Below are 72,089 nucleotides of genomic sequence, written 5' to 3' on the forward strand. Positions count from 1 at the left end.
AGCTTCCAGACCTCTTTGATATAAAATGATATCACAACTGAAAACGTGTTTGAAATATCCATGGGAGCTAAGAGATACTAAATAAATGCACATTGGTGATAAGCCAGTGGGGAAGAGTCCTATTACAAATATATTAAAACAGTAAAAACAGAGTTATTCTCAAAAAACAGCAGTGACAAATACAATATATCTAGCTTTGACTAACTTAGCCATATTGTATGATTTTCCTGTTTGTTTTATGTAGAGATAATACAAACGGTTGTAAGACTTGATAGGATTTCAGGAATTCTCAGTGGGACTGAACGTGCACAGATTGGATGGGGAACTCAAACAAACAGAAGTTAATAACCGTTGTACAAATATTTGATTCAGAGAGATTATATGTCATGAAAAACAACTTACACAAAAAAGACTCAAATCATAAGAGAAGTTTGGGACTGTTTTCAATCACCAATAATGGGTTTATTTTCACATGGTCCAACCAAAAGGGAAAACACTGCCAAGGAAAATGCAGAAACGTGTGTCCTCAGCAACGGGAAGGGGAAATAATGAACAGTTAGCAAATGTACAATCCCTATTTATAAAGCTATATTGCATGTGGTAGAAGAGGATTGTTCTAACTGCTAGTGCAGGGGATTTACCATGTCTAAGGATCCACTTGCTCTTTACTTCCATGCACAGCAACAAAATGAATTGATTTGCTGTAGTCCAGATGAAGGGCTGTGTGTTCTAATGTAATACTAATTTTGGCAAATGTACAGTCTTTTTAGGGGCAGATTTATCAAGGGTCGAATTTCAAAGTTGAAAATACTTCGAAATCCGACCATCGAATTTAAATATTTCGAATTCGAATATCCAATTCAAAAATGAGACGCCGGTGCCGGCTGTGAATTCGCGCCTGCCGAATAAATTCGCCCATCACTAGCTGTGTGTTCTAATGTAATACTAATTTTGGCCCAGACCATATCACCTATACCACAGAGTACAGGTATGGTACCTGTTATCCAGAATGCATGGGACCTGTTATCCAGTATGCTTGGTACCTGGGGTTTTACAGATAATTGAACCTTCCTCAATTTGCATCTCCAAGCCTTAAATCTACTACAAAATCATGTAAACATTAAATAAAACCAATTTGCTGGTATTGTCTCCAATAGGTATTGATTGTATCTTAATTTGGATAACGTCCAAGGTACTGTTTTATTACCATACATAAAAAGTACATTTATTTGGATAAAGCGGAGTCTATGGGAGACGGAGCTTTCTGGATGACAGGTTTCCGGATAACAGATCCCATACCTGTACATAAAATGGTATATAAAGTGGCTCTCAATTCACGGAATATTGCCTTGTTCACATGGAAGTTTCCATTTAGGGTTCACAAGTACCATTGTTTTAAAAACAAACCAGCACATGCAACTACAGGATACTTCCCGTCACTCATGGAAAGAAAAAGCTCACTGAACAAAAAGACAGACACAGAGAATATTAATAACTTTGCAAAACTACTGTATATACAGTTTAACTTTGGTTTTAGAGGTATGAGATGTGTTATCCGGAAACCCGTTATTTAGACAGCTCTGAATTACAGACAGGCAGTCTCCCATAGACTCCATTTTATCCAAATAATCCAAATTTTAAAAAGAAAATTTCCTTTTTCTCTGTAATGATAAAATTGTACATTGTACTTCATCAAAACTAAGATATAATTAATCCTTATTGGAAGAAACCCCAGCCTATTGGGTTTATTTAATGTTTACAGGATTTTCGAGGTAGACAAAGTATAAAGATCCAAATTACAGAAAAACCCCAGGTCCCGAGAATTCTGAATAACAGGTCCAATATTCTTTTGTAGTAAAATGCCATATCTTTTTAAATTTTTCAAGCTTTACCTTATTCTGTGTATCAGTCAACACTTGCATTGGCTATAAATATACTATTGGCTCAACCTCTAGTGAAAGGTCAAGCCTGCTGTCCTACTTCTGTCTGGCTTCAATTTCCCACAGTACCAGTTAACTTTATAAGTACAGTACTTTGGTGCCCATAATACAATGCAGAACTTTACAGAATGGCAGTTGTGCCTGAAAAATTAAAAACATATGAAAGGCCGGCTACATTTTGGACTCAAAAATAGCCATCTTTGATTGTGATCTCAGTAGAATAAAACCAGGCATTCTATTAAGTAATTACCCAAAATATTTGTTGAAAAGTTGACTTCAACATTTTGACTGAAGTTCCCACAAATGATCTGCACTAGTTGACCTTTGTATCCAGTTCATCCCAAATCAGTTCAGTGATCACTGTCAGCTTTTCCTTATCTTTCTTCTTCTTTTAAAAAAAATCTTTAAAAGATCATTATCCTGTTGCATTACTAAGGGCTTCCCAATAATTATCATACCAGAGGGTATGGTACGGGGCTGAGGAATGCTGTAGAAGAACCTTTGATTCTGAATTTCAGGCATTTTATGAAACCCCCCAAACCATAATGCTGTCTCCTCTATGCTAAGTGTTGCCTTTAAACTCTGAGCATTCTCTGAGATTCATCACTCCACAATAGCTTGTTTCATTCTGCAGGAGTCAAGTGTGTGTTTCTTAGCCCAAGCAAGCCTCTAACCCTGTTTTGTTTCCTTAAAGGAAAACTATACCCCCCAAACAATGTAGGTCTCTATAAAAAAGATATTGCATAAAACAGCTCCCTGCTTCATGTAAATAAACCATTTTCATAATAATATACTTTTTTAGTAGAATGTGCCATTGGGTAATCATAAATAGAAAATTGCCATTTTAAAAAATAAAGGCCGCCCCCTGGGATCGTACGATTCACTGTGCACACAAACATACCAACAAACCATACTTGTTAGGTCACATGAGCCAATTAACAGACAGAGTTGTGTCTTTTGCTTCCACACTTCTTCCTGTTACAGTTAGAGTTGTAGTATTTCTGGTCAGGTGATCTCTGAAAGAGCACAGAGACCATCACGAAATGGTGGCTCAAGGCAAGAGATGTAAAAGGGCAAGATTTACTTAAATATATATACCAGTTTCGTAAGATTCTGTAATATGCCACTTAATATGATGTAAACTATCTGTTGCTTAAGTGTTCATTTCGGGGGTATAGTTTTTCTTTAACATTGGTTTCCAAGGGTCATAATTCCTAAGGCCTACTTCCCAAAGTTATATCTGCACTGTTGACGTGGACACTCATTCTGCTGTGCTTTGATATACTGTATGTTCCAATCAGTAAAAGGTACAAAGTTTCCCCATGTGCAGTAACCCATAGCAGCTAACTGTACCCAACTGTAGAAAACATTACACATTATATTGCACAACACCATTAGGGTCCTTCTGTAAGTGATATTAACAACAATCACGATTGTGATATAATAAACACACAAGGGGCTTGTCCCATGTTTGAATCATTTCGAGTCTCGGTACCTAATACTTTACTTGCAGCTACTTTGGAAGTGCTGTCTTCCTAAGGTCTGTGCACCATGCGTAACCTTGCTTTAAGGGCCTGGGTGTGCACGTGGTTCTTTTCTACATTAACAACAATCAGGCCATTGGCACGGTTAACCTGAAGAAGGACTTCAGGAAAATGTTGAAACCAGAGTTCACGTGTTATTTTTCTTTAAAGACAGGACAAGTTTAACTACAGAAACATTTAATTAATTCAGGACTTTAGCAATTAGAAATGTAATCCTATTTTAGGGATTTGTGGCTCTTCTACCTCTGCCTGCTCCTTTCTTCCAAACCCTGGTGAGCCTACCATACCTTTTACTGCTTGGATCCGTATGTCTGAAAATTACATTATTGCTGCTGACCAAGGGGAGATTGTTGCTGCTAGAAAGTGTGCTTTACTTATTCACTGCCTGGGAGCAGAGGGACAGCATATATTCTATACATTACCATTACCTGATGATACTTATGAAACTGCTCTTACTGCTTTAAAGACCTTTTTCATGCCAAGAGTAAATGTGGTTGCTGAAAGATATAAATTCCGCCAACGTGGACAACGTAATGGCGAATCCACAGAACAATTGGTACCAGCTTTGAGAGAGCTGGTTGTTACCTGAGAGTTTGGGAATCTAACAGATGAAATGCTAAGTGATCAAATAGTGTAAAAAACAAACTCACCTCGCATTAGAGAGAGACTGCTCCTAGAGCAGGATTTAACCCTTGAAAAGGCTATTACAGTTGCTAGCCAAATTGAAACAGCAGTGGCAGAGGCTAAAACTCTCAGTCAGGGAACTGCTGGGAATGTACAGATTGTGAATTCAACACTGTGGCCTAATAATGCACAGTCACAGGCAAAATACAGTGCTAAGGAAAGGGATTCACCTACACTGCAAAACTGTGCAGCAAATACAAATAAAAAATACTGCTTTCGCTGTGGTTCAACACAAAACACTGCAAATTTTGTTACATGTCCTGCAAAAGCTAAACGGTGCCACAACTGCACAAAAGTAGGACATTTTGCTAAGATCTGCCGTAGTTCTGCTAAAGATGTTCATGAAGTCACTACTACAAATGTCACAATATTAAGTGTGGATAAAGCTGGTACATTTATTCCAGACAAGTTTATATGCACTGTCATAATAAGTGTCAGTACTGCTTCTGCTGACAAGGGACACTCCATTAACCTGATGCTTGATACAGGTTCAGCTGTTTTTTATACTACCAAAGGATATTTTCTTGAAATACTTTGCAAAAGATCCGCTTGTTGCATCTACCCTGAAACTGTTCAGTTACTTAAAGGATCCAATCCCTGTGCTTGGTTGCTTGCCAGTGACTGTACAATTTGAATCAAATACTGCAAAATGTGACTTTTACATTGTGAATAAGGGAACTGCTATACTTGGAAGGGATCTCTTTGCTGCATTAAACCTACAACTAGTTGATGGCCTCATTACTACAGCACCAGTGCCTGCCACACAGCCAGTGTCTAAAATTGCACCACAAAGCAAAACTTCACTGGGTTGTACACAAAGTTATGTTGAAACCAGATGTAAAACCAGCACCATTTCCTGATTCAGCATGAGAAAAACTTGCTATTGATATTGTCGGTCCTTTTACCTATAGACTGTAGATTTGCTATAAACTTGATAGACTATTACAGTAAATGGGCTGAAATTGCATTTGTTTCTTATATAACATCAGGTACAGTAATAACATTTCTGTCTACAGTCTTCAGCAGAGAAGGTAATCCAAAGTGTATTACCCACAAGCAAATGGAGAAATCGAGCAATTTAACAGAAGTCTGAAAGAAGCACTACAGGCAGCAAATCTTACTGGGAAATCTTGGAAAGTATTTACAACAGAGTTCCTGCATTACTACAGAGCAACGCACCATGCAACAACCCAATAATCTCCAGCTGAATTATTACATGGCAGACAGATGCGCACTAAGTTACATGTTGCAGACATCAAACTTCCACAAAATACTGTGCCTACAAAATCATCTACTGCTGACATTGTGAAACGTCACCAAGCCAAATACAAGGCTTATACTGACAGAAAATGTGGTGCCAGAGAAGTTTCAGTCTGGATCTTTAGTCAGAATTAAGAAAGGAATAATGAAACAAGGACAATCTAAATTTACTACACCACTTGAAGTGAGACACCAGCGAGGACCATACACATATGAAATGTCTGATGGATGCATATGGAATGCAAGTCGTCTCGCTCCTGTTAGATATGACTTTGGAGAAGTTCCATTTGATGAAGGACATTTTCCTACTCCTGATGCCAACTGCAATAGGCCTGAAGAAAGTGAACCTATAAGGCGTTCTGAGAGAATCAGAAAACTACCTGCATGGACCAAGGACTTTTTGATGTGAAGAATGTATAATATTGTTTTAAAATGCATACTGTTTAATTGTTGCTGTTTATTATAGTTGTCCAAATACTTTCCTACTATAGGGGGAATATGTGGTGTTTATACAAATGGCCTGTAGATGTCACTGTGTTCAGATATACTATGCATGCTTCCTGGAATTTTAAAAGTGAAAGTTACTGTTGTTTAATGGCTGCATGAGTCTGCTAATAAAGCACTGTTATACTCTACTCATCCTCGGCTACCCAAAACATAATAGGATTATTATCCACTAACAGTCCATTTTATTTTCACATTTATCAAACAAACATGGAGTTCTCAAAGTTTTCACAAAGTAACAATTTATTATAATCCAAATTTGAGTTCTGCAGCAGGTCCAAAAATCATAAATTAGAATACATGTGAATTCGAGTTTTCTAAACGCTTTTCAAGATTTATCAATTAACTAAATCTCCAAAAGTTGAATAAAACATTTGCCAGCTAAAATCTGGGAAATTGGAATGAAAAGAATTCCAACATTCTAGTTATTTCATAATGTAGTTTTCTTTTAAGTCAAAATTGTAGAAATACATGGAACAATTGCTTTTGCAACAGGTTTCTTTAGATTTTATTGTACATTTAATATATTTTCTGCCCCAATAATTAATGGAATTTAGTACCAGTGGACAAGTTTTTTTTTCTGCAATGTCAAACTACCTGCATTCCCAAAGAAAAATGTATTGCTATAGAATAGAGTTTATTGCTGTAAACAAACACAATTTCTTCCAAGGTTGATTTTCACAATAATTAGGTTTTGAGGACCAAATCAGAATTAATGCACATTCTCTGGTGGTCATGAATAGAATGGTATGCCTGTGAATTCAATGGGAAAAAACCCAGAATGTAGTATATTAAGATGTCTTGTTTATTCTAATATGTTGTGTTGATTCAAGGAGAGTCTATTTAATCTCAGGATTTCTCAAGCAAATACATCTTCCCATCTCTGTTTGAGTTAGTGCTGCACAGAAGCTTTAGGCAGGTTAATGAACTCCTAAAGAAAGTGGGATCTGATAATTTCTCTTACAGATTCAACATAAAATTCAGAGCAGAAAGTAATTGCTACACATATTGGAACTATTGCATCTGTTATTGCAGCTCCAATACACTCAACAATTTGATGCAGTAGTTTGCATTCAGTGGGCCTGTGAAGCTCCCACTGTGACAAATAGTTATATGTTCAAAGGCTCAGACACCCTGTTCGATCCTTCATGGTCTGCAGATATAGTCAGCTTACATTCTTTGGATGTTAGAAATTGATTTGGGGCATTTGGCATCTTAATTGGAATATTCAGGCTCTGCATCACCTGGAACATGTCAGCCTAGTATGATGCCTGTCACTCACTGACAACCTGTAATTGCAAACTGAGATTGAAACTATGTTGCATACATTTATTTATTTGTATATTATCAGGCACAGTGTGTTGTTATTTAGTTGAGGATATCTATCTAAATGCTGCCATCAGACTTGGTGAGCTAAAGGGCATCAGTGTGCTTGTCTAAGCATGTTTGATACTGTATTTTTAGGCTATTTTAAGATATTAACAAATATTAACTACTTATAATATCTACTCAACATCTACTCAACATCTCTGTCGTTTAGTTTGGGTAGTTAATTGAATATGCAGGCAGTGTTCCCAGTGAGAAGCTACTCTGCATTACATATACCCGGAGGGCAGCATATGCTTACCCCCAGCTCAGCACAGCTTTTAAGTTTGCCACTTATCCTATTACTTTGTGTATATGATTTGTATATATTTAGATATGTATATGATGATTTGTACCCAATGCTTTTTCTGGTGTAAAGGAGAGAGCAGCAGGGCAGATCACTGACAGCATCTCTCCACTATATGTCCAGGAGTGTTTCTGTCCCCCTCACTAACCAGCACTTTTCTTTCCTGTGCCGGACAAATCCCAGGGTCAAGAGGCGGAGGACTGTCACTCTAGTACCTAGAAATTTGTCACTTAGGGCTATGGCCGACGAGAAGATTTCAGATGATTTGTTGCCCATGATTTTTTTATGCATTTAAGGGGGCACAGAGAGCAATATGCAGAGGGATGTATCACTGAAGAAAAAAGGTGAGTTGAAAGCCTGATATTAGAATAGAAAACTGGTAATATCTTTAAAATGGCTCTAAAATACAACTACGTAAGTGCAATTCCATTTCTCAATAATTACATAAATACTACAGGTATAGGATCTGTTATATGGAAACCCAAAATCCAGAAAGCTCTGGAATAGGGGAAGGTCACCTCCCATTAGGAAAATAATTAAAATGTTTAAAAAATCATTTATTTTTTCTTTGTAGTAATAAACTAATATTTCATTAATCCTTCTTGGAGGGAAACCCAGCCTATTGAATTTAATTAATGTTTAAATGATTTCTTAGTAGACTGAAGGTATGGAGATCCAAATTACAGAAAGATCCCTTATCCGGAAAACCCCAGGTCCCAAGCATTCTGAATAACAAGTCCCATACCTGTACTCAGTCCTAAAATTGAGTGTTCTCAAAATAGTCAGCATTGGAGTGCGCTTTCTCCAGTGCTAGTTCTGACTCTTGAAACAAGGTAGCATTAGTCAGCAGTAACTTAACTAGATGTTACTGGGCTCCAGCGCAAATTAATATTAGTGCACGCAACATATCAAGAGTTTGGCCTGTTTTACTAGTGTAATTTGAAATTGCTTATTAATTAGGGCCTCATAAGGCCCCCTATACCTCCAGGGTCCCCCTGCAGCTGCAGGATCTGTTTTTTCTGTAGTTACGCCCCTGTTAGTCAGCTCTCCTTCACCTACAACTTCTTTTTCAAAATGATTTGCATTCTTCATCCACTTTTGTTAATCAGCTCTCTAAATTGTGTTAATAGTCAGAACTATCATGGCATAGAACATTGTGACACATAAATTTTACTTTAAGTAGAAATTTTATTAATAACTCTAAAAACACTTACATTTTGTTATAAATGTATACTAGAGATTTGCTTAGTAAATGTAAGTATTGTAAAGGCAGTTATTTTTTATTGAAGAGATGGTTTGCCTTTAAGTTAACTTTTAGTATGTTATAGAATGGCTGATTACTAGCAACTTTTCAATTGTTCGTCAATATTTCTTTCTTTTTTTTATAGATTTTTTAATTATTTGCCTTTTTCTGACTTTTTCCAGATTTCAACTGGGTGTCACTGACCCCATCTAAAAAACAAGTGCTCTGCAAGGCTATAGATTTATTGTTATTGCTACATTTTAATTACTCATCTTTCTGTCTGGGCCTCTCCTATTCATATTCCAGTCTCTTAATCAAATAAAGGCATGGTTGCTGGAGTAATTTGGACCTTCAATCAGATTGATGGAATTACGAACTGGAGAGCTGCTGAATAAAAATCAAAATAATGCTAATACCATAAATAATAAAAAATTAAAACCAATTGCAGATTATTTCAGTATATCACTCTCTACATCATACTAACAGTTAAGTCAAAGGCTAACAAGTAGCATGCAGCTCCAGGCCCATCAGAGTTTTATCCTGCATTACAGGTTTCTGGACTCCAGATGATTAATATTCATATATTTTCTTTTCGGAACTTGCTAAGAGCTTATTTTAGTGAGTGAGTTGCTTGATTTATCCTGAAAAAAAGACTGCCGCTTTTTTTTCTCTTGGTTTCGGAACAGTTTCTTCCAAAGGCGAGTTGTTTTCTCTACGTACAGTAAGTCATTTTCCAGCTGCACAGGGGAGCGTTTTGTTGTTGAAACTTGTTCCCCATGCAGTCTCACCTCTCCCACTCTGTTTCCAATGAGTGGTCACACCCAGGTATGAAATGCAGCTCCAGGGTGTGGAAAAGCAGCAGGAACATTTTCTTTCCCTGCTATCTATTTTATCTGTAAACAGTGCTGCTCATCCATGTATTTAGACCAAGCCATTTTTAAAATAAATTATGAAAGCTTTTTCTTCTTCTTCAGAGGAAACTCTGTATAACTATTTTACTGTACTTCTTTATTATGGTTAAAGGGGAAAAATGCAAAAATGGACATTTAAGCTTCAACTTACTGAAGTAAGTAACTTTCTAAATATCATCAATTAAAAGTTATGTACAGTTTCTGAAATAATCAAGTTTATCTTCACTGTTCCTTTCTGAGCATCTGAGACAGCATTCTGTCTTCATGCAGGAGTTGAGTGTCAGACTTTCACTGACAATTAGATCCAATATATCTTTTAGGGGGGCTCCTTTCTTAGTAGCTGTATTAGAGCTAACTCAAATAACTCCAGCACAAATAAATCCTAAAAAAATAACTGCCGTTGGCACAAACACTGCAGTAGGGAAACAAGATTTCTAAGAGTGAGCTCCAATACATCTTCTAGGCAAAATTACCCTCCCGCAAGGTTTGTATTAGACTTGAATGAATTGTTCAGTATAAAAATAAAAACTGGGTAAATAAAAAATGTTTCTAATATAGTTAGTTAGCCAAAAATGTAATGTATAAAGGCTGGAGTGGCTGGATGTCTAATATAATAACCAGAACACTACTTACTACTTTGTAGCTCTCTTGGTTTCCACTGACTTGAGTGGGGGCACATGGGTCATAACTGTTTGCTTTTGAATCTGAGCTGAATGCACAGATTCAGGATCAATTGCAAACTCACTGAACAGTTATGTCCCATGTGGCCCCCTTCAAGTCATTGACTAACTCAGAGTTAGAGAGCTGAAAAGCAGGAAGTAGTGTTCTGTTCTATTATGTCAGACATCCATTCACTCCAGTCTTTATACATTACATTTTTCAACTATTGTTATAAATTTTTTTATTTTGCACAGCCTGTTTATCCAGTTTGTATTTTTACACGGAACTGTTCCTTTAACTGCAATTCAAAATCAGACACCCAACTCCTGCATGATGACATAAAAAAGAAACAAATGCTGAGAGGAGATTTTTTTATTTCAGCATGATGAAGCTTAAATTAAATAAAAAATTTTGCGATAGTTCCCCTTTAATGAAAATATCCTGACATAATCTCAAGAGATAGTGTTTGCATTGAAATCAATAGTGAGAATGAAGTCTATACTTTTTTACTTATTCTGCCCTGTGCAGGATTGGATTGGCTCATTGGGGCAAAGAAGTCCTGGTCCTGTTTGTCCTTATATTGCCCAGGGCCAGGACATTGGGGGGGGTTTCTGGATTGCTGCCGGGCATAATTGTCGGGGGAGTAGTGTGCTGGCAGAGTTGTGCTGGTGGTGGGGAGTAGTGTGGCGACAGATGATGGCCACTTAGCTCAGGAGGAAACTTCAGGTGACTTTGGAAAAATGAAGTGATGCATATGTTTTACCACCAGCGATTCACACTATCTCCGGTGGGAAAGCATTTTGGGTAGATTAATTGCCCGTATAAGAGGAAATGTATTGCCATGACCCTAAGAGCAATAATAATGCTCATGGCTGTTGTATCTATTCAGGCATCATGGTCAGTATTCTTATCTACTGGGTCCCAGCCTCCCAAGGAATGCAGTGTACATACCTGGATTAGCACATGCACAGACAACCTGAATAACCATATCCTTGGGTGTTATCTTGATCTCTTTAATTGACCGGAGTTTATATATTTTATGTTCTAAAACAAAGGGATTCCTAATGGACAAATAAAGCTGTACAAAGAACAAGTCTAAATATAATGTAAATCAAATCCATATGCTAAACTATGCCCATTTATACAGGCTTTACAAACTACATGAAGCCTATGGTGTACATTATTTTACCTGACATTTCTTCTAGTTTAGGAAAAGTAACACAACTTTGTCAAATGAAACTGGTACGATAATTCTGTCCTGAACCAGATTTAGGGAATTATCTATATCGTATTACTGTGGGCTAATTTAATTTTCAAGACAACAGAACCCAAAATGAAAATGATCTTTCAATTAATTTGTCGCATGACAATTTTATGGCACATGTTGTTGAGGAGCCAACCAGAAAAATGCTATACTGGATCTAGTAATCTCTAGAACGTATAGCAAATGTGCAAGCATTTGAACCCCTGGTCAATAGTGACCATAATGTGATCCCATTTAAAGTCTGGTGCAAAAAACAAATATACACTGGGGCAACCATGAATTTGAGAAAAGCAAATTTGTAGCTCCTTAAGGGCTGCTCTTCAGAGTGTAGATTGGAGCATTATGTTTTCTGCTAAAAACACAGAACAGCAATGATCGTCATTTAAAATGATATTAAAACATTACTGTTCTCAATTTATGTAGAATCACCATCCTATGTGGCTTAATACACAAGTAAAGAAGTTAATAGGAATGAAGAGAAAGGCATTTAAAAAAAAAAAAGATTGGAAGTGAAGAGCGCATTGTGGCAGAGGCTAAGACTAAGCCCAAAAAGTTTTTATATATATTAATAGTGAAAAGAGTATGAGTGTATGGCTCCATTACATAATTGTACCAGTATGATTGTAACAAATATAGAAAAGGCATATATGTTGAATTAGTTCTTCTCTTTAGTGTATACAATAGCGTTCCCAGACCCACCTCATAGTTCAATCTAGTCATTGGCTGACTCAGAATATGGGCCATAAAGCATTACTAAAACTTGTAAACAAAGCGCCAGGGCCAAATGAAATACACCCTTTGGTTCTAAGAGAGCTAAGTTCAGTTTTAGAGCAACCTCTATTACTAATTTTCTCAGACTTTCATCTGGTATGATACATATGGATTGGAGGAGAGCTGATGTAATTACTATATTTAAAAAGGGATTATGATCCCAGCCTGGCAATTATAGGCCAGTAAATTTGACATCAGTGGAGGGCAAATTATTTGAATGCTTAAGGGATCACACAAAATTTTGTCCTAGTGAATGGCATTATGAGCAATAATGAGCATGCAATTAAGAGTACAAGTGGAGCTCACCAAATCTCGGATTTTCCCACGGGGTATCCTGTGCATGATATCCCAATTAGGTCAATCTGTAGAAATATGTAGAGGTGTGGGACAAATCCAAGGCAGCAACTGGACTGCAAAACTTCTTTATTGGGGATAGAGGTACACAACATGTTTTGGGCAGTGCCCTTTGTCAAGTACCTCTCCCATTGGAACTTAGCAGCTGCTCCCGCGTAGCAGGTAAATGCACAAGACCTGTCCTCAAATTGGGGCCCCACATTTGTATCCTTGCCAGTATCCTCCCTTGGGTGGCTCATTCACCAGGGTGCTCTCAGAGGCAGTCACACTGGAGATTACAGGCAGCTCTGCAGCAGGATCAATCTCACCAGTGGCACCTTTGTCCTCCTGAGTCTCAAGCAGCTTGGCAGGGAACAGGATGGGCTCTCTCTTTACTTCTAGAGATGCAGCAGCTTCTCTGCACTCTTGGACAGTCTCCCAAAAACTGGTTCTGGCTGGATGATGCAGCATAGAACCCCTGTTAATCTCTGTTGAGACCCTGTACATCTGGCTCCAAAGTCCCTCTCTCCCAAGAATGCACTGGGGTGCGTCATCAGATGGCTCTCCAGCCTGTAACTGGGCTGAATGATGTCACAGACAGAAAAACAGGGGAAGGATTTGTCTGATCCCCCTACATTTGTAAGTAATTTTTCCCATAAAATGCAGGAAAGTAAAATTGGTTTGACTATTCCTTGCACTGATAATACCATGGAACTGGATAATTTTTTACTGCATTTATAGAGTTCCACTGCTCACTTTGCACAGGAAGTTACAAAATGTGTTGAATTCAAATGCTTTCCAAGTGACCAACTGACTTTCCTTATCCACTACACACACAAAAGAATTAAAAATTATTATGACACAAAATAGGACGATTGCTGCTGCTGCAAAGAAAGTTTTTTTTCCCATATACTGGGGAGAAATATGTAACATTTAAAGGAATATAAAGGCTTTCCATTGTGAAAATGTCTAAATATATTGTACAAAAACCTTAGTTTGGTTTTCCCTGGTCCCTCCTGCTTTTATTTTGCAAGAAGTTACGCTGCCGCCGCTTGCAGGCCATGTCTGATATTAACAGAGTCATTATATTCAATAATACCATATGTTACTGCTTACACACTCATTCAGCAACAGAGTTGAGAACTCATTCACAAATTGATAATATAATTGTTTATTATACCATCTTAATTCATCATACAATGGTAATAACATGATGGAATTGTAATAAACAACAAAATACTAAAATACTAGGCAAAGTGCCCAAAATTTTTGCAATTATTTGGCACCTATTAGTTACCTATATAACATAAACAATAGGAACAACCTTAGTACAAAAGCATTGCAAATGTTTTTGTTATATTTTGAGCTATACAGAGTAAAAAGGGAAATTAAAGCTATTCCATGTTTGATCCTTGCTAGGTAGGTACTGTAATTAGATTACCAGTGCAGAGATAATGCTCCTGCATAATGGACTACTATTTATCTGTAAGCCAAAACTAATACAGGGACCTGTTATCCAGAATGCTTGGGACCTGGGGTTTTACGATAAGGGATCTTTCTGTAATTTGGATCTCCTTACCTTAATTCTACTAAAAAATATTTCTGCATTAAAAAGGATTGTTTTGCCTCCAATAAGGATCGATTATATGTTAGTTTGGAGGTACTGTTTTACCATTACAGAGAATTGTTTAATATTTTTTGAAAAATTTTATTATTTTATTTAAAAGTAGCCTATAGGAGATGACTGACCCATAATCCGGAGATTTCTGCATAACAGGTTTCTGGATAACAGATCCCATACCTGTGAAGATAGGGGGTTGTATACTGATAATACAAATATCTACCTTCAGCGCCAGATTTGTTTACCGGCCGCTCCTAGGTCCTAGCGCCTCCTACGTCCCCATCAAAGTGCGCCGGCGAAAAAGCGCCGGCGCAGCTGCTGTCATTGAATGAGGACGCACACATCCACACAATGCGGCTGGGCGGCATGCCGCCCCTATTTTTTGCCGCCCTAGGCCCGGGCCTATGTGGCCTCGCCACAAATCCGGGCCTGTCTACCTTGCAAGGACCAAACATGGTGTAGCTTCAGTTTCCCTGCTTGCATTGTTTAGCCATATATTCCTTGTGATTTAAACAATGGCCAAAAATATTCATCAGCCACACAAGACCTAATCATTGCATTCACGTTTAACAAGTGTATATTTCCCCTTAAATCAGATTACTCTATGTCACTTGCCTCTTTCTTTAAAATAACCCCTGTGGTGCCATGTGTGTGCAGACGAGCATCAGGGATGGAAGTATACTAATTAATATTCAGTGGATCAGCAGTCAATAGTGGAAGATTATTTACTATAATGGCAGTCAGGTTACAGAATACCCTAACACAATATAACTGGTGATCAGTGGTAGTAGGGATTAATGGCTTTAATTAAATGGCTTTTAGCAAGAAATGGTATATGTGTGTGTATATACAGATAAAGGATTTATTATCCAGAATTCTCTGGACCTGAGATTTTCTGTATAAGATATCTTTCCATAATTTGGATCTCCATACTTTAAGTTTGCAAAAAACAATTTAAACATTAAATAAACCCAACAGGATTGTTCTGCCACCAATATGGATTCATGCAACTTAGATACCAACAAATACTGAGTACTGTTTTATCATCACAGAGAAAAAAGGAAATCATTTTTAAAAATAAAAATGATTTGCTTATAATGTTGTCTATGAGAGATGGCCGTCCTGTAATTCAGAGCTTTCTGGATATTGGGTTTCTGGATAATGGATCCCATACCTTAGAGAGAGAGAGACACACAAACAACACAAACACAATGCGCTTCAAAAGGCACAGGGGGTGATGTCTATTATGTGTTAAATGATCATTTCTGGGGTATATATTAGGGATCCAACTAATGCCTAATTCATTTAGTGCCGTCACCTCACTATGTTGTATTTTCCAGTTAGGGAGCTGCTAGTGACACGGAATGTGCCAAAAGTGAGAACCACCAGTCATAGAACAGTTCTCTACCACAGGCAAGCACCTCATGATTTTGTAAAGTATAGGCAAAGTAGGGTGTGGAATGTATGTTCTATCACAAATTTATTATATCACCAATAGGGATTATTAACCACCCTGTGAATCAGGACTGGACTGGGATTCAAAATAGGCCCTGCCATTCCTAGTACACAGAGGCCCAAACAGACCCCAACATCCCACTTAATAGTGACTTTCTATGGCATCTTACAGCAGCCCCTCTGGCATTTGCCAGAACCCACAGATTGACAGTCCGGGCCTGCTATGAATTGAGCAAAAGACAGCACATCCTATAAATATGCCTCATGATGTGACTGTACAAAGTAGGCATCGATATGCTAATGTACCCAGTTAGAGTAATGTTATGTTCCTGAGTCTCATTAATACAATAATGAACAATATGGTATGTGTACTCCATTCATGTTATGTACTAACAAACAGAAGCACAGAAGATCATAGGCAGAGGGTGATTTTTTTTGTTGGGAAGGCTGGCTTAAAGCTAATTTTGAAAGAATTATTATTATCATATTATATCATACATATATCATATATATGTGTCTGTGAGTGTTTTTCATACTTCATATACAGATTCAACAATTAGCATGCATACAGTTTGCTTTAGGTACTTTAGATATGGGGGAAAAGTCAAAACGGAGTCAGCGTTATATACCATTTATTGTTTAACACCCACGCTACTGTTCTACTACAATAATAAAACACATGCAAAGATTGACCGCCGGAAGAACCTTCATTTCTCTTCTGAAACTCCCAAGCAGAAACCTGAAGAGAACAGAGGTAAACAGTGTGTAGATAACATAAAGTATAAGATTATGAATTACCAAATATAAAGACATATCCAGGGCATGTGTCATTTATTAAAATGTCTCCATTATATTTCATATTTCTATATTATATAGAAAAAGGAAGTACATGAGGAAAATGACAAAAAAAGTAATGTTTTTCTACAAATTCAGAAAAAAAGAGGCAGATATGTGAAGTAGCAGTCGTAACAAGGCCTGGACTGGCAATCTGTGAGTTGGGGCAAATGCCAGATGGGCTGCTCTTTTGAAATTGTGAAGGGGCTGCTGGGTCTGCTGAAAACCCAGCCCACACTTAAGCTCAATAACCTGTTGGCAGAGAAGGTGCATGTAGCGCTTAAGTTAAAGGTGCGTGTTCATATCGAAGAGTGCAGAGTGGGAAGTTATAGATGAGGTGGAGCGTCAGGTGGAAGCTGCATTGGTTTAGAATCGGCAGGCTGGGCCAGGCAAAAAAAGAACACAGGATGGCTATGGAGCTTTCAGCTGAGCTAAAATGTTTTTTTTTCATATGTAGCAGCTTCCACTGTTGCCTTCCTGTGTAGGGGGATCCCAAGCCCAAGCTGATAGAGTGTATCAAAGTTTCCCTGCCTGTCTGCTGAGGAGGGCGGGGCTGTATAGAAAAAGCAAGGAGGGAAAGTAATATCTCCAACATTTCTTTAGATAAACTTGTCAAATAAGGTTCATGTTTTATGCCACTGCTGCTTATTTAGGAACTATTTGTTGTGTTTGCTGTATGAGTTTTACTTTAAGCCAATAAATAATGTAACTGATCACTGTTACCTAGTTCTAACATATGTGGACACATGTTTTAAGCTTCTGTGTTATGCTGAAAATTCAGAGGTTTCTAGTCTGCTCCATAATTCCTTTATGAATGTCAACACATAGAACATTGTAGCCAGGGCAGAGAGAGCCACAATGTATAACAGTGTACATTTTATGTGTGCGCAATATAGGGTTGCCACCTTTGCTGATGGCTAAACCCGAACACGGGGGGCGGGGCAGATAACATTGGAGGTGGGGCAGTGATGTAGGAACAGGCATGATGACATCAGAGGTGGGCACAATGATGTTGGACACAAGGGCAAGGTTATTGCATCACTTACAAAGCTCTAAAATACAACAATGCCAATTTAGAAAAGTTGATTTGATTTATTTGCTTTTTTTGTATCTGTAATAATAAGAAATTAACTGTACTTGATAGTAACTAAGCCATGTTTAGGTGAGTATCTTAATGTTGAAATGCTTTTCATGTATTGGCAAGATTATTGTTCGGGTTTCATAAGGCTGAAAACCGAACAGAAAGTTCAGACCCGAACAGGCCTTACAAAAACCAAACTGTTCAGGTCAAAACTGAACAGGTGGCAACCCTAGTACAATATACTCAATATGCTTTTTATGTTGTTTAATAATTGACTGTGGTACATGTAGCATTTTCACTGATATCTGGTAAGAATGCAGGAGTCAAAACACACTTAGTTGCCTTTATCTGCCCACTCCAGACATTGGTGTAGAAGGAACATAACACCCAAATGCGAATTTCAGTAGTGGGCACCACTCAGGTGACAGACAATAAAAGGTGTTTTGATTACTGTGGTTTTCCCTGAGAGCATTGGGGCAGGTAAAATACTACATTTGCCATGTACCCAAGCCAGCAAGCATGGAGTGTAGGAAATTAAGAGAATGTCAAAAAGCTTCTGCTCCAGATTTTGCCTTATTTAACTGTATAAGTTCATTCAGCTCCAGTTATACATAACACCGTGGGGTTATTTATCAAAGGTCAAATTGTAGAGTTTTTTATAACTCTTATTTAAGAAAAAACTAGAACAGAAAAAACTCGAATCACCGAGTTCAGGGTTAACAACCCGAAAACTTGAATTGATAGTGTTTTTGGTGAAAAAAAAAAACTTGAATCGCTCAAATTGATCGAGTTTTTGGGCAAAACCCTTGAAAAAAAACTTGAACATTATGAAGGCTATTAACATCTTCAAATGGTTCAAGGGACCTCTGCAATTGACTTTTACATGACCTAGGCAGGTTTTAGATGGAGTTTTTTTGGATTCAAGCTATGTTATAAAAAAATTCAATTGTGTGAACACACACTTTCATGTGGGCTGCTTCCCTTTAATGGCAGGGCTGCTTTTTGCACCCAGTCTGGTCTTGGTGGTAATCAATGTTGCTGTATTGTAAAAAAATAAAAACACATATAGGGTCACATTTAATGGGACTTTGTATAAAAATTCTGTAATAAAAAGAATTAAAAGTCTGTACACAGACTTGCATAGAGTTAAGGGGTTATTTATTAAAGGTTGTGTTTTTCCTGAAAAATTAGTGTTTTTCAAGGGTAGTTTCAGTAAAAACTGAATTTTTCGAGATTACAAAAAACTGGAATTTTTCAAGATTTATTATGTCCCGAAGCTTCAAAATGCCCGAATCAGAAAATACTCCAGCTAAAACCCGTCAAGGTCATGTAGAAGTCAATGGCAGAGGTCCTTTGAACCATTTGAAGATGTTTTTAGCCTTCATGATTTTTTTGGTAGTTTGTGCTCGAAAAGTCGATCATTTTAAAGTACTCAAGGTTTTTTTTGTTAACTTCAAGTATTCAACTTTTTCCCCCACCATTGCATCCATTTGAGTTTTTTACATTCGGGTTTTTTGTTAGAAATAAGCAAACATTCGGTTATGAGTTTATTCAAGGTAGAAAAAAACCTCACAAAGTCGACCTTTGATAAATAACCACCTATATGTAGACTTAATCATAATCTTGAGAGCCACAAATAAGGGAGAATATTACTGCATGTTAAACACAAATACATTATTATCTAGTTTAGTGGCTTTTCTGAAGTTAAAAATCCTAGTTCTTCATTATCATTACAAGAGGAAAGATGAATTAGACGTAATCTGGATAAGTGTTGTCCCACTTATTGCTTCCATTTTTGTTTTATATTTTTAGGCCAAAACACTCTTCTAGCAAGTGAAAGTAATAAAAATTCCATCATAATCAAGTCCAACCCCCTCTACATTTTCCCCCTCTATCCATTATTTGTACCCCCATTATGTTCTATTTCTTTTCTTTTTTTAATATTTTTTTTTATTTTAAATAAACATTTATAAAATGAAGTAGTGTCAAAATGACTTTTTTCAGGGAAAGTGTTCGGAATGTCTGTTGGATTTTATCAAGTCTTATCAAGTCTTTTCTTGCACCAAATTTTTTGAGTTAGGTCGAGTTTGTTTTAAATAATATAATAATGAGATAAATTCGAGTTTTGTTAAATCAAAACATAACAACTTATTTAGTAAGAAGTTTTATTACATTCACTGCGCACTGGCGCAAACTATAAAACTTGCAAATCTTCATCCACTGTCGGAAGTAGTTGCTAAACAGTTTCCGGGTTCGCAAAAGCTATATTAAATTCGCACAAATTATAATTTGTTCGCTAAGAGGCATAACTTTTCGCATTGCAAATATTTTTTCCTTTACCCACTTTTATTACATTCCCCCATAAATGTCCAACACACAAATTGTTAAAGAGACTGGCTGCTATTGGTGATGGCATTCTCTCACTTCAAAGGTCTCATTTGCTAAGGGGTATGTGCAAGTAGCCTCCCCCTACTGCCATTTACACCTTGACCAGTTCAAACTGCTCTCTGCACTTTGGGCCATGTAGAACCTAAAGGAAGAGATCCACAACACAAGCAATTGCATTTTTTTTAGCAGAAGATGTATGTCTGTCTTGTATTTAATTGCTTGCCGCTGTTTCTAATGTAGTGCTTGGGCTTTGCTATTTGCATTATTGTTTAACATGTTACAGAAAACACATTTAGATTTAGCCCTCTGTGCCAATTTGACAGGTATTACAACAACTGATCTTTCTGTTTCCTTATTCCCCATTCTGACTTACACATCACTTTTTTCATTGAGCCAAACCCCAGCTCTCCCTTTCTAAATTGCAGATTTAATGAATTCCCCTGTGTACTGGACGTGACTGGATGGGAGCACAGGAACCTAATGTTAGTGCCATGACCTGAAGGAAGGAGTCAACCTAGTCGCTTACCCAATTACACATACTGCTATATTCCTGCTGCTTTGCTTGGATACAGTGAGCAGTAGGAATAATATTGTACATATTAAGTAACATTGATTGTAAGGTGTTGTATTTGTCTCATTTGATGAGCAAAGCCTATCTATGGGGAATATTCTGATGTCAGGCTTGGCATAATGAGGTCCCTGCTAGAGTATACTGGCTTTATTTTAGCATTTGTCTCTGCTGGCTTTCTAATCGCAGCAACTTGGACTGGAAAATGCTGATGATTCTCTGGAGGTAAGATCACTGAACTCTGGCTTTAACGGTTAAGGTTCATCAAGAAAATAAATGTGTGTCCTTTAAGCAATATGGTTATAAACAAAGAATATACCATTGATTTGGCAACATTGTCTTTTGTATAGAACCCAGAATTATTGCTAGTTATGTCATGACAACAAGGCACTATATAGTATATGCAGACTAACATACTTTTGCTAAACAGTATCTATATTTTGGTAGTGGCAAGGGATATAGTATCTGAAATGCTTGGGACCTGGGTTTTTCAGATAAGTAGCCTAGTCTTTGTTTTGGATCACCAAAATGCTACAAAAAATATTTAAAAACCCAATAAGATATTTTGACACAAGCCTGTGTTGAGGCAGCTTAGTAACCATCAAGTACAGGTATGGGAACTGTTATCCAGAATGCTCGGCACCTGGGGTACTCTGGGTAATGGATCTGTATTTTGGATCTTCATGACTTAATTCTACTAGAAAATCATATAGACGTGAAATAAACCCAATAGGCTGGTTTCGCTTCCAATAAGGATTAATTATATCTTAGTTGGGATCAAGTACAAGCTACTGTTTTATCACTACACAGAAAAAGGAAATTTTAAAATTTGGATTATTTGATTATAATGGAGTTTATGGGAGACGGTCTTTCTGTAATTTGGAGCTTTCTGGATAATGGGTTTCCGGATAACGAATCCCATACCTGTACAAGGTACTGTGTTATTTTTTATGCAGAATAAAGGACAAGTATTTGCCTGAAAAGCTTTCCTCTAATTTTGAGCTCTCTGGAGGGTTTCCAGTTAATAGATGCTATACCGGTTTAGGTTTTATTACTGTTTAGAGTAGATTGATATCTAATGTCAAATTCAGCTTTTTTGTTCTTGTTTTGGTAAGAAAAGCACTTTTAGGAAGTTAAATGAGTTCTGTTATTTGTATAATAAGCTGAACAGAAAACTGATAAAGGACTCCTCACACAGTAGCTGGAATGCCCCATCTTGTAACTGGGAGGGGGGGGGGGTGTTTTCCTGTTCACTTCACAAACAGTGATTTTTGCAAAATGAGTTTTTAAAATAATCAAATTCATATTTTCCTGCATTTCGTGTAAATGTATCTGGCCTGCCAGCCTGCTGATGCCAGACATAATTGGAACACAATTGAATGTTTTTCCCTTGTGTTATATTTTTTTTTCGTAGCCGCTTCACTTTTCTACCACACTCTAACAACATACTGGTAGAATAATTGGCTTCACTACAATTATACTGCCAATGGTGTGTATGTGTGTGTTTGGTTTGTCATAGGGAAATTAGAAAGCACACTTCACTCGGGCACAGACTGAGAGCATGACTAAACATTCTCTGTAAAGCGCTGTGTGATAAGTTGCCTGTACATAAACAAAGGAGCATAATATTCATAACAGAATAAACAATAGGGCTATCTACCACTTTGCAAGTTCTATTATTCAAGCACACTTATTTCTATTTAAGGCCTGTGACAATAAAAATTAAAATAATTTCTACCCATTGAAATACAGGTATGGGAACAATTTCGCCCATAGACTCTATTTTATCTGTTTAACTCAAATTAGTTGTATAATGCATAGAATTTGCTGTTTTTCACAATTTTGTATTTGCTTAATATAAATATAGTGATAGAAGTTAAATGTAGTTTAGGTAAATAAACCATTTGTGTATGCTGAAAAAGGGCAACAGGGCAAATGTTTTTTTCATAGCTGACAACACAGGGTCACTTTAAGAAACTAGGAAAAAGTCAAATGGGGGGTTGCGCCAATGGGGTGAAACTCACCTCAGTCGGCAGAAGCCTGCAAGTTACCAGAGGCAGCAAAAAGACACACCTGCAAACATAAAGAGCCAAAATTCTTATTTTTAAACCAGAATTTGGGCCCTTCTAGTGCTCTCTGCACTAGTGATGGCCCTCCGTCTCCCCGCTCTGTCTTGAAAAGTGTAAGTGCAGGGGGCGGCATCAACTTGGCCACCTCACAATCTCATAGGGGCCTGAAACTCCCCTGACAAAGATCCTATTGTTCTGCTCATACAGTCCCACACCCCAACAAATTTGTATTTGCACTTCCCTAATTCTACTTACCACACACACATGTTTACTGTATATTAGGTCTCTCTGCAGGAAGATTCATAAACTGACTAAATGGGTTTGATTACAGCAGCTGTCAAAATTCCCCAAGTGCCATAGCCTTAATCTTTTGCAGAAACTACTGTATAAACCCAGAGGGGAGGGGGTATCAATCAATTTCTGAATAATGTGTATGCAAACAAGATTTATGTGTGCACTGAAGTGTGAAGTCGTAACTTGTTTTACCATATTGGTGTCCTCGAAAAGGGGCAGCAATAGTAACACATCATCTGTTATTGAGCAGAAGGGTTGCTGTTGTATAGCTATTTATAAAGAATATGCATACAGTACAAACAAAATAAAGAATGTTTCTTTGATATATATATATATATATATATATATATATATATATATATATATATATATATATATATATATATATTGAAATAATTATATATTCAAATCAAATGAAAATAGATAAAGCCTACGTAGCCTATATTTTTCTTTATACATGTCAAGTATTTTTTGTGCTGTACAATAAACTGGGACCATGCAACAGAACTAACATTTAAAGGCCCAAGCTGATATATTTGCACTTGTAATTGCAAACAATTACAGCTAGGCTTAGTTAAAATAATTTAAATTCGTTACGTAGCATATTAACCTTGTATCTGACACACAAAGGCACCTTTAGGTGTTATCTAGTGTTATCTAGTATTAGTGGCTCATTAACAGGAGGTTTAGTAAATGATGGCAACTATTCTCACGTATCTGAGATTCGAATAAACGCAGGGCCCTCCAAAGGCATGCCTCGGGCATTAATGTGTGATTGAGTGGGTTTCTTTCTTTACCTAATGACCTTGGAGATTTGTTTGGTATGTCCATGCAAGCAAATGACCCATAGCATTCCAGCTACTGCAGTTACAGAGCAATTTGATGCTGCTTCTAAGCTCAAGAGGAGAAATAAAAGTTTGTAGGAGCACTGCGTCAGGACACATAGCTCTTCTGGAAATTGCCTTTCTAATGACTTATTGTCAAGGTTACTTGCTTGCTGGATGCTGCAGTAACCATAGTGATACTTTATTACGTGGCATAACATAGGCCATACATAGGCCATCTGTTATTTAATAATTAGGTTAAAATGCACACATATATATTTATTGATATATGGGGTTGTTCTTAAGTAAGGCAGTAATTCGGAAGCATGATGAGCATATAGTGAAAAGATTGCTAGTTGCAGAAATGTCCATGGATTGACTGCAACTACAGCATAGACTAATAGACTAATAACATTAATATTTGGTACTGTAAAAAATATTATCAAAGTCAATTTCCAGTGGTTTATGAGTAGCGACTGTAATTCATGGATGTTGAGCTTATAACTCCAAGTATAATCAGAGGTCAGTAGGATGCTGTAAACATCTGATGGACTGCAGGTTGACTATACCGGAATATTTTAAAGATTTTTGTTTCATTCTTCATACAGATGAGCACAAAATGCTACTATCATGTTACGTGGACCTGTAACATACACATACAAATCTGTATAAAAAAAGTTGTTAAATTAAACATGGAACCCAAATAGTTTTTTTGATTAAAGCATCAATCCCTGTTATAAAGGCGTTTAAATATCTGAGCTGTCTATCAAATATTACCTGCCCGTCTCTATGCCTGAGACATACAGTGGGGCAGTCTATTACTTTCACTCTCCATTCAGCACTTCCTACATGTCACTGCACTTCTCACATTCCCCCTCCCTCCTCACACTCTATAATTGCTTAGGGCAATGTGTATGGGCATTAGGCCCCCCATTTGGGCACATACACAAGATTTTAAGGTGATACAACTTGTCTTAATGTCCACAAAATGGCTCCTGCCTGCGTGCTGTGATTGTGTAATTCCAAGACTGAAGGAAACAGAATTTAAATAATAAATGTAGTGTAAGTAAGTTTTATTTTGCTCAACTAACATGATGACAAATAATTTGGAATTATTTCTTAGGGTGACAGGACCCCCTTTAAAGTGGTTGCACTGCAGTACAAAATAATGGTGATGCTAATGTAGGGGAGAAGAGAAATCCTTCCCCTGCTTTTCTGTCTGTGACATCATTCAGCCCAGTAACAGGCTGGAGAGCGACCTGATTGGCTGGAGACCGCAGTGCATCCTGGGAGGAGAGGGTGTGCCAGACTGTGAAGCTGTGTGTGTAGGCCCTGCTGGATCTGTGAGGTCTGCAGGAGTGCAGAATAGGGAAAATCATATCATACTTACCGAGATTTTCCTTTCCTGGACTGGAACATGGCAGTGGGCACTCAAAGGGTTAATCCCCCCTGCCGTGAGGAAGGCACAGGATATGACGAAATAAAAGGACTTCCCCCAAACATGGCGCCCATTCTATCTTACTGAGTGAAAATACCCCTGGGAGGGAAGCCCCTGCCCACTGCCATGTTCCAGTCCAGGAAAGGAAAATCTCGGTAAGTATGATATGATTTTCCCTATTCCTGTTCCTTACACATGGCAGTGGGCACTCAAAGGGACTTAACAAGCTTTCAAAGGGAGGGACAATATGAATAAATACCAATACAACATTTCAATGCAATTATTTAATACTGGTAGCTGCGGTAAGTACTGATTGACCAAAGTTGGCCAAGCTATTGGAGTAAGTATCAAACATGTAATGTTTGGAAAAAGTGCAGAGAGAAGACCACGTGGCCGCTCTGCAAATTTCTTCTGATGACACCTGGGCTCGGAATGCCCAGGATGCTGCAATCCCTCTGGTGGAGTGCGCTTTTATTGTTGGCTCTGGTGCTGACTGTAATGAGTAAGCTGTGTGTATACATTGCTTTATCCATCTTGCGATAGTGCTTTTTGATGCTCTTTTTCCACCATTGTTTCCTATTGTTACCAAAAGGTAATCCGTTTTTCTGAAGGTAGCCACTTTGTTGAGATAAAATTGGAGACATCTTACAACATCCAATCTATGAAGTTTTTCTTCCTCTTTATCTTTTGAATCGGGATAAAAAGTTGGAAGAATCAGTTCTTGACATTGATGAAACCTGGAAGTTGCTTTCGGAAAGAATCCATCCTCCGTTCTGCGGATAACTTTATCTGTGAAAAATGACATTTTAGAAGGTTTAATGGACAAAGCGTGGAGCTCTCCTACACGTCTAGCTGATGTTATAGCTAGTAGGAATACAGTCTTAAGACATAAGTGCTTTAAGGATGCTTCCTCCAGAGGCTCGAAGGGAGGCTCCATTAAGGTTTTCAAAACAAGAGATAAGTCCCAAGGTGGCACTGTAGACCTTACAATTGGGTTTAACTTTTTTAACCCCTGGAAATATTTCCTGATTAGATGACTTGTGGCCCATTGGACACCCGTATGGGACGAAATTGCCGTCACTTGCCCCTTTAAGGTAGATATGTTTAATTTTCGGTCTGCTCCTGTTTGTAGGAATTCGATAACTGAGATGTCTGAAGTTTTGCATGGATCCAGGTGTTTCTCCTTACACCATTTTGAAAAGACTTCCCAAGTTCTTTCGTATTTGATATGGGTCGAAATCTTTTTCGAGGCCAGTACTGTGGTGATAGTAGATTTGGACAATCCCAATTTACCTAGTCTGATCCTTTCACTTTCCATGCCACCAAAGACCAATTTTCTGGGTCTGGGTGTAGTCTGTCCCTCTGATGAAGTATTGTCTGAGAGACCGGAAGATGAAACGGCTCCTCCTGTTTCATCTGCATCAGGAGAGGGAACCAAGGTCTTCTGGGCCACCATGGAGTGACTATCACCACATTTGATTTGTCTGCTCTGATCTTTTTGATCACTTTGGGTATTACTGCCACCGGAGGAAATATATATGCCATCTGGAATTTCCATGGGAACGAGAACGCATCCCAGAATGTTGTCCTTCTGTCTTTCCCCCAAGAACAGAATGTCTGTACTTTTTTGTTTTGGAATGTCGCCATTAGATCTATGGAGAAGGGACCCCATTTGTTGGCAATCAACTCGAAGGTCTTTTGGTCGAGTTCCCATTCTCCCACTGCTGGGAATTTCCTGCTTAAATGATCCGCTAGCGTGTTCTGAACCCCCGGGATGTAACAAGCCGATAGGTCTTCCAAGTTCTTTTCTGCCCATGCAAATATAGTTATGGTCGTGTTTAACAAAGTTCTCGACTTGGTTCCCCCTTGCTTGTTGATGTAGTTGACCACTGTGTTGTTGTCTGATTTTATCTGGACTTGTTTCCTTCTGAGTGCCTGCTGAAATCTCACTAGACTCTGTAAGACTGCATTCAGTTCCCTCCAGTTGGAGCTCCTCCTGCTGTCCTCTCTGGACCACTTGCCTTGGCATGTCATGTTTCTGTAGTGTGCTCCCCAGCCCAGTTTGCTGGCATCTGTGGTGACAATCTCCCACACTTGTGGCAAAATTGATACTGGATTCTTCAAGTTCTGCTCCTCCAGCCACCATGCTAAAGACAGTAGGGTCTGTTCTGAAATTTTTATTACCTGCAGGTTGTTCGTATGATCTCTGTCCCACTGTTTCAGGAATTCTATCTGGAGCATTCTTGTGTGAATTCTGCTCCATTTCACTGCATCTATTGTAGAAGTGAGTTTCCCCAGGATGCGTTGGCAGTTCTTTGCCGTTGTAATGGGTTTTGAAATTATTTGTCTCACTTGTTTCTGGAGATCTGGGATTTTCTCTTGAGGGAGCTTCAGATGACTTTCTTTTGTATTGATGATCGTCCCTAGGAAGGTAATCTCTTGCGTTGGAATCAGGAGAGTTTTGTCCCAATTGATCAGCCATCCCCATTTTTCCAACGTGGTCACCACTATTTGGATATGATTGGAGAGGATTTGACTGGAGGGAGCTTTGATGAAAAGATCGTCCAGATAACCGAATATTTGGATCCCCTGAACTCTTAGGTGAGCTAATAGTGGTGCCAATATCTTCGTGAATATTCTTGGTCCTGTGGCTAGACCGAAGGGGATGGCCCGATACTGGAAATGTCTTCCTAAAATGAAAAACCTGAGGAACTTCTTGTGTTGTTTCCAAATGGGGATATGGAGGTACGCATCGAACAAATCTATTTTTGCCATCCAATCTCCAGGGCAAATGTGCATAGTGATTGTTCTGATAGATTCCATCTTGAAGGTTTGGATATGCAGGTGCTGGTTGAGACTTTTCAAGTTGAGGATTACACGAAGGGTGCCGTTTTGTTTCCTTCTTAGAAATAAATGGGAGTAAATGCCTGCAAACCGCTCGCGTTTTGGGACTTCTTCTATTACTTTCTTGTTCAGGAGGTCTGAGAGGATAGAATGAAGAATTTTCCAGTTCTGTCCTGATCTCTGCTTGTCCGAAGACACGAATTTTCTTTTTGGTGTAGATCTTAGTTCTAGTGCGTAACCCCTCGATATTGATCTGATGACCCAGAGGTCTGTAATGTGTTGAGCCCACACTGCCCGAAAGTTCTTCAGTCTCCCACCTACCTGGGCCAGCGGGGCTCGCGCACCTTCATGCTGTTTTCTTTTGTTGTCCTGCAGATTGTTCATTTTTTGGACGGTTTTGGAATCTAGATCTCCAAGGTTGACGACCAAACGGTTTTCCTGGTTTATATTGTCTGGAGTCTCGAAAGGAAGACCTCTGGTTTTTAAAAGGCTGTACTGCCGTTCTTCTGTCTTTTTTATCTTGAGGGAGAAATGCTGATTTCCCCGCTGATGCTTTTGAAATTATTTGGTCTAATCTTTCGCCAAATAGGAACTTTCCCTTGAAGGGTAGTGAACATAAATTGTGTTTAGACTGTGCATCCGCATGCCAGTGTCTGAGCCAAAGTGCCCTCCTGGCTGTTACCGCTAGTCCCATGGATTTGGCTGCTATTCTGGCACCTTCCAATGAAGCTTCTGCTGTGAAATTATTGGCTGTTTTCATGTCTTGGATCATTTCCAAGATTTTTTCTTTGTCAGCTCCTTCTTCTACTGCTTTTTCTATATCAGAGATCCATATGTTGTTGGCTCTTGCTAGAGAAGTGGTGGCTACTGAAATTTTGCAAGATTTTCCACCTATCAAATACAATTTCTTTAGACTGGCATCCTGTCTCCTCTCCATTGCGTCCTTGAGGGATACCCCTTCATCTACTGGCAATGTAGTACGCCTAGCTACCCTAGTAATGGCGGCGTCCACCTTGGGTACGGAGATCCAATTTTCCACCTCTTTATCATCGAATGGATACATCCTGTTAAATCGCTTGGATTCTCCTATTTTTTTATCTGGAGTTCCCCATTCTGTTTCGATCATATTTGTGATCACTTCGTGTACTGGGAACACTTGGTTTCTCTTAGTTTTTGACCTAAACATTTTATCTTGCTTGGGATGAGGTATGCCTTCGTCTAAGTCCAGTGTGGATCTCATTTGTTTGATTAATGGTTCAATAAACTCGATATTAAATAAAGTGTCTGCATCTTCAATATCTTCTGAATCCGAATCTGGAATCTCTCCTTCTGAATTACTAGAATAAACCCAGTTCTGACATTCTCTAGTTGGTGTGCTTGAACTGGAGCTAGCTCGGTAGGAGAGAGCTTGACTATGCTCCTTCAAATTGTGCATAACTTTTCCAGTAACTTCTTTTACCATGGAGTCCATGGATTGTTTGATAGTTGACTGCATCCAGTCCATCATATTTGTCATTTGATCAGCAGCCGGTTTACCCACATCTGCTAGGCAATCTCTACACAGCCTCTTATCTTTTATGGCCGGTTCTCCACATGCTACACATTCATGCCTGCAGCTTTTGGTACTCTCTGTAGGGGCTCTGAGTTCGGAGCTTCCTCTTGCTCCATGTTCATGTGAAGAGCTCCTATGATACAAGAAGAAGTAGTTACTTACTTACTTTCTCTTTTCCAATATGCAGATAGTCCCAGCTCTCTTTTCCATGCTTACCCCCTGGAGCCTGAGTGTGATCGTCTGTGATTCATTACAGACAGCCTATAAGACATATACACATAACAGGTTAATCTTTTTAACAACCTGGGCTCAAGCGTATAAAGGATTCCCATAGGCAACTACTTACACCTGGGACCAAGCTGTGCACCTGATCGCACAATTCTGCTTCTTTCTCACAGCAGAGAAGCTGCATACAGCTTTAAAATATCAGCTTTTAAGTTTTTTCGCCTGCGCTTAAATGCGCTTACCCGAATTTTCGCCGCGAAAACACGCATCCGGTTTCGACGCTACGAAAGGGCGCTTCAGCGTCTTATCGCGCATGCGCCGCCGCGAATGGACGGCATTGCGACTTATCGCACTGGTGGCAACGGATGGCCATAAACCCGCCGGCTTCTCCTGCAGCACACACAAGATAGGATCTCGGCTCAGGAGCTTCAACAGAGGAGAGCAGTTCTGCTGGTACACAAGGGGGGTATTTCACGACAGGAAGAAAAAGAATGGGCGCCATGTTTGGGGGAAGTCCTTTTATTTCGTCATATCCTGTGCCTTCCTCACGGCAGGGGGGATTAACCCTTTGAGTGCCCACTGCCATGTGTAAGGAACAGGAAAGAGGCTGTCTGACCCTGCCACGCTGCTAAAGCTTCAGAGGAGGAAAGTGCCATTTGAGAAGAGTTTCCACTGTGATCTGCCTCTGAGAGAGATTGCTGAATAAATCCCTTGAAGAGAGGATTTGCCACAGTACTGAGCCTAACAGGAAGACAGGCCTTGTGTAATTTTGCCTGCTACGTGGGAAGCTGCTATTTTCCAAGGGAAAAGGTACTCTGTGGAAAGGTAGCGCTACCAGGGGAATAAGAGCTCTGGGGAAAGGGACATTGCAATTTGAACTGTGTGCTTTTAACCCTTCCAGACAAGTGGGACTGTGATACTATAAGAACTGTGTTTGAACAGATAGTTAAAACCTTATAGGGAATTAGGTGGTGTCCCTTATATTCCCATACAGGCGTGACTTGTGTATTAGTTACTACTTTACAGTTTATATAAAGTTAAATATTGTTATCCGCAAAGTGTGTGTTTATTATTTCCTAGGGGATTCCTCTGAGGTAAGTTCCTCAGTGCTCCCTAGGTGGAGGCACTGCGCTGTGATTCCCAGTTCCCAGTACTTTTCGACTTGCAAAAGGGACTCAGGGCCCCTGAATTGCCAAGGAAGCTATTATTTAAAGGGACAGTAACCAAAATAGCGTTACACTCGCTAGGAATTTATACAGAACATTTTCTCATACAGCTGAAAATAAGTGTAATTTACAAGCATAGTGCAGTACATGAAGTCAAATTTTCAGATGCAAACACATTTTTCCCCACAATGCACTGTAATTGCACTAAATTCTGAATGGAGACTGTGAGAAGCCTGGAAATACTGCGACACCAGGGCCAGTAAACGTTCTCCTACCCAATTTAAGGCAAACTGTTGCCAAAATAAAATGTAGTTCCAGGTGACATTATTATTTTTTTTGTTTTATTCTATACAGCGGTATGTTTAAAATGTGACTACCACTTCTTTCTTTCTTATTTTTTTTTACAGCACAAAATAAATATGCCCCTTAATGTGATTTTAAAAGGGGAATCCTTTGTTTGGTGCAAAAACGCATAGTGCTTTTTAGCCAGCAGAAACTTTATAGAATTAAAGTTTGGGCCCTTTCGCTAAATAATCAATTTCTTTGTAACCAAATGTGTTTATTTCATCGTATAATGTCTGGAATATTGCCATTTGCCCAAGGCTTGTTTTTACATCCAATATATTTGTCCTCTTTCTGCTCTGACCTTACGTCTGGTTTGGGAAATATATTTGTCTGATTCCATGAAATCCAAAGCATTATTCTGTAAGAGTTCTGAATCCCACACAAGCTTAAATCTTTAAGACTGATGGATTTCTCAGACTATGCTTCTAAACATCATTCTGAGAACACATTTCAGATTTCCTGTAATTCTCCAAAGTGCAATACATCATGGTGCAGATCGCAACAGTTGCAGTTCTGTTATTTAAAGGGAAAAAATCACATTAAGTCTGTGGAGCATTTTCAGAGCAACCTCAATCTAACATGGAGAGCCTTTCACATGATAAACATTTATTTGGTGACATTATCCCTGAAAATACATTTACACAGGAAAAGGTTGCCCTAGCTATGTAACCCATAACAACCAGCTGATTTGTAGGTTGGACCCAAATGATCTTTACTGTCAGGGACAGAGACGTTACACATAGTTTTTGGAGAGGAGGGTGAGTTGATACAGTTGCAATGGATCAAGCTGATCTGGAACATCTGGGCCACACCCCTTCAGTCAAACGCAGCTCAGAGGGGCCAAATGTAGATAAAAGATGTGGGAGGAAGGGAAAGCAATACTGGTAAATATTTATTCTGCAACATATTTCTGGTATTGCAGCAGGTAACTGTTAGGGATATTTTGATTATTAATTTATAAGCAGGTTATCAGCTGAGGGAGTCCAGACCAGATTATGCCGTTTTCTGCCTTAAGAATATATTGGTTATAGCACAGAAATCAGATATCAAATAGCACACAAGAGGCTTAAATGAATATGCAGCAGTAGCAGCACTGAATAAAAGTAGCTATTTTATTCACTAAAATCTGCATAAACTGTGTCCTTTTCTTTCTAAATGTTGAGTTGGGATGTTTTCCCATATTTATAAACTGGCTGCCAACTGGCATTCTTTGGCTTTTTGGTTTCAAAGCATTCCTGTTTCTCTTGACTTTCTGTGCATGATCCTCCTGGCTCTGTAACTATATGCTACTGGCTGAAGCTACTGATTCACACATTTGCTTTGTGCCCTGACTCTGGTACAGGTAAGGCTCAGGACCTGGAGATTTTACTAAACAATCATTTAAACATTGGTTAAAATATGTAGTCAAAGTTTTTTTTAAAGAGACAGTACTTTGACTATCGAATGGTCAAATAGTCAAACGATTTTTAGTTCAAATCGTTCGAATCGAAGTCGTATTCGAAGGTCGAAGTAGCTTATTTGATGGTCGAAGTACCCAAAAAAACCTTCGAAATTCAAAGTTTTTTTACTTCGAATCCTTCACTCGAGTTTAGTAAATGTGCCCCTACGACATCTTTCAGTTCTACAGTTTTTGAGTAATTTAACTAGGTTGTTCTACAGTTCTTCTCTAATTTAAAAGCACTCAGACAAATCTATTGTGTGGGGATAATTTGTACCAAAAGCTTCTAATTCAGTGGAAGACTGTGAACAGCAGTGCACCAATCTCATATGGATCTTTAATTCATATAAAGTGACTTGTCTAAATTAAGGATTTGAAATGTAAGGTTCTCCAGAAAATATATATATATATATATATCAGCTTCTTCATCATGTCTATAGTTGAAAGCACAGTTTTTGTTTCGCATTTGTAACTTGCATCATTGGGGTTCTAGGTTCTATTCCTGTCAAGGTACTGCAAGGTCTTGGATGTTTCTCTGTGCTTGCACTGGTTCCCTTTCACACCCCAAAAACATACTGACAGGTTAATGCTTATAAAATGTATCTTAATGTAAAGCATGTAAAGTCTAAAATAGAATAATGCTAGAAATGCTGTATTTTGTATACTAAATATAAACATGAACTTGCACCACAAGCCTAATCAAACAAATAATTTATGCTTTCAAAGTTCACTACAGGGGGTCACCATCTTGTAACTTTGTTAAACATCTTTGCAAGACTAAGACTGTGCACATGCTCAGTGTGGTCTGAGCTGCTTAGAGATCGTCATAAACAAATCTGCTTGAGTTCTGCATGGCTGGAAAGTAAGGCGGGCATAAGTGCTGTATAAGTATGATTGTTTCCCTGCTCAGCAGTTAGGGACCATCTGACAATTCCTATCCAGAGCAGTAAATGAAGGGGGAATTTCACTGCATACAGCCAGGTTTCTTATAAAAACGGTGCACATTTTTTAATTAAAGTATATTGGAGATAGGTTTCTTTTTCATTAAAGAAAGTAAAAATGGGATTTTAATTTTTTGCCTTTATATGCTCTTTAAGGGCAGATCTTTCAAGGGTTGAATTGAAAATTTGAATTTTTAAATTTGAATTTCGAGTTTATTTTAGTGTAATGTGACTTGGGAATAGTCCAAATTCGATTAGAGTTAGAAAAAATTTTGAAATTCAAATTTCGAAATGTATCATGTACTGTCCCTTTAAGAATTCAAACTCAACTATTGACCATCTAAAACCTGACGAATTGGTGTTTTAGCCTATGGGGGATCTCCTACAATCAATTTGGAGTCGTTTGGTTGACTTTTGAAAATCGAATTTTTCAAAAAAATTTGAAGTGAAAAAATTTGAATCTAATTTGATTCGAATTTGATTTGAATTTGCAGGTCGATCCAATTTACCTGAATTTAAAAAATCACATGTATTTAATACATTTCCATTGGTGTTTTTTTTTTTTTTTTTTTATAGAATTTCGAGTTCATGGGAGTTTATGGGAGTTTTTCTCTTGATAAATATGCCCCTTAGTGTTTATGCATGCAATAGTATGTATCTAGTGTAGCGAATGATGTATAATCCATGTAAAGCATTGCAGAGTATGAGGGTTTACTGATGTCTCTAACAATGCGTGGTTGTTTCTTGCAGTGAAATTAGTGGCAACACGTGGATTGATGATAACAGCAGATATCTTAGCTGGGTTTGGGTTCATCATTCGTTGATTGTGTCAAATTCCTGACGGAGGAATCTGATGTCAAATTAAAGATCTGCTATGTAGCTGGTATCACTCTGCTTTTTGCCGGTAAGGAGAAAACCCGATATTCTGCTATGTGAATGAGACCATGAGGATACAAAAACCACATCAAAAACTTGTTGCAACCAGGCCTGGATTTGTGGCAAGGCCACAAAGGCCAGGTCCTAGGGCGGCAAAAATTTAGGGGCGGCATTAAAGTCAGTTGCGCATGCGCAACTTCGTATATTCAAGATATGCGTATAAGGGAGGGGGACGCGGAAGGGGAAGCAGAAGAGGAGACGGACGGGAAGGAGAGAGATGCTGAGGGGGAAGGGGAGGGAGACAGGAAGGGGGAACAGAAGAGGAAAGAGACGCGGAAGGGGAAGCAGAATGGGAAGCCGAGGGGAGAGAGGCACGGAGGGGGAAGTAGAAGCTGATGGGGAAGAAGAAGGGGAGGCAGACAGGGAGGAGAGAGACACTGAGGGGGAAGGGAAGGGAGTCACGGAGGGGAAGGGGAGAGAGATGCAGGGGGGGGGACACAGGTGGAGAGGGGGAGATGAGTAGAGACGGCCTAGTAGCGCCTCATTTGTAAATCCGGGCCTGGTTGCAACTTTGTGTTAGGACACGGCTAATATCATGCATTGTTCTTATGTATTTGATAGAGAATTGAAACAAATATCTTTTGTCCAGAGGTTGCTAAATGGGCAATCACATACAGTATGCTTTTCGGAAAATGTCCTTCAGTTTCCACCTTTATTCCACCATGATTTAGACACATTTTGAAACTGATCCCAAAAGGTATCATTCCTTGAATAAATTCTCAGTTTTAGCTTTGGCTTAGGTAAACACATAACACATAATGAATAAAGGAAATATATAATTTTAATAACATTAAAAAGCCTTCCTCTTGACAAGATACTGGAGGTTTACATTTCTGATAGCAATGCAATGTGTTAGGGTAAATAAATGACAAGTTAAAGTGGCCCTTTTCATCTAAACATACAGTATGTGATGCATAATGATGCATTGTGTGTGCCAAAAGCTTCCATAAGGTTTTCTCTATTTGTAAACAGACTCTTTTGGCCAATAACAATGAAATCCCTTTGTATGTTATGATTCAGTTATCCTTTTGTCCTAAATGGTTTATATAAGAGCATTCTACTTATTTAATCTAGGTGAGAGCATTTCAAAACTTCAAATAATAAAAATTAAACTGCTCTGAAACATTTTATATCCAGTTTTTCTTCTTCTACTCTACTTGCCCTCATTTCTGTTTTGTTTCCCCCTTCAGGGGTCCCTGGGATCATTGGCTCAGTGTGGTATGCCATTGATGTTTACGTTGAGCGATCAACCTTGGTTATTCATAATGTTTTCCTTGGAATCCAGTATAAGTTTGGCTGGTCCTGCTGGCTTGGAATGATTGGATCACTGGAATGTTTTTTATGTGGAGGTATCCTGGTATTGTGCCATTATCTTTTTAAAGGTAAACAATGATTTTTTTTGTAATTAAATGGTTAACATGAAACATGATCAAACAGAGGCACCTAGGGGCCTTTTTTTATGCTGTGTAAAACAACAGCGTTCCAATCCCCAAATATCATCAGGAATTGCAGTGTACTTATCAAACGTTGGACTGATTTTCAGCAACCAAGTACCTCCGCAAATAACAGCCATTTAAAATTGCTGTGGGAATATATGGCAATCATCCATTGTGGCCTTTTATGTGTTTTTTCCTAGAGCGGCTTTTGCTGGAACTTTTTTGCCACTTGATTTTTCCCCATTTACTTTAATGGATTACACAATGTCTGAAGCTGTGAATCTGGCATTCAGGCGGCGTAAACACCTTGATAAATTTGCCATTTATTTTGCACAGCTTTTTATACAGTTTTTTTCGGCAAGTTCTGTTTTGGTTTAGGGCTTTGCTAGGTTTAAATTCACACTGTGAGCTAAATTTATTATTTGTCAAAGATGTAGGCATTTTTTGGTATTTATCAGATATCATCAAGAGTAAGTACATATTAAATACATTAAAAAATAAATAAATAAATAAATATATATATATATATATATATATATATATATATATATATATATATATATATATATATATATATATTATACATTATATTATATATATAAGTTTTATTATTTATATAATACACACACGCACACACAGGTATGGGATCAGTTATCCAGAAACCCATTATCCAGGAAGCTTCAAATTATGGGAAGTTAATCTCTCATAGACTCTGTTTTAATCAAATAATTACAATTTTTGAAAAGTATTTCCTTTTTCTGCAGTATTTGATGTAAAGATTTAATGTACATTTTTAATTTCAATTAAATTTAATCAAGACAATTTATAACAAAACCACACAAAGATCAGCCTGGGAAAGTGTTTTAGTGGATGGGACATGCTGTGGTCTATAACAAATTCTAGATTTATGAATGTAGGGAATTTGTGCAAACTCCTTGCTCTTATCCCTGTAAGCAGAGACCAAGCACAGAGCATGTGTCTTTGTGCTGTAAGCTGTTACCTAGCAACCAGCTATTCAGCGCATTAGGAAGTGACACAGCAGCTAGTGAGTGGCTGGCAGGAAAAGGAAGTCACAGAGACTGGCAAAAGAAGAGAGCCTGGCATAGAGAGCCACATGGTGGACAGAGAAAGAGGACAGAGAGCTGCTGGTGGGCCCAGAGAGCTGAGAGGCTGCACCAAAGGCATTCATTTGGATCAGGCTGGCATAGGGAAGCCACATACTGTGCCTGGAAAGACAGAGAGTGTGAAAGGAATACAGTCTGGAGGAACAACCAGCAGGAGATTCCTATCTGAGCATCCAAAGGGGCTGGTAATCACACTGTATGCTGGACTTGCCTGGAGAGAGCTCTAAAATATCCAAAGAGTATTTGGAGTGAGTATCCTGTTTAAAGGGACAGTACCCTAAAGAAGCACTTGAAGATAAAGAGACTGTTATTGAAAGGACATTAAAGGACTTTGTTTCTTTTTTTTTTAAATATTTTTATTTATAAAGTTGTCAAAGAATAAACTTCAGTTTAAAGTAACATTTCGCAGGAGAACATGTTATTGATCACAACATAATATTTCCAGTACAGAGCGAGCAATAAGCAATGAGCAATGAGCAGAGATCTAATACAAGTATCTTGACTGTACGACTCAGCAGTATTTGGGGTATCAATTCACTTCTTAGTAGTTTACATCGTACAGTTAATATAGAAACCAGAGGCAGGATCTCCTGTGAGCAATACATAAACACACTGGGGAGTCATTCAACTAACTTGGGAAGTATTTAAGTTATAGCCAAACAGGCTACTGTATCGGGTAACGGGGAAAAGGGAAAAAAAAAAAAAAAGGGGGGGGGGGATGAATCTCAGGGTGGTACCAATGCCCCCTGGTTAATGAGTATAAGGGGGTTGAAATAGTGGAATACACATATCACATTCTCAGGACCATGTCGTACATATTAAAGGGTCGTTACACTCCAGGGAGTGGCGTCACCAAACCTGTAGGATATCCAGGGCTGCCAAATTTTCATAACCTTAGAGTAATGTTCAGTGGCTAAACTTGTAAGTCTCTCATTAATGAAAATCCAGTCCATTTTCCCTTTAAATATAGCAAAGTCAATGCTGGGTGACTTCCATGACCTAGCGATGGTTTGTCTAGCAGCAAGGAAAATGTGGTTTAGCAATTTGAGCTGCAAAGATGGAACTCCATTAGGGGGAACACATAGGAGGGCTTCAGAAGGGGACTTGATTAAGTTGAGTTGCAAAACAGAAAAAATCATATTATAGACCCGAGTCCAGAATCTGGTCACCCTAGGGCAAGACCACCAAATGTGGAACATGGTACCCGAGGACGAGCAGCCTCTGAAGCAATTATCAGATGTATTTCTGTAAATTCTAGCCAGCCTCACTGGAGTCAAATACCATCTAAAGAGGACTTTGTAGCCTGCTTCTGATATTATGGTGTTCTTGGAACTGTGTTTTAGATTGTCCCAGGCTTTCACCCAGTCTTCTTCTGGGAGGACTAAGTTTAGTTCCTTATGCCACATCTTAATGTAGTTTAAGTCCGTGAGGCTGGCTGGAGAAATCATATTACGGTAGAGAAGAGAAACCGCTTTGAGAGTGACAGAATTATTGGTGCACCATCTCTCAAAGTAAGTTTGTATAGGTGCTTCAGGGACCTTCCGAAGCCAATGTTGATTAACCCAGTGTAGAATTTGGGCTGCCCTAAAAGTTTCAGAGTTTGGGATGTCATAGTTTTCTTTCAAATATGCCATTGTAAGGGGACCTCTAACTGTGAGGAGATTATGGCTCCTAAGAAACCGGTGTGAGGTCCACCAATTGAAAGAGGAGGCCTGTAGCCCTGGGGGAAAAATGGGGTTGCGAACAATAGGAGCTGCCGGTGTATGGGGGGAAATCAGGTTGTATAGGGTCGCATTTTGATCCCAGACCGCAAGGGTATGTTGTAACGTGTAACTGGGTATGGGTGGGCGCTTAGAAGGGGGTACCCAAAACAAGGCTTCCGCCGAGTGGGGGAGTAACAGTATATTTTCTAAGTCAACCCAAAGAGGAGGCAGAGGCTGGAGGTGAACCGTGGGGATGTGAGCCAGCTGAGAGGCCACATAATATTTTCTCAGGTTGGGAAGCCCCAAACCTCCGTCTAATGGTCTCCTCTCTAGAGTCCTTCTATTAACTCTTGGGGGTTTGGAGTTCCAGATAAATGAAGTAATATGCTTCTCGAAGGATTTGAGGTCAGTCTTTGAGATATCCACAGGGAGCACTCTAAACAGGTAGAGCAATTTCGGGAGGAGGGACATTTTCACTGCCGTTATTCGGCCTATCCATGATATGTGGTATTTACCCCAGTCCTCAAGCAATTTGCGTAATTTCTTGTATATGTATGGGTAGTTAGCCTTGTATAATTGGTGGTAAGTCGTGGTGAATCTGACTCCCAGAATGGTAATATGTGATTTATTCCAATGAATATCAAAGTTTATAGAGAGCAGTTTGGTCGATTCGGGGGGCAAGTTTATGTTAAGTGCTTCCGTCTTTTCAGGGTTTGTTACCAGTCCAGAAATGGAACCAAAATTTTGGAGGGTTTGAAACAGATGTGGGAGAGAAGTAAGGGGGCGTGTAATGACCATAGTAACGTCATCTGCAAATAGGCAAAGAGAGTGCTTTTGGGGTCCGATTTTCAGGCCATGGATATTGGGGTTGTTTCTGATTGCTATGGCTAAAGGCTCTAAAATCAGATCGAAAAGCAGGGGAGAAAGAGGGCAACCCTGGCGAGTGCCACGTTCTATGGGAAAGGTTGTAGATGTTTGAGCACCGATGATGACCCTCGCCAAGGGTTCGTGGTATAGGGCTTTAACCCAGGTGATAAAATTGTGGCCAAAGCCCCATTTAAGTAGTGTATGGTATAAATAGGTCCATTCAACGGAATCAAATGCTTTCCGAATGTCTAATTTTAGGAGCATAGATGGAAGTTTAAGTTTCTGTGCTTGGGTGGTTAAAATGGATAGTCGTCGAATTGCATCTGAAGCTTGTCTACCCTTAACGAAGCCAACTTGGTCCCTATGGATCACTGAGGGGAGGATCAAATTCAGACGTTCAGCTAGGACTTTGGCCAAAATTTTTACATCAATGTTAAGAATAGAGATGGGGCGGTAGTTCTTGCAGTCTGTGAGGTCAGTGTTCGGTTTAGGGATCGGGGTGATATTAGCAGTGAGGGTTTGCTGAGGGAAGGAGTCTCCTAATAAAAGTTGATTGAACATTTTAGTTAAGTGAGGGGCTAAAATATGAGTAAATTTTTTGTAGTATAGAGTGGAGAAACCGTCAGGTCCCGGAGATTTCGAGAGCTGAAAATGTTGGATTGCTGATTTAGGACTTTGTTTCTTTTAGTTAGATAGACAGATTGGGCTAGAAAGTTAGTTAGTGAGGCCCTATTGCCACTGGTTAGGAGTGCTGCATGTATTGGGTGCCCATTTATTTTAGATAAGCAGTTATTCAGTTTAACCAATAAGGTGTGTGTGTTATTACTGTATTCCTAGTGGGGCCAGCCGTAGGTGCATTCCCGGATCCCACTAGGTGGAGGCACTGCGCTAGTAAGTACCAGGTACCCAGTCTCTCTCAATACCACTGCGGAGTAGCTCAGGTTTGTCCCGTGTCATCAGGTAAGCGCAACACGTGGATTGTAACACTGACAAAGGGGTATCGGAAGGGTTACATGTAGTTGGCCAGGAGTTAAATAAGCAAGCCTTAGCATAACAGATTGGAATAATCTATTTATAACACTGTATGAAACTCCGTGAAAGAATTAAAAGCTCTACCCAGTCTTTCTAACCTTGTATAACTTTGTCGGCAGCATTTCCAATAAGCCAGTTGTACTTTCTAGATTCAGAGACTATAGATAGCTCTCCTTTAATAAAAGGTTTGTCCCTACTAATGTTTAAACAGGTGTCATAAGTCAAAAATATTTTGATACCACTCTGACTAAATCTGACTGAGTTAAATCTCAGCAAAGGCCCCAGTAAGATATGTATTATTATGCTTTATTGTGTTACATTATAAGGCAGGGGTGTCCAACCTGCAGCCCGAGGGCCGTATGCGGCCCAGGATGGATATGAATGCGGCCCAGCTTGAAATGCTCAGTTCCAGAGGAAACGTCATAATAATATAATAATACGTCTATTTAATATCCAGGTGTTCCATATTCCAATGTATAGCTCCATCTGGTTATCCAACTGGTATTGTAGTTCTTTTCTGTGTATTTTCTTTACTTTTACAAAGTGTTTGTGTATTTCATGTATGGCCCCAGACAATTTTTCTTTTTCCAGTGTGGACCAGGGAAGCCAAAAGGTTGGACACCCCTGGTATAAGGTAATGAAAACAGGGTTAATTTCACTACAAGTATGGGACCTGTTATGCAGAGTAAGGAATCTTTCTGTAATTTGGATCTCCATACTTTAAGTCACTTAAATAATTGAAAACATTTAGATTGTTTTACCTCCACTAATGATTAATAATATCATAGTTGGGATCAAATACAAGGTATTGTATTATTATTACAGAGAAAAAGGAAATCATTTTTAAAATTTTCAAATATTTGATCAAAATGGAGATTTATGGATAACAGGTTTATGAATAACGGATCCCATACCTGTATTCAAAAAGAAAAAACAGCAAAATTGCATTACATGTTGTTAATGTAGCTGTACTTCCCCTACTCTTGTTCTGCAAAAGAAAACAGTATGGTGCAGTAAAGCATGAACAACAGAGCACAAGTAAACGAATAAGAGGAAAAAGGAAACAATACTAAAATGGTGCTCTGTATGTTTTACATGCAGTGATTTCCATTAATCCAGAGGGAAAGGTAATTTTCTAACTTTTTGTCGGGAGAGGCGATTTCCTGTGGACTACAAAGCTCCATATCTTCCATCACCTTAACAAAGGGGATGAAGTAAATCTGAAATAAAAGTCAGAACTCAATGTGAGAGCAGAAGCAAAAATGGGCCAAGGCAGCAGAACATAAAAAAGATGGAAAGAGCAGGCTAGAACAAAGCTATAAAACACAAAATACAAGGTGATATTTATATAGACAGAAAATGGTGTCCTAGTATTAATTAATTCTTTAAATACAGCCAATAAAATCTAATAAATACACCTGGTTACATGGAATATTAAACAAGTTACAAGCTTGTATTCTACCATATCCCAAAGTATTAAAATCTGTTGTCAGTAAAGAATCACTTTAGTAAAGTTATAAAGATATTCTGTAGATGTTTTTGATACCAATGTAAGAAACATTAGAAATCGATTCTGATGCAACAAAGCAGTGGCGTAACTCGTTGTTACTGGGCCCCATAGCAAATTCAATTTAGGGCCCCAAAATATTTATAAGTTGGCCTATTTTACCAAGATATATTAAAATTAGGGATGCACCGAATCCACTTTTTTGGATTCGGCCGAACCCCCGAATCCTTCGCTAAAGATTCGGCCGAATACCGGACCGAATCCGAACCGAATGCAAATTAGGGTTCGGGTTCGGCTGGGCAGAAGTATTCGGGCCGAATCCGAATCCTGCTGAAAAAGGCCGAACCCTGGCCGAATCCCGAACCGAATCCTGGATTCGGTGCATCCCTAATTAAAATTGCTATTTAATTAGGGTCTCACTGGGCCCCCTACACTCCTGGGCCCCCCTGCAACCGCAGGGTCTGCTTCCTCCATAGTTACGCCCCTGCAACAAAGCCTGCATACAAGGACATTCTACATTTTATTTAAATTCATTAAAAAAACATAAAACTAGGTAACAATATGTGCACATAAAACAAAATAAAACAATAGTTTAAGATGAACTTATTGAGTTGATGAAAACAAAGCACCTAGAATGTCACAACAGCATGCCGGCTCCTTCCTCTGATGAAGTAAATGGCCCGATATAAAGAACAATATTGTGTCTAGTTAAAATGAACAGGAAAGAATGGAAATGGATAGCAATGTGTTCAGCTGTAGATCCACTAGAAAGAGTTCAGCACTTTTACTTAATTGGGAAATATATTGCTCTTGGCCAGTTTCTTTTATTCAATCAAATAGAAATAAAAAATGTTAATCTCATTTATTAGATTTCTGACACTTAAATGAAATTTTTTAGGAAACCTGACAAGACCAGGAAGGGAGTCATGTTCTGCCCTTGCAAAGCTATGGGACTATATTGAAGGGTATATATATCATGCTGTGTAAAAAGTGGAGTGAAACATTACCAGTGATGTTGCTCATAGCAACCAATCAGACCTTTGCTTTTGTTTTCTAACTGTTGAAATTGAATTGCCGATTGGCTTGCTCTGGTAAACATCAACGCTAATGCTTCACTCCACTTTTTAGACAGTATGATAAATAGGTCCTAGAATGAGTGTCCTGTATAATGTGCTTTTCCTACAAGAAGTATTTGGGTTAAAAGCAAATTTAAATCTGCCAAATCAAATGAGAGCACAGGCACAATCTTAACATTGTCTAAACCATTTAGACATGCTTCTCGCAGGGGATAACTATTCATATATACAGTTTTTTAATGAAACATTAGATCAGCAGTTTCAGCCTTCAGAATCTCAAAAACCGGTTTTACCTTGTGTTATTAATCTTGCAGTGAATTTGACGTACAACATGCATATAACCTGCACCTATGCATTTTTCACAACAGCTCTATTTAAATTGCTCCGAAAACAGGTTTTTTGTCAATCTTTAAATAATTTATCAAGTGTTGTCATCAAAGAGTTCTTATAACAGATCACCAGAATCACACAGCATTGCTGTCATTTAACCATGGTGTTTGACAAGGGGACATTCACTCAGATGTTTTTTTTTCTTATTCTGCCCTTTTATTTCCATCCTTTTAAATAAGTCACTGTAACATCAAGATATGAATGCTTTGTGATCCATGAATTCTAACCCCCATTTGCTCTTATGGGCACTTTTTGTCATGGAGTGTTATTTCCCATATTAATAATGTAACAGGAAAGCTCCAGGACATTGAGAAAGTACAAAGTAACATTAAGGGGATTATTTACTAAACCTCAAATTTATCTGGTCAGAATTTTTGGTGCAAAACTCAAATTTTGCGGGTTTTCTTTAAAAACTCGAATTCTTCGAGATTTATGAAAGTCCAATGCTGCAAAAAGTCTCAATCCGAATATTCGCAATCTCAGATCTGCTGAGGTTGTGTATAAGTCAACGGTAGAGGTCCCTATCCTAATTTGAAGTTATCGTGCTCTGTGTTGGATTTAGCCGAAAATCCAATCTTTCGGGCTTTCCAGGCAACAACTGTAAAAAAATCGTACAATTCAGGGAAAAAGGCAGAAAAAATGGTACAATTCAGTGGAAGAGATTTTTTTGGGGTTTTCCCTGAACCGATTAATTTGAGCTTTTTAAATAATAAATAAAGTCAAATAGAGTGTGGAAGTTTAGAAGTGTCAGATTTTAGTAAATATCCCCATACAGTAGAGGTATTGGGACTGAAACATATATAAAAAAAAACCTAGTCTACCTTGTCTTCATAAAAGAAATAAATTGCACTGTAGTCCTTAACTAAAGCCTACCTAAACCCATACTTGTCCCATAGTGGGCCCCAAAGTATACACGTTTCTCTTTTTTCCTTTTGCCTTCATGGTTGGATGAGGGGTCAGAGGTTAAATCAAGACTGCCTAGATCTCATGTCCCTAACTTTACCTAAACTGAAATAACGTGTTTGTAGACAATAAAGAGAGTAAAATGAGTGGTTTAAATAGTAAGAGCAACACCAAGGAAAATACAACATGATACAGGATTGAATGGAACTCTGATACAATTTTGGAGCATGAATATATGGCACCAATGCACTTCTTAGCACACTGACCTAAAAATTATAAACACACCAGAGTTTGCATAAGGTCTAGTAACCCAAGTAACAATCACATTTTTGTTTTTAAACAGGTGGCTCCTATTCACACCCTGACTTACCCCCACCCCCAGTAGTTGCTGCATGTTACCTAGATTTTGCAATAAATACTTTACCTATTGACAAATTGATGGGGGTCAGTTTTATAAATTGCAGTCCAATAAAAAAGATGTACTTCTTAGCAAAGCATTTCAGAACAACAGTATAGTCATTTATTAATCCTTGAATGTGGCAGTCAGGAAAGCCTAATGTCAGTCTTGCACAACTGAAACAGTGAACTGAAATTTGCTATTTATTCCTCGCTATTCCCTGTTCCGCATCATATAAAATCAGCTTGCCGTTATGGAATTAAAATCTCTCCAAAAATGTGTTTTTTGTGCACTTTTCAGAAAATGGATATGGCAGAACCCATTTTTCTTTTTCAAGAAAAACCTACTTACGCTCAGGAGGCTCTGCGGTAAAATTTGATTCCCATCCCAGAACTGAAACCGCCAAGATGTATGCAGTGGATACAATAGTGTGAAAGGACTTTGTGTTTTGTCTCCTTTTATCGTAAATGCATTATTATGTGACCCAACTCGCTGTATTAGTCCATTCAGAGTTGTGTTTATATTTTGAAAGATACATTCTAAACCATTAGAATTGCAGGCGGTATGGATCTGTGCTATAATCCCTGCAGTGCCAGAATGTGCAGAATTTTGGTGATATTTTTCTCTGCTGTATATAATTTGTTCTCATCCAAATAAGATGAAGACTGATAACACTTTCCTCTGCCTCCTTTTATTTGTCACTAAGCATACTATATTATACTGAATGATTGTAATTTTTTTTTCAGGAGACAGGGAAATGAAGGTTTCTGCAAGTAACAATTGTATTGCTGTCAACTAAACGGCCAAGCAGATTCCGAAGAAAGTCATAATAATACTAGAACTAACAACAATACTGGTGGGGAGTGCTTGGAAGTAAAGTTCTGCATTAGCTTGAAGATCCTATTGGGTATTTAGAGCCTCACTGCTGAAAAGAAAAATATTCTTCCACTCATTGTGCAGCAGTGCTACTCCGAAAAATAAGATGGAAAAATGTTACTAATTATCAGGAACATTTGAAATAAATTAGCTAGAATTGGCGCGGATTTGGTTTACCTCCCAACTGTCCTGTTTTACTTGGGAGAGTCCCAATTTTGACAGCTCAGTCTGCAGTCCCGGATTATTACTGAAATGTGCCGACTTTGTCTTTGATCTCCTGCCCTGAACAGCCAGAAAAAGAAATGTAAATGAAATGTAATTAAACAAGAGGCTTTTGGCAGAGAGAGCAGAATACTCAGTACCTGTTCTTTGACACATATGTAACAATTTAAGGTAAGATACAAGGTAAGGTAAGATACAATTGTAACTATTTAAGATAAGCAAGTCTCTTGGGAGAACTGAGACTCAGCTTAAAGGGAAATTCACCTTCATTAGCAAAACTGTAATAACACATAAAACATTGACATCAAACATTCCATAACCTGCCAAATTTTGTAAAATGGACTTGGTATTTAGGGGATGTGGCCATAAAATAGGTGTGGGTGTTTCACCTTTAAGGTAACTTTTAATTCTAAGCAACTTTTCAATTGGTTATCATTATTTATTATTAATAGTTTTATAATTATTTGGCTTTTTCTTCTGACTCTTTGCAGCTTTCAAATGGGCGTAGCTGACTCCCTTCTAAAAAACAAATGCTCTGTAAGACTACAAATGTATTGTTATTGTTACTTTTTATTACTGATCCTTCTGTTCAGACCCTCTCCTATTCATATTCCAGTCTCTTATTCAAATCAATGCATGGTTGCTAGGTTAATTTGGACCCTACCAGATTGGTTAAAATGCAAATTGAAGAGCTGCTGAATAAAAAGCCAAATAACTCAAAAACCTTCAATAATAAAAACCGAAAACCAATTGCAAATTGTCTCAGAATTTCACTCTCTACATCATACTAAACGTTATCTTAAAGCTGAACAACCCCTTTAAACTTATATTTTGAAAAAACAGTAAAAATAAAATAAAAAATGGAATTTAATTGAAAAAAAATGTCTGTATTTCTGGTGAATAATCTGAAATCATTTAACCTGATTTGTATTTGGAATTTGGAAGGTGAACAACCCCTTTAAGTACACTTAGGGGCAAATTTACTTATAATCGAATATCAAGGGTTAAATTAACCCTCGATATTCGACTGCCGAATGGAAATCCTTTGACTTTGAATATCAAAGTCGAAGGATTTACCGCAATTCGGTATTTTAATCCATCGATCGAACGATTTTTCTTCGACCCAAAAAAGCTTAGAAAGCCTATGGGGACCTTCCCCATAGGCTAACATTGACTTTGGTAGGTTTTATGTGGCGAACTAGGGGGTCGAAGTTTTTTTTAAAGAGACAGTACTTCGACTATCAAATAGTCAACGATTTTTAATTCGAAGTCGTGGTCGAAGTAGCCCATTTGATGGTCGAAGTAGCCAAAAAAAAACATTCGAAATTCGAAGTTTTTTTTATTCTTTTCCTTCACTCGAGCGAAGTAAATGGGCCCAAATGCTTCATTCACACCACTGGGGATATATAAAAAAAAGCACTAAGTTTCCTCAGGCGCAGTAACCCATAGCAACTAATAAGCAGGTAGAATTTACTGCAGAAAAAACGCAGGCTGAGAGCAGTGGAGCCGATGCTCCCTCTGAGTGTCCTTGGCCTTAGGCAGTCAGTACAATACAAAGAATGCTCTTAGAATGGGCATTAAGGGTGCACGCTTGTACCCATTTAGTGTTCTTGCAATTGTGTCCAGGGGCCAAGAAAATAAGCTCTATAAACAGGGATTGAACAGTACAACATTGACAAAAGGATGACTTGACTGCCCAAAATGTTATCTCACTATTGCTCTCTCTGCAGCAAAATAAAATTGGGTAAAACACCTTTTCCACAACAAGCTGTGTGTGTGGTTCCTATTTTGCAAATTACAGTACAACATTTTCCATAACAAGGTTGCTGCATTATAACTGTCTATGCACAGCAGCTTAATTACATTTCTATTACTGAGAGAGAATGTCCTCTGCAAACAGATCACTCTGCTATAAAACAAAACCTATTAATAAATCAGATATATATCTCTTTTATAATAGCACAGATCAGACAGGCTTTAAAAACATTATTACATGTGAAGAAAACAAACTGAGCAAGTTTAGAAGAGTATACAGTCAGCGAATCACGTCTTATTGTTCTACAGTAGGGACGGGCGAATTTTTTCACCTTGTTTCACCACGGAAATGACGCCCATAGACTTGTATGGCATTGTGCATCAAAAAAAAATGTGAGAAAAAAAAGACGCGTTCCAAAATGTTTTTGATGCCCATAGACTTTAATGGCGACCGGCGGTGAATTTTTGGCGAAACGGGTCAAATTCGCCCATCCCTATTCTACAGTTAACCTGTCAAGGCTGGACCTAAGTTTTTCTTCTTTTGCCTAATTAATATTTACATTAGATACAGACAACCTATGTATATAGAAACGGTATCAGGTAAGAAGCAAAAAGTTTTCACTATTAACCCAGATAATACAGAAAAATTAGCACAGAATTTGACAATAAATATTCAGAATTCAGAGGATTGTTTAAGTTATATGGGTTGCAAGCCTACAGACCAAATTAGGGGCAATATTTAAATTGGCCCTACTGCAGCTCTTTCAGTAATGACCCTTTGCTTGAAGGTTCATCCCATGACAATAATAAACTTTCTAAATCAATTCCGTTTCTTTACTTTTTCTGAAAGTTAGTTTTGTATTTTTATGTACCTTTGTGTCAGGTTTTTTTCATAGTTAACTCAATAGTTCACTAGTTGAATCAAATATATGTTCTAATCAAAGGGAGCACATGAAGGGGGTTATTTACTAAAATCCATAAATGTTATAACATTTAACCTGTCTGTTGAATTATGGAGTGGAAGGTCATATCTTTCTGGTTTTATTCTTTTTATTGAATTTTCAACATAAAAAGGGGGGGGGGTATACAGAATAAAAACGGGGGAAGGGGGATAAAGGGGGGAGAGAAGTGGTTGTGTCCAACATAGCTTTCTGTTTAATGCTCCTTCTCTTCTTATCTAATGAAGTTATGAGACAGTACTTTTTTATCATTTCATATTTTCCATTTGGTCGCAACTTTCATTTTCTCAATAAATGAATTCTGGAGCTTCTCACCCTGCCTCATGGCAGTATTGGTGCCGTATGTATCATATATAAAACATTAGAAATATGGTGCGCAATGCCAATAATCGTACCATTGTTAATCCAAAAGAGAATGCAAATAATAGGGGGAGTACATGAGTAAGTGCCCCCAGTAGGTACGAAATGCGTTAGGCGGTTATCTGTATGTCCTAATAAATGATTTCAACTTTTAATTATAATTTTTGGTCTTTACTTTTAGAGAAAACTAAATTTTTTTTCTGCTGAATCATCCTGCACAAAATGCCTTGCCCATAAATGCTCCTCGTTCCAGCATAAGGCAGCCCCATGTGTGTCACAAGGTGGGGGAAGAACAGGGGCCCAGTAGGGGAAGTTTGCCTGGAAATCCCCGCAAAAGGAGTGGATGCTGGGATTTGTATTTCAATTACAGGTGGAGGGACAGGGCATCAAGAGATGTACATATGTGGTGCTGCACATATTTCTCCACTGAGACCAATCAAGATCTGGTGGGATTGCAGTTTTGAAACTCCCTTCTAAAGTCATAAATATATCCAGTACAAGCGCTCATTAGTCACTACTTTATTTATCTTCCTTTGGCTTGACCTTGTTAGACTCCAAAAGCCATTGACAGTGTAAGAACTTCCTAAATAGATCCAGATGCATGTGGATATTGCAGTTAACAGTCTGCTGCAGTAACATTTGTTCAAGAGATGAGAGAAGGATCAGGCTATTCACTGGCTCTTCAAAAATTCTGTAGTTCATAAAAGCAGTTATTGCTTCATTACTTACATCTATTTAAATCTGTCGCCCCTGTCTCATGTCTTTTGTTTTAATCAATATTAATAGCCTGCTGCCCCGATTAGTATGCAGAAATCTCACAGAGACATTTATTACCATAGTAATTGTTGACAATCTTCTATTCACAGCATTGCATAAATATAGTTTCAGCATGTGTTCATGTCTACGGATGTCTACGGATGTGCACTGTGACTGGCACAGAGTGAAGCACTAAATGGTGCAGTGCAGCAATGGTTGTTTCATTTTCCACTAAAATAGCCTTGGCAATGTACAGTGCTGGGAACACCCACTACAATGTTTTCTATTTATGGGAACCTTTAATAACACAAAAAAGCAATTTTCTATACTGCTAATGTCTAATCCAGAGGTTCCCTAACAGTTGGGCTAGTGCCACTGGGAGAACCTAGAGCAGTAGCAGGTGGAACCCAGTCTGAAGGCTAATTAATGAGACATGTGGCCAGAATGACTAAATGTTCTTCTTAATACACCGGAATTTCAAGGTTGCAGGTCAATTGGGGTAAGATTTGGGGCACTTTTTTGTTATTTAAGTATTCTTGGAACTGAATGGCTGATCTTTTTCTAAGGCTATTAGTGCAGACTAAAGGTGGCCATACATGGAGAGATCCGCTCGTTTGACGATATCGCCCCACCTTGAGGTGGGCAATATCGGATTCTAACAAATGGTAATGGGCGGTCGGAACGCGGGACCGCATCAACGAACAGATGCGGCTGCGATCCGACGGGATTTTTAGTCCCATGCGATCGAGATCTGGCCGACTTTGGCCAGATCTCGATCGGGGAAGCCCGTGGGGGGCCCCATACACGGGCCAATAAGCTGCCGACTCGGTCTGTCAGCAGCTTTTATCGGCCCATGTATGGCCACCTTAAGCCATTGCACTGTGAATCACTGCCTTTTTTTTGTGAATTTGGAATTTGAAAATCAGGACAGAATTGTCATTTGTAATGTAATAAAGACAGAGCCTGATTCATTTAATGAGAAAAACTTATAACATAGTTTACAAAAACTCCAATGAAGTCTTTTGGGTAAGATGGAATTGAACTGGGAGATTTTTTTATTGACCTAATACGGCCAAGAACAAATAACCTCATGGACTTATGAAAAGGGTCACATTTCAAAAACTGAACAGCATTTCACATTAATCACACCAAATAAATTGGAATCAGTGGCCATTTTTTCACTACAAACCTGTATCAGGAATAAAAATGCTCATAGGAACAAAACCAAGAGTGTGAGTTCCTCCAAAAAGTTACCAGGCAGCAAGTAAAAAAGTACAAAAGTTTATTAGGACATATTAGGATGCGTTTTGTGCCTGTTGGGGCACTTACTCATAGGCTAAATGGCACACCCCTGTACAATGCTTCTATAGGGGTTGTATACAAGCATTGTACATGCACCCTTAAACTGTGAGAATGTCCTCCTAACCTCATATTCTCTTTGTGAAATTATAATGACTATAGTTGTGCTTATATAGGTTGGATGCACCATTTATTTTGTAAAAGAAAATGCTTATCCCTAAACAAGATCCTAAACTAAACTGGCAGATAGATCTCCATATGACGAACACACGAAACACATTAGGACGATTAATGTTTGTGAAATAAAGTGAATTGATTTTACCGCTGCCTGAAGTCCTGCTGAGTGCGAGCCAATTCGCTGGTTTTAAAAATCTCCATATGAGGCTTGCCCATGCCTTTCCATTTCCCTGTTTCTGCATCCTAACTGCTTAGTGCTATTTCAGTAAAAATGACTCACCAATTTTATTTGATCAGGGCATAATAAATTGAGTAAATATCGAGTTTTTTTAAAACCTGAAAAATTCTAGGTTGATTTTAAACCCCAAAAATTTAGTTTTTGCATAAAACTACCCCTGAAAACTGGGATTTTTCAGGAAAAACAGAACTCGACCTTTGACAAATCACCCCTGTAAAGTTTATCTGATTATTCATGTCTCTGAAATAAGAAGTTATATCCAACTTTTCTTTGTCCCACAAAATACTAAAAGAGAAATTGACTTGTGCTAGTGAAAAGATTCTTTGAGCCAATATGGGTAATTAATTTTTTTTAATGTAACAGTATGATACACCTCATATTTTGGTTTACTTATGTTGATTGCCTTCAGCCATTTCTATGCTCTGATCCCTAATCCCCACCATTAGTGATGAGCGAATTTGGCAGGCATGGATTCACACCGAATAGCTTCTAAACTTTTGGCCTATTTCATGGTCATTCCCTATTTCTTTATGGGGAAATGCTTAATAATGGGAGAATATTGTAAGTACATATAAAAGACTAGGAGAATAAAGAGGTTGAGTGAGTAGAGTAGAAATAATAGTTTGGAAAGGTCCACTGTCTAAGGTTTTCTGGTGGGCTCACGTTCTTTGGTTTTCTGATGGGCCCAAGGTCTAAGGCTTTCTGGTGGGTTGCTGGCTCCCCAGTCCGACACTGGACAACACTATGACTATGACAATTCAGACACACACCATTTTATCAGAAACGGAAATATATGTCTGATGAAACAAAATGTAATTCTAAGCAACTTTTCAAGCAGTTTTTGGTAAAGATCCCCTTCAAGGTCTTGTGACATAGGCTATACATATCAGACTGAGCAATACATGTATTTCACCATCCATGCATTATCTAGATACTGAGATTTAATTACTGATCTTCACATCAGCAGCTGGGCCTTGATATCTTGATGAATAATTTTCAGTTCTTATAAGTATGTCAGGCCCTGGAAAGATAAATAAAACATATGGCAAAACTAATAGGATACAAAATTGTTAAGCAAATACTATATATAATAAATAATACAATTATTAAAGATTATAAAATATAAAAGCCCTGAAGAGCTTAACATCTGACTTACATGTAATACTTCCTTGCAGATATTGGAAGTCCAATTTTCTTCCAAGGAGTTATTCTTCTGAGATCTTATTAAGGATGCTACTGAGCTGCCAGTACAGAATTCCATAGCAATCTAGAATATAAATGAAGAATTTATGGTATATGTGTTGCTTATAATGTTATACTGTGTGATTGATTAAAGTCACATTCACAAGAGATATTTATACAACTACACATATTTCTCACATATTTAATATACGTGTGTCATTCATTCTGTGTACCTACATCTATCTATCTATCTATCTATCTATCTATCTATCTATCTATCTATCTATCTATCATCTATCTTTCTATCCATCAGTCTATCTATCATCTATCTATCTATCTATCTATCTATCTATCTATCTATCTATCTATCTATCTATCTATCTATCTATCTATCTATCTATCATCTATCTATCTATCTATCTATCTATCTATCTATCTATCTATCTATCTATCTATCCTGGTAAGTGTTATGTAAATATAACACAACACTTTTTCCAAAATTGAAATAATTCTAATGAGTTAAATATTAACAATATACATTACTACAAGGTTCTTTAATACCTTTACGGTCTCGTTTTTTTTAAATTTTTTATTTTTCAGAAAAACATCAAAAAGATTGCCCTCAAGGGCCATGACATTTTCCACTTATATAAGAAAATCAATAAACAGTTTTTGTCAAATACAATAGATATACACTATGCATAAACCAACATGACATCTTGTTTAGCTTTTCAATTATACAGGACATCATTCTCATTTATCTTTGACAAAGACATTTGGGCTATATATGGGACCCTCAATTTGCACCCTATCACATTAATCCCGATGTCCCCCAGCATTTCTGGCATGTTTGAAAGCTTCTCTTGCATCCCAATTGCCCCAGACTTTATCGAACAAGTCAATATTATCATTTTTAAGGGCTGTTAAGTAATCCATTCTGCATAGATATTTAATTCTCTCCAGTAACTCCCTTTCAGAGGGGGGTATTGCTCATTTGCATTTTTTTGCGATTAGACCTCTAGCTGCTGCTGTGAGAATAGAGTTGGCCATTTTCTGAGCTGGGTTTTTTAAATTGGGAATTTTGTTACCTAGTAAAAAGATTAAGGGGTCTAGCATTGTCACTCTTTTTACTAGTCCCCTCACCATTTCCCAGAACTTCTTTGGTTTTTGACAACTCCAGAACATGTGTAGAAGTGAAGCCTCCTGTTCCTCACATCTCCAGAACACTAATGCTTCTCTATCTGAAAATAGCTTATGCAAAATTTGGGGTGTGTGATACCATCCCATTGTCCCCTTCTCTTTAATAGTGGTACAAATTGAAGTTTTCCTGGCGTTCTTCTCCATGGGTGAGAGGTATTTTTCCCCTAACACCTTCTCCCAGTATCTCATATACTTATGTGAATGTTGAATAGGGTCTGTCTCATTGATTTTTTTTTAACCGTCCAGTGATTAATCCCTCTGAGTACAGTGTCAGGGTATAAAAAAGTAAAAAAAATTTTTATTTAACCCGAAAGATCAATTTTTGACTCAAAAACTAAAATTTTCATGGAAAACACAACTTGAACCTTAATAAATCTGCCCCTAAATGTATGCAGAGTTGGCATAGGTTTCTCTTAGGTCCTGCTTGGCCCTGCAAACATAGATGGACTGGGGCCGATACAGATTTTTAAACCTGGCCGATCAATTCAAACAGATGTCGGCCAAAAATCGGTTGGTCTTTTTGAATTTTGAATTCCAATTCAAGTTTTTTCGATTCAAAATTCGACCCTTGATAAATATGCCCCTAAAAGTTGTATCATCAGTTATGAAACCCTGTGTAGGTAAGATATTTCATAGATTTTTTTATTGGAAAGCCATAAAGTAACCAAGGTTTGTGATCAGTTGAAAAGGTAAAATACAAAAATGGTCAGTGATCCAAATCTAAAATGCTGTGCTAAATAAGTACCTGAATGGGTGGCATATCATATCACACATGGGACATGTATGTTACTCAATTATATATGTAAAAGTATCTCAAAATAAAGTTGCATCCCATTGATTAGAAAACCGGAATTTGGTAATTACATCAATCAAATTTGACTACAAAAGGAAAGTTTGGGGGTATTTATCAAAAGGTCGAATTTTAGAGTTTTATATACCTCGAATTAACTCAAATGAACTCACAACTCAATCTTGAAATAGTGAGTTCGGGGTAAACAACCCAAAAACTCAAATCGTTCGAGTTTTTGGGCAAAACCCTCAGAAAAAAACATCATGAAGGCTATTAACTACATCTTCAAATGGTTCAAGGGACTCTGCCATTGACTTCTACATGACAGCGACAGGTTTTAGATGGTGTATTTTTGGATTCTAGCTGTTTCCTGGGTTGGGGTATAATAAATCTCGAAAAATTCTTGGTTTTTTTAAACTGAAAAAACTTATTGCATGAAACTCAGAGCACATCCAAAAATCATTGGGACTCCCATTGACTATGCAACCTAGACAGCTCTAAGATGCTGGATTTTCTGATTTTGACATTTGCATCCTTGGGGTTTAATAACTTATGAAAAATGTTGTGATTTTTGATTTTTGCATTTGGAGTTTAGTAAATAACCCCCTAAATGTTTAATATCTGTTGTGGCCTTTACCTTATACACTTAGGGGCCGATTCACTAAGGGTCGAATTTCGAAGTTAAAAATACTTCGAAATTCGACCCTCGGATTGAAATCCTTCGACTTCGAATATCGAAGTCGAAGGATTTAGCGCTAATCCTGCGATCGATCGAACGATCGATCGAACGATTAAATCCTTCGAATCGAACGATTCGAAGGATTTTAATCCAACGATCGAAGGAAAATCCTTCGATCAAAAAATCACAGGCAAGCCTATGGGGACCTTCCCCATAGGCTAACATTGACTTCGGTAGCTTTTAGCTGCCGAAGTAGGGGGTCGAAGTTTTTTTTAAAGGGGAAGTACTTCGACTATCGAATGGTCGAATAGTCGAACGATTTTTCGTTCGATTCGTTCGATTTCGTTCGAATTCGAATGAATTTAACCAATTCGATGGTCGAAGTACCCAAAAAATACTTCGAAATTCGAAGTATTTTTCATTCGAATCCTTCACTCGAGCTTAGTGAATCAGCCCCTTAAACATTGCTAACTATTATTCATAAATCAAAATCTGGCTCATTAGAGTTTTAAAATACTGCTTACTTTTTGAAGAAAAAAAAGGTATACAATAACATATACGTCTAAAGATCTTCTCCATAGTTGCTGTTATTCTTTCTGTAGAAATAGAAGGAGAAATGTAATTGGTGTATTCTGGAGAACAGGAGTCTGTAAATCCAGTGTTTACAAATACATGGCCCTATTAGCAGTCACTTATCACACAGGGGATGTATGGTATTACTATATTTATTTTCATTTCTGACCAATTGCGTCTGCTGATCTCCACTCAGTTCAGTTGCCTGATAAAGAATAAGTCTCTCTGGGCTGCTCTGGACATCTTAACCATGTGCATTGGGACATTACACATACATGCCATGGACAGAAATGTGGTTTAGCAGATCAACTGCTGATTGCAAGATATTTACATGTATATTTCTCTAACATTAGAGGGTATCATATTTCATTAAAAAGTAGTGCAAATATTAAAATTCAATAGTACAGGGAATGCCTATAATTTTTTATATATAAAAAATCAGCATACATAATGCACCATCTTTAGTCTGTTTATAATATATTATTAAAAGGAATGCCACATTACTATAAGCGAAGCAATGCTCTATATTCCCTTTCAAGATCAAATTCCCTGTAATTCCACACATTCACATACATAATCCACTAGCAGATACTACTGATGCCTATTTAGCAGCTAAATCCATTTTATTATTATGGTTTCCCCTGCATATATTGAGCTCCACTGATCTTAATCACCTGAGAAAGAATACGCCTTTTTGTCTACTCTTGTACACCTTTATTTTGTCTATTGTGACTTCAAAGTTATGCCATGCAACAGCCATGCAAATCAATTAATTATATTTAAGATGCAATGTATTTTTTTAGCTGTGCTATGTGGCATCACATATCTACTATTAGTATATGAATGGCCCCGTTATGGCATGTATGCTTTTCAGAATATGCAAGAGAACGATGACTGTCTGAATTTTGCATCAAGACAGGACATATGAACATTAATGAAAAGGAATTATTACAGGTTAGCACTTTGATGCTATACTGTAAGTATACATGTATATTAAATAAGAATAGGGAATGTGATTATACAGCACATCACCATTTGACTTATTTCTTTGGAGCAGACAAAATGTTTTGGAATATATAAATCAGAGAAATGTGGTAAAGCAACTTAAAGAACTAAATCCCCTCGACAAAAGTCCCCAATCCAGAGCCATCAAATGAGCCCCTCTCTGCTCCCCCCCACTCGGGCTTTTCCCACCCGTGCCCACCCAAGCCTGACTTCCGGGTCTCTTTTATAAAAACTGAACCCGGAAGTCGGAAGCCAGCATTTGGAAGGCCGCGGGACCTGGTAAGGAGAGTGTGAGCCCGGCCCGAACACGCCCAACCCGCGGGTAAGCTCGTGGGTCCCGCGGGTCTCGCGTCGGCCCGTACATCACTACTCCCCACAGAGTCTTTTTTAATAAACAGTGCCTCTCATAGTAAAGCTGACTTCTACAATCAGAAATGTGCAGCGGAGCTGGCATCTTCTGAATCTTTGTGTTCTTTTTCGTTCAGTTTTGCTTCAAGGAGCTTGCTGGCTCAAGCGCAGTTGAAGGTAAATTTGGAGTATCTTCAACAGCTCTGTGTGGCAAATATTACTACTCACAAGGTGGCATGGCGCTCAGCATAACATGAAATGTGCAGTGTCAATATTCCACTTTACTTAACCCCATAAATTACCAATTGCCCCTTACCATTCACTAAACCCCATAAATTACCAATTGCCCCTTACCAATCCCTTTTCCAGTCTACCCCATTAACATACTCACACCATATCTTGAGTTGAAAAGGCCACAGCCCAAATTTATTGACAGCTATTCACTTTCAAAACAGTATAAAAGCCTTAAGCTGGCCACAGACACAAAGATCCGATTGTACGAATCAACTAACGATCGGACTTCCCCATCTCCCGACCTGTCACTAACCATTCCCATCAAATAAGGTACAAAAGAACAAATCAGCTGATGTTTTGCCCCTGACAGCAATCGTATGAAAGTTATGTCCGAACAAAACTGGTTACAGTCTCCCACTGAAAATCATACAATCGGCAATACATGCAGAGATATTTTCGGCAGCCAACAGAAATCTTTTAACCTGTCCCATCGACCGATCTCCGCCGGACGAAAAATGTCAGGACTCTCTACACACGTTCCGAAAATCGTACGAATCCTCGTTTCCTAGAATCAGATCTTTGCATCTATGGCCAGCTTTACATTAACAGCCAACTATTATCATCCACATATAACATAACTCATGGGTAACCTATTACCATTACAATGTGAGCGGCTGAAGGCTACAGTAGTGGGAGATCAATCCTGTCCGCAAATGTGTCTTGTAGTCCATTAGGTAGAATTTATATATTTATATATATAATTTATATATATATATATAAAAAGTAAAAGCTTGCACTCACAGGTCTTACAAAAAATGTAAAGGTGTTTATTAGAAAAAAGAACAACTAACGTTTCGGCTAGCACTCTAGCCTTTTTCACTTTGATAAAGGCTAGAGTGCTAGCCGAAACTTTAGTTGTTCACTATTTGTGCGCAGCCGGACAAATATACTGTTTACCTATGTTTGATCAGATCAGGAGATTTTTTTAATTCTATTTAATAAAGCGCAACAGGTCTGGGGTGACATAGCAGCTGGGCTTAGGGGGCAAGAAAAATAAATCTAGCCCTGATTGCACTGTAAATAAAACGAATGGGTGTTTTTCTAAGATTTAAATCTGACAATATAGACACTATTTTTTAATAATGATTGCTTCCAAAATAGTATAAAGTGTATTTTAAAGAGTATATACATGGCTTAATTTTTCCAGTTTAGTCATTGAAGATGAGGTACTGTATTTTATTATAAATCAGAGCTTGCTTGTATGAAACAGTTCTTCATAGGAAGGCGGAGCTCCTGCTTCCAGTCCACCAATAGACAGCACAGTGGACCCGCAAGAAGCTTCAGAGTTCAGATGTGGCATCCATGTCTGAGAGGAATGGCACTGAGAACAGCCTGATACTGGGGTAAAGGGTAATCAGTTAGTTCATCAGTTAATTTCATGTTTGTTATCACAAAAAGTCTGTGAGCACCACCTGCTGGTTGTAAAAGTTGTTACAAAATGCTTAGTCCTGTGTTGATTCACTAATACAGATCAGGCAGTCCCTGGGTTATGTACGAGATAGGGATTGTAGGTTTGTTCTTAAGTTGAATTTGTATGTACTGTAAGTTTAAACATATATTTACTTATTAAACAAACATAATGAGGACAATGGAAAGACCTACTCATTAATAATATACCAGCCCCTAAGTCTGCTGGAAAAGAATATACATGCAGTGAATGGGGGGAATATGAACTCATTTACAAACAAAGAAAAAATGTGTCCAAATAACACAACGCAGAACGCAACGCAATCAATGAATCATACACTTTTATTATTTTGACCTGTACTTGTATTGGTTGCTATGGGTTACAGCACTGGAGTAAAACTGCACCTGTCGCGATGTTATTAGGTAAAGCAAAGTTAAAAAGGTGCAGATCTGGTATAATAAATGCCATTTTTTCATTAGTTTCACTATCTGTTGTTTTTCATTTCCATTTCATTCCCTGTACATTATGACTAACAGGGCAATTGTGATACTGCTATGGGCTCCCTGAACTGTAGGAACTTCTTAAGGATGAACAATCCCACTGGCACTGTCACTATATTGCTGGTTATTTTTATACATTCGTTATAAGTTCACCTTGATCTCCTACAGAATGACATCTTTCCATACAGGGGAAAATCTCATTTAAAATGATGTCTGCTTTCACAGCAATTGAATTAGGCCTATGCTGTGCGAGTGATGTGCAGCAATAATGTAGTTCTCTGTAAGAAATGAAACTGAAGACATTTTGTTAAGAAACATGAGTGTTTTTTTCAGCATTGTGGGGGAAGATATATTTCTTAATACACCAAACGAGTTATTTGCTAAACTCACATTTTTCTGATCGAACTTGTTTTGGCAAAAAACAACTTTTTATTTATTATACCCCGATGCTGTAAAAGCACGAATCCAAAAATCTGCCATCTCAGACCTATCAAGGCCCTGTATAAGTCAATGGGAGAGGCACCTATCCCAAAGTTATCGTGGTCTGTGCTGGGTTTAGCCAGAAAATCCAACCATTTTGGGATTTTTGGGCAAAAATTCTAAAAAAAATGAATGATTCAGGAAAGAAGCCAGAAAAAATTAGCATGATTCGAGTTTTTGATTAATTCAAGTTATTTTAATAATAAATAAGCTAAAATCGGGGATGGGAGTTTGGTCGAGCATTTTTTATTAATATTATGAGATCAATTCGGATTTTAGTAAAAAAAAAAACCCTGTCATGGAGCTTCCATAACACAGTAAAACTTGCTGAGCAAGATATGCTAGAAAAAAAATCAGTTTTCTGACTTTCAGACAAACATATACATCACGTATACATATACATAGACTTGTACCTTTGCCTATGCAAAAGATTGGACCTGCATTCCGGCGCTGACCGGGTTAGTTTAAAGAGGTGGCTTTGATTCCACACAGTGCGGTATACAAACCCACTGCCATGTATACCACACTGTGTGTTGGAATAAAAGCCGCATCTTTAAACTAACCCGTAGCGACTCCCTTTGATGTTTGGGTCAGTGCTGGAATGCGGGTCCAATCTTTTGCATAGACATACTGGACGGAAGTGGCCAGGGATCCCGCGAGAGCTGCGACCAACAGATACAGGCTACAATGCACATGGGTGAGCTCCGCTGCTTTTACACATCCATAATCATTGTCTTGTACCTTTGCCACATACTTACAGATAAGTCTTTTGCTGGGGGCACATACATTGGCAGAGAAGCTTAACTCTGCCCATGTATAACCAGCTAAGTGTAACTAACCATCTGTTTTTCCATGAACACTTAGGGGGAATAAGGGTCATAAGGACTAAGATTATATTGCTCAATATTCTTCTTAAAATAGGATTGCAGAGTATTCTTTTGAAAAATCAAATTATCAGTGGGATAGAAATGTACAGAAGCAAATAGTGCCTACAATAATGCATTGTCCAATCCCTTTTCAGGTAAAGTTAAAATAACCTGCATACAGTATAGGGTTCCTTTGCATCAGTATGCTATTCTTCCCTTTAAACCAAACATACTGTATGCTGGATTGCACTTTCATCTCTACAGCCATATGCTTTACAAAATCTGAAGAGTAAAATTTAAAAAAAGTAAACTCTTTAGGGCATGTGGTTTAATGACAATAAAGTGCCCCCAATGTAACACTGGAATAATGACCAAAAATAAAACCTGGACCTCTATAAGCTAGAGGTCGGTCCTGTTTCCATGGACATATAGTATAGTACGTAGAATAAGCAGAGAGATTACCTTTAATCTTTATTGCTTTAAATTCAGCAAGGAATAACTCAAATGGTATCATATTAAGTGGTCTATTAAAGAATCTTACCAAACTGGAATATATATTTAAGTAAATATTTTACATCTTTTTCCTAACCAGAAATACTGCAGCTCTAACTGTACCAGTAAGACGTGTGGGAGTGAAAGATAGAACTTTGTCCATTAATTGGCTCATGTGACCTAACATGTAAGTGTGCCCTTGATTTGTTTGTGTGCACTGTGAATAGTAAGATCCCTGGAGCCAGCCCATAGTAAATTTAGCATTACCCAATGGCACATACTAGTTAAAAAGTACATTTTGTTGGAAATGGTTTATTTAAATGAAGCAGGGTTTTACATATGTGCTGTTTTATGCCATGTATTTTTTTTATAGAGACCTACATTGTTCAGGGGTATAGTTTTCCTTTAAAAAAACATATAATTGCCCACTAAACTGGGCAATTCTCTGTTTTTATATGTTTCTGCAGGTCTTCCCTGCATTGTGACACAAAACAGGATCCCTTATATGCCATAGTCCTTATCAAATGATGATTGTGCCTCTTGCAGTTCTTCTAGCACTGATTGCCTGGTTGGTAGGATATTATAAGTAACTACAGAAGTGTTGACAAATGCAAGCTTAGAGTTGCCAGGCAATCATGATCATAAGACAGGATAGCAAAGTACACTTAGGGAGTTATTTACTAAACTCTGAATGCAAAAATCACAAAAAAATAGTGATTTTTTTTTATAAAATCTGACTTTTTAAAAATCAAGAATTTTTCAGAATTTATTAAACACAGAGGATGAAAAAGTCAGAATTTGAAAATCCTCAGACCTGTCGAGGTTGCATATAAGTCAATGGGAGAAGTCCCAATGATTTTTTGATGTTCGCTGGGTTTCGTGCAATACCCCCAAGTTTTTGGAGTTTTCGGGTGAAAATTCCTAAAAAAAACGTGAAAATTTGATTTTTTTTTCTCGCAAATCAAATTTTTGTGAAAATGTTATAATACATAAGCGTACAAAATCAGAGCGGAAGCTTTAATATAGTTGCACCTAGTTTGCTTATGGCTTTGTACTTTCCCCAGCAGGGTCTACTGTATATTAATTACACCACTGCTGACTGCTGTCCATGGCCCCCCACCCCCTACTCCGATGCACCTCTTGCTCGCACGCATGGAGGCGTTTATGCACGTACGTCAGGTCCGGACTGAGAATTAAAATAGGCCCTGGCATTTCTGGTACACAGAGGCCCAATCAGCCCACATAGAGGCCCAAACAGCCTCCACCAGCCCACTAAATACTGACTTTCTATGGGACCTTATAGCAGCCCCTATGGCATTTGCCAGAACCCACAGATTGCCAGTCTGGGCCTGGCGTACGTCACCACGTGCATGCGCTGACAGCACAGAGAAGGGTCTTCCGGAGAAGGGTCGGGGCCCACTGGGTTTTTTCCCGTTGTCCCAACAGGCCAGTCCGACCCTGTACTGCATTGTGGGGAAAATTGATTCCTGCTCTTACTAGATGAGGCAACAAGAGTCCAATTCAATTTGCTGCTTTGGAATAAAAGTATGATTTTGTGCTTTTTCTTTTTTAACTTTTTTCTGCTAAATACATGGAATGACTTGTTTCCATTGAAAACCAGGGCAATGTTATTTAACATCTGTAAACAGCTTTTTGAGCTTAATTGCTGCATTGTCTTTAAGAATCGACCAAACCAATTACTGTTCTGTGAGTATGAATTAGCTTTCTGAAGAAGCCAAATAAACTCCAATTAAAGTTTAAGCCGTATCGACTACTTCAATTTCTAACAAGGCACAGTCCTGGATTACACATTTGTAGCAGAAAGTAACAGGCATTTGAAAAGGTGTCCTTGTGCTATTTTACCTGTCCTGTATTTTACTAACATTAATTGCCAGTGTGGGCTAGAACTTGTTCAAAGCAATCCGCTTTACCTCCTCGTGCAATGTTCTGGGTGACAGCATTGGTTAATGCTAGAAAACTGGTGTAACTGCTGACTCTGAACATGTATACAAAAGAAAGTGGAAGAGAAAAATTCTTGCTCAATTGTGCCAAATTGAGCGGAAGCAAATGTGCAAAGTGCAAGCGTGAGGAACGCTAAATCCTGGGCAAAAACATGCATAGTCCATGTGAATAAACAAACGACTCTTACAGTATTAGTAGTAGTGAACATCTTTTTGCTCTCATAGAAACATCCGAAAACCCAACTTCAATGGCAGTTAGGGGAAAACATAGATGCAGTCTTAGGTATTGTTGAAACTATCCCTGAATGATGTGGCAGTAATTTCCAATATGTCTAATGTTATTAGCCAAGGGGGCAAAGACCAAAACTTGCCCTCCCAAGGAAGGCCTCAATTGAAAAAGTCCTGCAATGTTTTAAGGTTGTTTTTTTGGAAGCAGTCGTTAACTTGTCTATTTTTGAATCATGGGAGGAAAGTCATGCAGTCAAAATGTTAAGTGTTGTCCCGTGCTCCTTTAGGCTACCGTAAGTAGTACACATCATAATCTCAGTAACTGAATAAAATGATGGTCCATAGCACACTTCTATTGGTAACCTCTCTGAGGAAGACTACTTTAGACTCCTTGGCGTCAAGTACTATCTCTTTCTCACCAGCCAAAGAGAAAGCGGCTCATTTTACTCTTCCTTATATAGCTTCTGCTAGGGCATTTATTTAACGTCAGAGTCCCCTGGTGGCTGAACCACAAATCACAATAATTTTATATAAAAACAATTGTCCCAGTCCCTACAACAGGAAAAATATACAAACACCTTCCAAATAGTTCTCTGGTCAGCATTTAACTCATAACCCCACAGAGACCATGTTGATTTAACCTCTGGTTAATTTGCCTTCAGTCTATTTTAATATTCTGCAGTTAGAATCTGTTTAATTTCTCCTAATAGAAAATTGCCATTTTATTCAGCATGGAGGGCACACTGGGTTTCTTATGCTGTTTTGGGGGGTCCGTAGGCTATGAGGAACAGTGAGCTTTGTATTGTAATTTTGTAACCTTGTGTACTGTGCTTGAAGCATGGTAACTACTTATATTTCTGGTTAAGCTACTGTATGCTGCTGAGGGTCCCAAACCTAGGTTTATTCAATTCACCTACGGTTGTTATTCCAGTAACGTGTTTTTACACATGGCCAACAATATGGTTGGGGAAGGAGCCTTTTGGGGATAAACCCCCCATATGTAATATACAGTAAGTCATTATTTTTAGTTTGCCTGGAAGCAATAAGAGACAATTGTTAGAGACAATTCCGATTGCTTTCTATACAAACTTATCAGCTTTTAATTAAGTTATTTCAGGTGACTTTTCGACTCTTTCTCTTTGATAAATCATGACTATCCGAGGTTTCACAAATTATTCTCAAGTGTGAATTGAGAATAACCTCGAATTTCGATAAATCAGCCCTTTAGTTCAAGTTAAAAGGTTTATGGCAGCTTTCTGGCTGAGGATGAAATGGTCTATCACACAGGTCTATCAAGTTAACCTTGCATCATCAGAGACCATGTCATCAGAGGCTCAGGTGATAAGTTAAAGGTTTGCAGAGAGAAGACAAGGTCCCCAGTCAGAAGAATGCTTTTGTTTCATTTAAGATTCCCTGAACATTTAAGAGAAATACACAAGTATAACTGACTGTGCATGCTAAAGACTTTTTAGATTATTTATTTTTATAATATAGTGCTTTACTTCTCCTTTAAGCAAATGATATCGTCAAATGATCAAAATTAAAAGCCTTATTAATCTAATTTTTCCCATTGTGATAATTTGCTGTAATTTATTAGCTGAACTGCCTGTGCTTTAATCTTGCAAATTGTATTTCCAGAGCTGAGAACTCTAAATCAGAATTTTAAAAAATTATGTAACTGTGAAGAACCATCTTTAAATTTAGTATCTGTCTCTGTGGGTAAGAATGGAGCTACAATCGAAAATGCCCACTAAAGCACGCCATATATTTAAAGCAACATTATTGATCAAACATAAATTATATGGCTTTACTTTCTAGGTACTCCAATGCTTGAGCATTTAATAGGATAATTGCTTAGTTAAGCTAAGCAAGCGTTCAATCATTTTTTACGATAAGTTTGCTACCAATCTGTAATGAAGCATGGGAATGGCATTTAACTGTTTTTACAGGAGCAGCATGTCAGCTTCCACTCCTCTGAATGGACACAGGCATGCAAATAATAATATTTTCAGAAAAAAAGAATTAAAGGTATAGTACCTAGTATCTGAAACTTTGGGGGCCTTGCCTTAGGGCTGCAAAAAATATATAAACATTAACAAACATGATAGTTCTACTTTGCTATCAACGTGGTGACCATCAAGCACCACTGTGATCTTTCTGGGCCTTTCTGTATAACAGACTTTATTGTTAGTAACCCCCATACGTCTATATGTAACGTATATACAAGTTCACGTTGCCAGTAAGCAAAAGAAAAAAATAAATAAAGGTAAAATAGAATTGATGTCCATGGTACAAGAGAGTTTCATTGGTGCTTTAGGTGTTGAACACTCTTTATGAGATATACAAGTCAGATTTGGTAAAGAGAGATCTATCAAACCAAAAATGTTTTCTCTCATTACCAAATATGTGTTTGAGGTCAGTTGGTCAGGAACAAAGTCATTGATGTAATGCTACCAAAGCTCATTGGAACACTAAGTGCTCTAGTGTAATAATGTGGGAAAGGCCTCTTCTACTCCAAAGCTCACATCACTTTTCTTTCTCATCTCCAAGCTAGAGACAAAGATATTTTATTTGCTCCAGAGATTATGTTTTGCCCTATGGTATAAATATAATTTGTTTGTAACGTGTAAAGATTATTTTTGACTTGTAAAGCCTGTAAAAAATCAGACTGAACTGATAAAGGATGTCTAATTAATAAAATAGGGTAGGTACTCCAGATTTCCCACTAGTAGCATCTATTTCTACATGTGTATGGCCATCAGCACTGCTTTTACAGGTTGCTAAGCTTCAATGACCCTCTGAATAACGTGATATGACCCCAGTAGTCACGGTAATACAGCCCCTCTTTATATAAGTGTATTTAAATGGGATCAATGATCATACCACACGGATTTTATGCCTGGACTTTAAAAACGAACTTTTTGCATTTGTTTGGACTTATGTTCTATTTTGTTACTAATTGTATATCTACATAATTGGAGGGGTGGTTACCTGCAATTAACGAATTTAAGGAAGGTGGTGGGTGGTTTTGAGCACCTGACGAAGGGGCACGCCCCGAAACGTTGTATTGTTGGATTGACATTAAACACGGGAGCAATCCCTTGAGCATGTTACGTGTGCTGGAGTTACTTTGTATGTATTTAAATGGGAGACATATCTGACCTTCAGATTACTGACAAGATACATTCAAAATAATGGCGTTACAGTAATGAACACATACAGGGGAAGGTAATAAAAGTCAGTAATGCAAAAACTATTCTCAATGCGAAAAGTTATGCCTTTGCGCAAACAAATTTTGCTGTGCGCAAATTTAATCTATCTTTTGCGAACCCGGAAACTGTTTAGCGACCACTTCCGACAGTGGAAGACTGTTTGCGAAATTTATAGTTTGCGCCAATGTGCAGTAGAAGTAGTAAAACTTCTTACTGAAAAAGTCGCTGTTTGCCTCTAAGCACTTCTTAAAAGTGCGCAATTAAAATTCACAATACGCATAATTTGCAATGCAATAACAGTTTAAGGAACAATATTACTCTGCAAGATGTGGATTTTTATTCTTATTGCTACAAATTGTTTTTCCCTTTGCGACTTTAATTACATTCCCCCCTAATTTTAATTTTTATCCTGATTTTTTAAAGGAATTTTAAAATCATTGTTAATCAAGAGGTTGTTTAAAACTGATTACTAATTTCAGATTACAATATACTGATAAGCAGGAAACAATGCAACCTTCTCGAAATGTAAAATGCAAACTGCAATTATTGGGATATATCAGATTAATGGAACAGCTGACAACTTTGCATGGTCATAGTTTTGGCCTTTGGCAAGTCCCAGCACTGTGATTAGACATCTCTCACCCTGCACCAAGACCAATAAAAATGAAAGTGAAGGCAATCAGTGATGGGTGAATTTCTTCCCGAAACACGAATTTTGACGCCTGCGACAAAAAGTCAATGGGCGCCTATTAAGTGTCGCCGGCATCGGTATTGTTGCGGGCAAAACACGGAAATTCGCAGGGAATTCGCTCCTGGTGAATTAATTTGCCCATCACTAAAGCCAATATTAAAGGGATACTATCATCATTAAAATGACTTACTTTTGCATTAAAACAATGTATGTGGTTTAGTGGAACAGAGTAGCATTCAGGTAGGTACTACTGCATATCATTATGCCTGTTAAATAAGAAACCATGTATATATACACATTATAAGTGAATGTATATGTAAACTAGAACTTCATGTCCTAGCACAGAACCCTAAGTGTTGCAGGGTGTTTACCTAAGGTATAACTAATAAAAGAACATTTTCCAGTTTTTCAAAGACTTGTGCAGAGGAAGCGGCCGTCAGCCCCATGACTGGGAATTAGAATCTGTGTTTATCTGTAAAAGCCGAAATAACTGAACAACTAATCCACTCAGGAACAGGTTTTCTCTGATTAAATTTTCATTTACCGTATACAGAATGCAAGCTGCTCAAGGTAACCACAGTGACTGTACGTCTAGATGAATATCTCGTGCATCTCTTTATCCAGCATTGTAGGCAGCAGGAGATCAAACAACGCAAAATAAAGATTAGCAGCAGAATCAGGAAGGCCCTGAAATACAAAAAGCATTCATATAGTGATTGTGATTCGATGCAAAAGAACTGGGTTCCTCTCACACAGACAAGCAATTAAGCACTTATCTATGAGTAAGTCAAACTAAATGAAAGAAAAATTTATCTAACTGTGAGATTTAGATAAGCTCCAAATATAAATGTGTTACAGATTTTGCTTTTTACATTTTCTTTTTTATTGATTTTTTTTCCTGCTCGGTTATAGAACAGCTACATTTTACTGAACATTGATATCATCTTTACAAAGCAACTGAAGCACTGTTCCTAATCTCCACTTCTGTTCAAGGAAATTGTTGGCTCATTGGATCAAATACATGTCTAGAAATGCTTCACTATACACAGCAGTAGGAGGATTTGTGCTTATTCTGGTACAAGACTGTAACAGGGGCCAAGATAGGGGCCTGGGTATTAATCCTTTGTTACCTGGATAAACCACCGTCCATCAGTTGGGGGGAAACCTGGAAGAAGGTCCGGATTTGTGGCAAGGCCACAAAAGCCTGGGCCTAGGGCAGCAGAAAGGGGAAGCAGAAGAAGAGCCATATGGGGAGGGGAGAGAGACGCTGAGGGGGGAAGGGGGGGAGACACGAAGGGGGAGGTGGAGGGGAGAGAGACGCGATGGGGGAAGCAGAAGAGGAGCCAGACGGGGAGGGGGGAGAGATGCTGAGGGGGAAGGGGAGGGAGACGTGAAGTAGAAGCTGATGGGGAAGCAGAAGGGGAGGCGGACAGGGAGGAGAGAGAGACACTGAGGGGGAAGGGGACGGAGACGCGGAGGGGAAGGGGAGAGAGATGCAGGGGGGACGCAGACTGTAAGGGGGAGATGAGCAGAGACGGCCTAGTGGTGCCCCTATTTTTGTAAATCAGGGCCTGCCTGGAAGGAGACACAGCAGACAGGGAGTCACAGTCAAACACTTCCTTCTTTATTAGTCAGGGCATACTGTACATCAACAGCAGTTCACCAACAGGGCTCTATTTCCCGGTCCTTCAGTATAGACATTCACTGGACTGCACACTGTCAGGGGGGCTCACTCTCTCAGGCACCCATCCTTGAGTCATTGATAAGCTACTGAAGAATAAGTGCAGGAAATCCCAGGAAATTGGCTCCCTAGTATATTGATATTTAATACTGTATTTACTAATTCACTACCACATGTTAGTAAATAACAACACAAACAATGATTTTGGCAGGATACTATACAGTATATTGCCATAAGTATCCAGACACATTTTTGGCCAAAAGTAAAACTCATGTCCTCAACTCTCACTGCTACGTCAGTATGTATGAACTCTCAAAAATAGAAACAGGGCAAGAAATAGAGCACAACAGTTGAGGGTGCACTGGGCACGTACCTCGTCTGCCTACCCCTAGTATGGGTCCTCGTCTTTCTTGTCCTCCAGCCCACCCTCTGTGCCGCCATAATGCATGCACACATGGAAGGAGGACAAGGGGGGCTGCCGGGTTGTCTAGGGCTGAACAGAAAAATAAGGGTAAGGACCCAGCCTCTTAAGTCACTTGGGGAGGCTCCACAAGTCCATTTAGACTCCTCCAACAGCTATAGGCAAGTGCTGTCCCAACCTTAACCACCAGCAAACCAGCAACAAAAAAAGACATAGTTTACACCAGAAAGCTTTGCAAAAACATAATATTCCAGTTACTACATGCATGCATTCAATACATTGCATGATTGCAATAAACCTTTGATCTTATAGGGATTACTGAGCTCATTGCATTTCATACACTATTCTTCAAGTATCTGGTAAAGCTAGCACAAAGTATAACATATACACTCCTGATTTTTAATCCTTATCTATATTTATGGTTTCGGATTAATGTAATTACATCCTATGTACATACTGAGTAGGCTTTCATACTATTGTAATTATTCTTTTCATAGCTTTGAATAATACACAATCCAATGCAGTAAGAATTTTTTTGCATTATTCAAGAGAGACTATGTCAACAATAACAGTAGAAGTGGTTGATAATTAACTCGATAAAGGTTTTTCACATTACCTGTCAAACAGTGCTTTTAATGCCAAATGAAAGACTAATTAATTGCCTAATAAACATAAATATCTCACCTCAAAGAAAAATCCAAGGTCTACAAATTTTCTCATTAATTTGTTGCTTGGACACTACTGTGAATGCACATATTAATCGAGTTCTTTGTGTTTGATCATGAAAGCATTACATTTTCTTGATCTTACAACCTGAATAAACCATACCATGAATAAAAGTGATATAATATAATGTTTGATCAGACAAGTCCATTTTTGTGAACCCAATTTCTATTTAGTGCAGTAAATGTCTCATTAAATTAGAAAAATCTATTTTCCTCCCCCCGAAAATGTCAGGCCCCCAACTTCACAATATATTAGGCCCAGGCTCCCTATCAATGCCATGTGTTAGCACAGCCATGTTACACTGTGCAACCTTCTCCAGTGCCCCTGCGATGACCCCTCCCCCAGAGAAGGGCAACTAAACTGCTAAAAGGTATGGAAAATTCCAGAGGAAAGACTGGCCAAAATGTGGTTGTTCACGCTGGAGTAGAGACGCTTAAGGGTGGTATGATAACTATGTATAAATATATAAGGGGATCTTACAATAACCTCTCTAATGCTTTATTTTATCAGTAGGTCCTGACTAAAGGTCACCCATTCCGGTTAGAAGAAAAGAGGTTCCATCTAAATATACCGAAGGGATTTTTTTACAGGGAGAGCTGTGGAATTCTCTCCGTGAATCAGTTGTACAGGCTGATACATTAGATAGCTTTAAGAAGAGGTTGGATAGCTTTGTAGCAAGTGAGGGAATACAGGGTTATGTAACAAGTTGATCCAGGTCTGATTGCCATTTTGGAGTCAGGAATGAATTTTTCCTCCTCTGAGGCAAATTGGAGAGGCTTCAGATGGTCTTTTTGCCTTCCTCTGGATCAACTGGCAGTTAGGCAGGTTATATATATAGACTTAAAAGGTTGAACTTGACGGACATGTGTTTTTTTCATCCTAACTTACTATTTTACTATGTTACTATGTAATTCAGTATTATAATGAATAGTCCCTTATAATAAATAGTTCCTCAGTATCCATACAGCACCGTAAAGCCTAAATAAATCCTACTGTCCATTCCAATTCCCCTCAATGTTCCTGCAGTATACAGCACAGTGCACATTACTCAGCCTCTACCTAACCATGTGCAGTAGGGCCCTCTCCTTCCCATAGTACATGCAGTAATCTCTGATTGGCTGAAGAAAGAGAAGATTTTCAGCCTTGAATTACCCTCTTCACCCTTGTAACAAATTAACAAGCCAAGAACCTTCTTCAGTTTGAAATATACCACCTTAGCTTACTTCATAAAAAAGTTATTTTGTTGCAGTTTTCTCGAGTCCTGATCCTTCTTTTCAGAAGTAGAATCTGGCCATTGCTCTACCATGCCTGAACTCTTACCATAGACTTGGGGGCAGATTTACTAAGGGTCGAATATCGAGGGTTAATTAACCCTCGATATTCGACTAGGAACTAAAATCGTTCGACTTCGAATATCGAAGTCGAACGATTTAGCGCAAATCCTGCGATCGAACGATCGAAGGATTATTC

The 72,089-nt window shown here is 38.3% G+C and overlaps 1 pseudogene; it reads left to right on the forward strand.

Moving 5' to 3' along the window:
- Positions 1–20,855: 20,855 nt before the first annotated feature.
- Positions 20,856–45,674, forward strand: LOC108716353 (annotated as a pseudogene).
- The last annotated feature ends 26,415 nt before the right edge of the window (positions 45,675–72,089 follow it).

This window comes from Xenopus laevis, chromosome 5L, assembly GCF_017654675.1.
Source record: "Xenopus laevis strain J_2021 chromosome 5L, Xenopus_laevis_v10.1, whole genome shotgun sequence".
NCBI classification, from domain to species: domain Eukaryota; kingdom Metazoa; phylum Chordata; class Amphibia; order Anura; family Pipidae; genus Xenopus; species Xenopus laevis.